The 71734-nt window shown below is 45.0% G+C and overlaps 2 protein-coding genes across 3 annotated transcripts in view; one reads left to right on the top strand and one right to left on the bottom strand.

Annotated features, from left to right (window-relative positions):
* ENDOD1 (endonuclease domain containing 1) overlaps positions 1 to 1564 on the top strand; it is a 7044-nt gene extending 5480 nt beyond the window's left edge. Inside the window, exon 2 of the mRNA XM_074158200.1 lies at positions 431 to 1564. Within this exon, the coding sequence (XP_074014301.1) occupies positions 431 to 1564 (1134 nt within the window). The remainder of the gene's footprint in view (positions 1 to 430) is intronic.
* A 20794-nt stretch (positions 1565 to 22358) lies between these two features.
* Positions 22359 to 59983, bottom strand: SESN3 (sestrin 3). Of its 2 annotated transcripts, XM_074145503.1 has the most exons (10): positions 59885 to 59983; positions 35611 to 35676; positions 32369 to 32566; positions 31435 to 31617; positions 30806 to 31042; positions 29127 to 29274; positions 26801 to 26916; positions 24187 to 24377; positions 23267 to 23411; positions 22359 to 22445 (listed from the first exon to the last, which is right to left on the bottom strand). In XM_074145503.1, the coding sequence occupies exons 1-10, from the start codon at positions 59981 to 59983 to the stop codon at positions 22359 to 22361; spliced, it is 1470 nt and encodes a 489-aa protein (XP_074001604.1). The 2 variants fall into 2 exon arrangements, with proteins under 2 accessions (XP_074001604.1, XP_074001613.1); XM_074145512.1 differs by lacking the exons at positions 35611 to 35676; positions 59885 to 59983 and having other exon boundaries at positions 29133 to 29274; positions 30800 to 31042; positions 32369 to 32560.
* Between the last annotated feature and the right edge of the window lie 11751 nt (positions 59984 to 71734).

The following is a 71734-nucleotide window of genomic DNA, read 5'->3' as shown; positions in this document are numbered from 1 at the left end:
AGAGGGACTGAATTAAGGTGCCATGATAAGTGCTTAAATGCACTGGGGGTCCCACCACTATGGGAGGTGAGAACATGTCCCTAAATCAAGCCATCTATTGGTCTTAAAAATCTCTTCTAGGAAAAAAAAGCACAAGTGAGAAGGTTGGTGCAGGGTGGCTGGTGAGATTCTGGAGGCTGTGTTCTGCTGTGGACCAAACGGGAGAGCTGCAAGCATCCTTTGCAGCCTAAACTGATGTGTTTGGTGGGGCAGCTCAGTAGAGCATTCACTCCTCTGAAGCACAAGGAAAATAAGGAGGGAGCACAGGATGTGGTCCGAAGCACAGCCTGTAGTAGCAGCCATAATGGAAAATATACTGCAAGGCCCATTTTATACGTTATTTTCTAGAAAGGCAAATTGCATCCAGTAACTCTCCTCTCTACTATTTCAGATAGATGATCCAGAAAATGACCTGCATGAGATGGTGCACGAAGCCGATATCATTGGCACTGTGGCCAACCTTGGTGCAAATCAAGCCCTGACCTCAGACTACGTGGGCTCCGGTTACGAGAGAGGGCTGCTCAATCCCAGCCTGCTCAATGAGGAGGATTTCCAGATGGCCACTTACACGCTCACGAACGCCGTTCCTCTGAGCCCATCTCTGAGCAAAAGCTGGCACAGAGACATCGGGAGGGTAGTGGAGCAAGCTCTGGTCCCTCACTGCTCCAAGAAAGATCATCTGTATCTCCTTGCAGGTGCAATTCCTTCCAGTGTCCAAGTTAAAAGCAAGGTGACAGTGCCAGAGACCCTCTGGCTGGCAGCCTGCTGTGATGCTCCAGAGGGATGGTCCCTGGGACTAGTGAAAAAAATGAATGATGAGAACAGCTTGGCGGACCTCACGGTGGGAGAGCTGGAGAAGCAGCTTTTAGCAGGAGTTCACTTGTTTAAGGGCAACTGTGGGGAAGACAATCAAAGCCAGGAGAAAACAAAAGCAATATTGCAAGCTGTCAGTCAGATCCGCTCTGGAGAGCAAGTAGGAACAAGTGACAACCAGGAGGCCAGAGACAGTGGCTTGGTGAGAAAAGTGGCTGGCATCATTGCTACCCCTTTCATCAAACTTCTGGAACTCCTCATCTACGTGTTTGTGGAGCTGGTGAAATTTGTGTTTTATTTTCTGTGGCTTGTTATCAAGCGGGTTTGTGGTACAGTTCTGGATGGAGTCTACAGCCTGTGGAATGGGGTGGTGTCCTACCTTAAAGCCATCAGCATGGTGCTCATCAGCATCCCCTATGATGTGGGGAGGGTCATCGTCAACATCTTTCTGGGCTTCCTGGAAATTGTTCAAGATGTGGCGTCCCTCACCTACAGGATTCTGCGCATCCCTGTGGGGTTTGTCCTTCACCTCGCTGCTTTTCCTTACCACTCCATCTGTGCCATTCCCTCTGTCCTCAAAGACTTGGCCACCGGCATCGGGGGCACCTTCTCACTGGTCATCGATGCCACAGCCACACTTGTGCATGGCTTTTATTACTTGGCTGGTCACATAGTCAAGCGTTTTGTCCCTAAAGGCTCCTCTGATGACTGATAGGGATGGAAACCAAGGCTGCAAAGACACGGAGTGTAGGAGGAGTGGGGCAATGCTTTAAGATACGTGGCCAAACGCTGTCAATTTTGTTCTGGTATTTATTGTAGTGACATTAATAATAATGAACCAACTGGGGAGTAACAGGGAAGGCCGAGGTAATGTTGCGGGGGGATGCCACCATTGTAACTCAAGTTCTGCTGTTGTAAAGTGTTCGGGTTTTATCGGTGCAGGCCACAAAGTTCCTGTGATTTTGCAAGACGCTTCCTCTGGGAGACGTGTGCTAAATGTGGTACGGGGTTCTTTCCTTCCAGCAGAAATAAAACTGGGACCTACACACTGGCAGAGAGCTCCAGAGAAGCCCATCCCTGCTGGGGAGGAGGTGATGGTTGGGGCAAGATTTTAGCTACAGAGGGTTTTCTGGGACCTGGAGAAGGGAGAAGGAAGTGAGGGTGCAAGGGCTTGTGGCTGGGAAATGATGGGGAGTGAGGAGGGGTGGGGACGACGTCCTACTGTTGGTTGCAGTGCCCATTGTAGCAGGGTCCTACTGGTGGAGGGGATGCGACCCAGTGTATCTCATAGTCCTCAGGCCTTTCCAGGCAGCTGAAATCACATGGATCTTGCTGTGAGGAAAGACCTGCTGTCTGCTCTTTCACATAGTGGGAAAACATTTTCCCTTAGCTGTACCAAGGTCATCTTCCCCAACCCTTCCTTGCTCTCTGGTGACCACTGAAGGTCTAAGCCCTAAAGCTTCAAGATGTGGCATTCCATGACAGCCTAAGCCCCTGACGGTCTTAGCCCTGAAGCCCTTGTGCCTGCTCTGAAGCCCAGCAGCGCCCAGGAGTCATGCTTTTGGCTTTGAATCGGCTGCCACCTGTCCTGCCTCCCTTGAGAGCTGACAGCTCCCCAGGCATGCAGCGGGATTTACGTGCCTGAGGTCTCCATCAGACAATTCCCAGGCTGGGGATGGGTAACACCACAGCTGTCCTTCTGGGGCTTGTTCTGAAACCCAGCTCGCAGGGGGAAAATGATCCTCCTGGGTTTCCCTCTAGGGTAAAAGACAAGCAGCTCAGCCCTTCCCACCAGTCTGGGTTGGCAGCAGGGACATCCTTACAGAGAGGGGACACGGAAGAGGAGATGCAAGGGAAGCACAAGGGGATTTTGCTGCTTTTGCGTGTGTTGATTTGGTGCCTTCATGGCCCTTACCCAGTGTTAGGGTCAGAGTGGGGTGGGAGCCAGCCCTGGGCAGGGCAGGAGGGCCCCCTTGGTGCTGTGCTGGCAGCGAAGCTGGCCAGAGGGATGTCAAGGAAGGGAGTCCTGCAAATGAGATGGAAAAGGCAGAGGGAATAGGACACTTGTGGTGAGTTGCTTACACTTGGAGGTCCTGGCAAGGCTCATGGCAGGGGCCTCTGCTGCCCAGGAGAGGAGTAGAGGTCCATGTGGCTGTTGCAGCTGCAGGGACCAGTGTGGCCAAGCTCAACATAAGCCCTAGCAGCAAAGGCTTTTCCTGGGCATTTCCCTTCCTTATCCAATTTCAGAAACCTGAAGGAGGGAAAAAGCGGGTGCATTTCCCCTTTCTCCTGTGGGGACTATGGACTGTCAGGTGTGAGGAGAGGCAGAGGGGGGAACTGAGGCACGGTTTGTTTTGCTGTCTAAATACCCACCTGGTGAGCTGGTGCACTATGAGACACCATTTTATGTAGGAAGGGGACCTAACTACTCTTCTGCACCACTCATCCACCCTGCTCGCTCTTCTTCACCCCTTCTTCCCCACTGAAGTGAGCAAGGAGCCCCAGCATCTGGGACACGGGAGCCGGGGTGCACGCGGGGGCTTTGCAGGGAACCATCAGGGGTTTGCAGCCGGATGCGGGCCACAGGGACACCCACTGCTGCTGGAGGAGGGCACAGGGGTGCTGCCCTTCCACAGGGCTCGACTCAGCGAGGGGCTTTGGATCGCTTGGTGCAGCTGCCTGCAGGAGGAAGGTTCTCAGTCTCAGCAGCATTTGCTCTGGCTGGACTCCCAGCGGCATTTGGGAGTCCTGCATGGATGGATCCTGCCCTTCACCCCCAGCTCTGTCCCTCCCTCCAGCGCCAGGTTGTCTGTGGACCCCTGATCTGCCATAGCGTAAGGAGTCCCAGGAGCGTGCAAGCCGGTGCTGCCATCCCTGTGGAGGACCCAGTGGTTCTGTGTTGCTGGTGGCCAGTCCTGAATTAAAGGCATTGGTGGGGATGCCGACAGTGGGGTGAAGTGGAGAGGTGGTGGACTGAGCAGGGGCAGAAGACAACTCGTTTCACCCTTTGTGGGCCATGGCTGGCTTGTGGAGAAAGAGAGGCCACCCAGCAAGCAGCGCTGGCTTGGTTCAAAAGGAAAAGCAGCTTTTATGTGCCATTATGAGTCTAACTGGGTGAAGTCAGCAGTGTTTTACAGATCCCTTCTTTGCCTTGGAGCTGTTGGTATGGGAATTTTGGGTGCAAGGGTCGCTGCAGGCAGACAGCAGCCTGTGGATGGTCTCCAAATCAAACTTTGCATCTTTTCGTACTCAAGCATGCCTTCCGCCCTGCAGAGCCAGATGGGGAGTTGGTTCCTTGCTGCTGTCCCAGCCCCAGCGCTCCTCTCGGCTACGTGGCAGCCGTCAAGGCAGGAGAGCAGGCAGCTCAGGTCCCAGAGGCTGCCAGGGTGCAGTGACAGGGGCACCAGCCTGGTGGAACCAGGGTCCCCAGCAGCCTCTGAAGGCACGTATAGTGGCAGCAGCTCTCAAGTGCAGCCCAAGCACTGGGGAGGAGGCAGCTGCCCCCCACAGCTGCCCATCTCATGCCTTCTGCATGGCCTTATCTCTGACCCGTTTTAGCTGTGCAGCCCTGCGCAGTGGCTGCTGATGCACTTCTTGGGGGTCCTGCACCCACAGCAGCTTCCCCACACCTTAACCCAGCAGCTCCCACATCCTAGCTCCACCAGCATCTCCAGTGCACACCCCTGCTCGCAGTGACATGGGAGCTCATGTGCTGAGAGGCATCAAAGCTGAGACACCTCAGGAAGTCTGCGGTGCCACGTCTCCATCACCATCACTACCCAGCCCAGCTTGGGTCAGGCCACGGTGCTGCAACCACATCTTCTGACCACAGGTGGACAGTCCTTCAAATCCAAGGGGCTGCAGCACTGCAGGATTTGGGCAGATGTGGAGCAGTATGATTAGAAATTGTCTTAACGTGCTCAGATTTCAAACGCTAAGAACTGCAGCCGGCACGGGGCCTTTTTCTTCTGTGCTGCATGTCTGAGCAGGCGGTGGGAAATCTGCCTCCAACGCCGAGCAATTATCACAGAACAAGCAACATCCTGCTGCAAACTAACTATTGTTTGAGATTATTCTTCTGTGGGCATGATTTATGGCTTGTGAGCTTTACTCAGTCCTTGGAAACGTATGGCTTCAACAAAATAAAAGTTACTTTTCCAAAGAGGGGCTGGTATCGTGTTTCTGTCACTGCTGCAAAGGAGATAATGCAGCCCGGGGTGGCCTGACTAATCAAGAAAGCACCAGCAGCACAGTTGTTCTTTGTTATGGCTTGACATCTGATATTAATGGCCCTTTTGTGCTCTTAAAACACCTTTCCTCTCCCAAAGCACTTTAAAAGAGTCGATTCATTAAGCTGTGGAATATGTAGGTAAAAGCTGGGGGTTTGCAGGTGAATTTAGCTGTGTGTGTGCCAGAAGAGAGAGGGAGGGAGAGGGGACGTTTTATTCTTGTGAGATGTGGTGAAATGCACCTGGGGTGCAGCGCGATGGCTGGGTTTGACACAGGAAAATCACATCATGGCAGGTTGGTTCTTCACAGCTGACAGGGAGAAACTCCCTCTTGTGCCATGCCGTTCCCTTGACTGATTTTGTCTTCTTTAGAAGAACAAGCATCCCCTAAAAGTGGCCATTTTCCTCCAGTATAGAGATCCTGGCATGAATAAACCAGGTGTTGGCACCTGCGTTTGCGGGTACCTCTGTTTGGGCAGATGAACCCATCCAGTGGAGTCTGCATTCCTCTCAGATCTGCAGGAACTGGTGAGACCCTGGAACAGGCTGCCCAGAGAAGTTGTGGATGCCCCATAATTGGAAGTGGTTGAGGTCAGGTTGGACGGGGTTTTGAGCAACCTGATCTAGTGGAAGATGTCCTTGCCTCATCCAGATCACCCAGCGCTTCTACACAGGGGTCTCTGTGCACCTCGAAGTGATCCTTGTCTCTGTCGCATCCACCCTGGGGCTGGGCACGGATAACAGCAGAGGGACTCGGCAATCCCGGGTCACAGCCCTGGGCCAGGTCCTCTGGGTCACACCTCTGCTGACGGTGCACGTTTCAGAGCTGCTCACCTCTGTGTGGAGCTCCACCACCAGCTCGGTACCTCCCTCTGGCCAGGAGGAGTTTGCTCCAGTTTGGAAGGGAATCGAGCTGTGCTTGTTCACAGGTTATCTCTCAGTCCGTGCCAGAAAATGGAAAAGGTATTGTAAAATAAATACCAGTGTAACTCGTTTGGCCGGGGAGGATTGAACTGGGAGCAAGGAGCATGAGGTGTGTCCGGGGTTTGCGTGTCAGCGAGGCTGTGATCCCGCGGAACCATTTCTCTGCGCTGCACAGTCTCCCGGGCTGTTGGACTCGGCGTCGGTTTGGGAATGGATCTCACACTGGGTAACATCTGCCATTGATTTCCACAGAACTGGTGTTTCCAGCCAAGCAGAAAGGCCTACAGACTTTCCAGCGGTGTTAGTGTTACAGCTGGTTGGAAAATATCCAAGGAAGTATCCTGTCAGAACGGGGTGATTTATCAAACGGTTTGGGTTTTTTTTTTTTTCATGGCAATTTGCCTTTTGTAGTGGAAAAGATTTTTGGGGTCCAGGCTGAAACAAGGACCAGAATCATCCAAGAGCAGCCCGTGGTCTGGTTTACAGGTTTAGAGGTGGATATTCAGCACTCGCTCCTGCCTACAGCCAAGCCTGGCACACGAACATGTCTCTCTGCATCTCAGAGGAGTGCCCTTCCAGCCGTGGCCCATCTTAGCTGATGTCTCATAGAATCATATAATCACAGAATGGTTAGAGTTGGAAGGGACCTTGAAGATCATCAAGTTCCAACCCCCCTGCCATGGGCAGGGACACCTCCACTAGAGCAGGTTGCTCAAAGACCCATCCAGCCTGACCTTGAACACCTCCAGGGATGGGGCATCCACAACTTCCCTGGGCAACCTGTTCCAGTGTTTCACCACCCTCACAGTAAAGAATTTCCTCCTAGTATCTAATCTAAATCTCCCCTCTTCCAATTTAAAAGCATTACCCCTTGTCCTGTCACTACATCTCCTGACAAAGAGTCCCTCTCTGGCTCTCCTGTAGGCTCCCTTCAGATATTGGAAGGCTGCTATGAGGTCTCCCCAGAGCCTTCTCTTCTCCAGGCTGAACAATCCCAGCTCTCTCAGCCTGTCTTCATAGGGGAGGTGCTCCATCCCTCTGATCATCTTCGTGGCCCTCCGCTGGACCCGTTCCAACAGGTCCATGTCCTTCCTGTGTTGAGGACTCCAAAGCTGGACACAGTATTCCAGGTGGGGTCTCACGAGCGCAGAGTAGAGGGGTAGAATCACCTCCTGCCACCTGCTGGCCACACTTCTCTTGATGCAGCCCAGGATGTGGTTGGCTTTCTGGGCTGCCAGTGCACATTGCCGGCTCATGCTGAGCTTCTCATCCACGAGCACTCCCAAGTCCTTCTCCTCAGGGCTGCTCTCCAGCCATTCTCCGCCCAACCTGTATTTGTGCCTGGGATTGCCACATCCCAGGTGCAGGACCCTGCACTTGGCTTGGTTGAACTTCATGTGGTTTGCACGAGCCCATCTCTCAAGCCTGTCCAGGTCCCTCTGGATGGCATCCCTTCCCTCCAGCATATCGACCGCGCCACCGAGCTTGGTGTCGTCAGCAAACTTGCTGAGGGTGCACTCTATCCCACTGTCCATGTCTCCGACAAAGATGTTGAACAGCACTGGTCCCAGTACCGACCCCTGAGGAACACCACTCATCACTGGCCGCCACTTGGACATCGAACCATTGACCACAACCCTTTGAGTGCGGCCATCCAGCCAGTTCCTTATCCACCGAGTGGTCCATCCATTGAACCCACGACTTTCCAATTTTGAGACCAGGATGTCGTGCGGGACAGTGTCCAACGCTTTGCATAAGTCCAGGTAGATGACATCTGTTGCTCTGCCCTTGTCCACCTAGTCTGTGGCAGTATTGTAAAAGGCCACCAAATTTGTCAGGCACGATTTGCCCTTGGTGAAGCCATGTTGGCTGTCTCCAGTCACCTCCTTATTTTCCATGTGCCTTAGCAGAGATTCCGGGAAGATCTGCTCCATGATCTTGCCAGGCATGGAGGTGAGGCTGACTGGCCTATAGTTCCCTGGGTCTTCCTTTTTTCCTTTTTTGAATATTGGGGTTATGTTCCCCTTTTTCCAGTCAGTGGGAACTTTGCCAGATTGCCACAATTTCTCAAATATGATGGAAAGCGGCTTAGCAAGCTCTTTCAGGCTCCCTCAGGACCCATGGATGGATTTCATCAGGTCCCATGGACTTATGCACCTTCAGGTTCCTTAAGAGGTCTCGAACCTGATCTTCTCCTACTGTGGGCAGTTCTTCATTCTCAGAAGAACTGCCTGAGAGATTCTTCTCTCTCATCTTCTCCCATTTGTAAGGGTGAAAAAAAAATTGTTTCCTTTCCAAAAATACTGAAATCGGGACCATTTTCCTGGGACGTAGAAGCCATTTTCCACTGAGCCAGCAGCAAAGTCACCTGCAAAGATGAAGCAGGGGCTTCAAATGCCTCTGCAGTATCATCTTTATTAATAACTTGGTGTCTTAAACTAATTTTACATGGTGGAGAGCGGACATTTGGAGCAGATATCACTGCATGTTTACTGCTGTGATATCGTGGCTTTTGCCAAGCCTCCTAGTGTCTTCTGGTGGAAGATGGGTATGGACCAAACCCAGGAGCTGCAGCAGGCGGGCAGGACGATGCTAGTGGGCAGGGGAGGAACCATGGGAGCTCCTCACTGGTGGGAGAAGAGCAGCAGATGGATGAGATGTTTCAAACCAAGTGGCTGGTAGCTAAGTAGTGAACCATAAAGGCTGAGAAGTAGTCTCTGCTTGGTCCTGACACCAGCAAGCTGCTGAGGTGACTGGAGCAGCTCCAGAGGGGTGATACGATAGACCCAGGGAGACATCACTATCTGTATTTATGCCACCAAAGTGTGGGCATTTAAAATCTGTTCTCTGCAGGCACTGGACTCCCTCCATTCAGTGTATCTCATCAGCCTTTCACCTGGGCACCTCAGCTGGATGCCTAAACCTGGGGCCAATGAATCTTAGTTGGGGTTGGTGGCTGATGGGGCATGTCCCACCCGTGGAGGCTTTTGAGGCGTCCATTGATGTGGGTCACCCAGATGATAGTACAGGTGGAATGGTCTTTCCCACAGCCACTTGGAAGGCTCTTGGGTCACTAAGTCCTTCCATGGAGGTAGGAATGATACCAGGGGCTGATGCCTCCTGAGTGCTGCTGGAAACGACGCCCAGCGCTCGCAGCCACATTTGGGTGGTGGTGGTGATTTGTGCATGGTCCTGATGCAATAGATAGGATTATCCACCACGTGCACCTCAAGCCCTACGAGTTGGCCTGACCTGTGTGGAGTGATCCTATCCCCTAAAGAACTTGGCCCACATTTTTTTGAGTTCATGGAAAATATGCACATCTGGGAGGTGTCTGAGGACCTTCACTCTCAGGCATCCATGGGGTGTGACTACAATCTTGTGCTGTAGATGATAGCCTGCACTTGAAAAAAAAAACATTGCTCTCTACAAAATTGAGATGAGTTATTTCACATGGAGGAAAAAGGTGCTGCCTTCTCAAGGATCTGTGAGACCACAGACCTGCTGGCTGCAGAAGAGGTTTGAAGAGTAACAGCATCCTGGTATCAGAGAGGCATCAGTGAACTCTGAGGCTCATCATCCCACCAGTAGACAGCCCAGGAAAAAGGGTGGCTGCTCAGATACTGGGTGTTATCAAGGACTAGGGAAGAAGCACTCGGGCTCCAGCGATGGAGGACAGTTTTGTCCATCCCCAGACCCTGTAATGCCACAGATCATCCCCCCAGGCCCAATCAGAGGGAGGTTTGGTGGAATGGGATGTATCTGGGAACCTGGTACCTCTCCTTTATTCCTCTCAGGAGCGTATTCCAGGTCTCAGTCTTCCTCCATCACCTGCTCCCAGCCATGAGCAGATGCAGGTCCTCAGCACTCAGCACGTTCCCGCAGCGTGCCCTGCTGGGTCTGCTGGGGACACAGCACCAAGGTTCTGGATCTCTGCGGTGGTGGGGATTTGCACTCAGGTCTGCTAATTAGAGCTGGTAAGGATGCTTCCAGCTGAGCTGCTTCTGTTCCTGTTTTCTGAAAAAAAAAATTGCATTTTTCTTGTTTTGTCTTTTTCAGTGGGAAAACTGAAAAAAAAAAAAAAAGAAAAAAAGCACCCTACCTTAAACCTTAAATCTAATTAAGAACCCTGCAGCCCAACCGCGTCCCCCCTGGCGTGGAGGGAGGAGGTGGGTCAGACTCCCCCAGGAGGTGATGCAGTGCAGATGTCACCCTCTGGTGGAGTCTCTCCGTCTCTCCACCGGTTGCAGAGGAAGCCAAGAGAGAGCAGCTAGGTAATTTAGCAAGACAAATTAAAAGTCTGTATTCGGGCGGTGTCATCTCCCCAGCCCAGCTCTTCTCCTCCTGGAGCTTTTGGGGCGTCATGAGAGGCACCAGGTCATGAGGACAACCTGGGAGAGGTGGGCTGAAGCAGGCTAGGAGGTTCCTCGAGTGTATGGAGGATAACTTCCTGACACAAATGGTAGGTAAGCCTACCAGGGGAGGTGCCTTGCTAGACCTACTGTTCACAAATAAAGAAGGGCTAGTTGGGGACGTGGAGGTCGGAGACAGTCTTGGGCTTAGTGATCATGAAATGGTTAAGTTTTCCATTCATAGTGAGGTAAGGAAGGGGATTAACAAAACCTCCATCTTGGACTTCCGGTGGGCAGACTTTAACCTGTTCAGAACCCTGGTTGGGAGAGTCCCGTGGGAGGTAGTCCTGAGAGACAAAGGAGCCCAGGAAGGCTGGACGCTCTTCAAGAGGGAAATCCTAAAGGCCCAGGAGCAGGCTGTCCCCATGAAGCGCAAAATTAAAGGGCGGGGAAAATGGCCGGCCTGGATGAACAAAGAGCTCTTGATGGGACTTAAGGAAAAAAGGAAGGTTTACCACCTTTGGAAGAGGGGACAGGCAACTCGGGAGGAGTACAGAGATTGTGTTAGGTCATACAGAGAAAAAATCAGGAAGGCAAAAGCCCAGCTAGAACTCAACCTGGCCATTAATATAAGGGACAACAAAAAAAGTTTCTATAAATACATCAACAAAAAGAGAGTGACAGAGAATGTCCATCCCTTACTGGATGCGGGGGGAAACCTTGCAACCAAGGATGAGGAGAAGGCTGAGATACTTAATGCCTTCTTTACCTCTGTCTTTAATAGTCAGACCAACTACCCCCAGGGAGTTCAGCTTCTTGGGCTGGAAGATAAGAATGGAGAACAGAACAACTCCCCTGTAATCCAAGAGGAAGTAGTTAATGATTTGCTTATGCACCTGGACACGCATAAGTCTATGGGGCCGGATGGCATTCACCCAAAGGTTCTCAGGGAGCTGGCAAGAGAGCTTACCAAGCCTCTCTCCATTATTTATCAACAATCCTGGTCAACAGGAGAGGTGCCAGATGACTGGAGGGTGGCCAATGTGACGCCCATCTACAAGAAGGGCCGGAAGGAGGATCCTGGAAACTACAGGCCTGTCAGCCTGACCTCGGTACCGGGAAAGATCATGGAGAGGATCATCCTGAGTGAGCTCTCAAGGCATGTGCAGGGCAGCCAAGGGATCAGGGCCAGCCAGCATGGGTTTATGAGAGGGAGGTCCTGCCTGACCAACTTGATCTCTTTCTATGACCATGTGACCCGCTTTCTCGATGAGGGGAAGGCTGTGGACGTTGTCTACCTGGACTTTGGTAAGGCCTTTGACACCGTCCCTCACGGCATTCTCCTGGAGAAACTGGAGAATCATGGCATAGACAAGTGTACCCTCCGCTGGATAAAAAACTGGCTGGATGGCCGTGCCCAGCGAGTTGTGATTAATGGAGCAGAATCTGGTTGGCGGCCGGTCACCAGTGGTGTCCCTCAGGGCTCAGTTTTGGGGCCAGTCTTGTTCAATATCTTCATTGATGATCTAGATAAGGGGATTGAGTGCACCCTCAGTAAGTTTGCGGATGACACCAAACTAGGTGGGAGTGTTGATCTGCTTGAGGGTCGGCAGGCTCTACAGAGGGACCTGGACAGGTTGGACCAATGGGCCAAGGCCAATGGGATGAGGTTTAATAAGGCCAAGTGCCGGGTTCTGCATTTCGGCCACAACAACCCCAGGCAATGCTACAGGCTTGGGGAAGAGTGGCTGGAAAGCTGCCCAGCAGAAAAGGACCTGGGGGTATTGGTGGACAGCCGGCTTAACATGGGCCAGCAGTGTGCCCAGGCAGCCAAGAAGGCCAACGGCATCCTGGCCTGTATCAGGAATAGCGTGGCCAGCAGGAGCAGGGAAGTCATCGTGCCTCTGTACTCGGCACTGGTGAGGCCTCACCTCGAGTACTGTGTTCAGTTTTGGGCCCCTCGCTACAGGAAAGACATTGAAGTGCTGGAGCGTGTCCAGAGGAGAGCCACCAAGCTGGTGAGGGGTCTGGAGAACAAGTCCTATGAGGAGAGGCTGAGGGAACTGGGCATGTTTAGTTTGGAGAAGAGGAGGCTGAGGGGAGACCTCATTGCCCTCTACAACTACCTGAAAGGAAACTGTAGAGAGGCGGGGGTTGGCCTCTTCTCCCAAGGGAATAACGACAGGACCAGAGGAAATGGTCTGAAGTTGCGGCAGGGGAGGTTTAGATTAGATATTAGGAAGAATTACTTTACTGAGAGAGTGGTCAAGCACTGGAACAGCCTGCCCAGGGAGGTGGTGGAGTCACCATCCCTGGAGGTATTTAAGAAACGTGTAGACGTGGCTCTTCAGGGCATGCTCTAGTGCCCGGGATTGTTGGTTTGTGGTGGGGTGTTGTGTGTGGGGTTTAGTTGATGGATGCTGCTTGCTTTTTTTTTTTTTTTTTTTTTTTTTTTGGGGGGGTGTTGTTGTTTGTTTGGTTTTGTGTTGTGTTTTTTTGTTTGTTTGTGTGTTTTTTTTTTTTTTTTTTTTTTTTTTTTTTTAATGTGGTTGGACTCGATGATCTCAAAGGTCCCTTCCAACCACTAAGATTCTGTGATTCTGTGATTCTGTGATTCTGTAAACCCTCTTCTGTGGGATCACACGCTGTAGCAGAAAACTGCTGGGGAACTCATTCACGGGCAAGTCGGCACTGGATGTTGCAGGTCATGACTGCTAAAACACTCCAGTTTGGGCTGAAATCACTTGCTTTTTTGTATTTTTGTATCCACTTTTTGGCAAGATTTTATTCCCTGGCCCTGTTAGTGCTCTAAACACCAGCCCCAGGCAGGAGGAGAAGGAGGGCTTCCCTTCTCCAAAAGCACTTTCCTGCACATCAGAAACGTTCAAGTTCCACTCCAAGGACGACATGCAGATGCAGAGGATGCAGAGGGTTAGTTTTAATTCAGCAGGAAATACAAATCCGGGGATTATCTTCTTTTATACATTGAAAAGCTTACCCCGAAAAATCAATGGTATTTTCATGAGCTCATTAGAGTGATGAGTGATGTTATTTATAACATCTATAATTCTAGCTTGGATTTGTAGAGCCTCTGCTCTGCTGTCCAGGTGCCTCGCCAGATTGCTCCATCGTGATCAAATTAAAAGTTACTGGGGGGAGTTTGCATGTTTCCGAGCAGCCTGTAATTTGGACTAATTTAGTGTGCAGCGTTGAAGTCAGGTGATGTGCTGCTGGGTGCACGTCAGCACCAATTAATGCAAACACTTGGTAGAGAGGATCCATCAGTTGCCTTGTACGGGGGTCTGGGGCTGGTCACCACTTCTTCCCAGTGCCATGGCATGAGGAGCCCAAGGCGATGCTGGGAAGAGGCTAAGGAGCCCCCAGTACAAGCTGAAATCCAACACTATGGATGTGGGCTTGCTCAAGGCATGAGCGGCCACCTGGTCTCTGCTGGTGCTGGCCACCCTGCTGCTGCCTGTGGCTTTTTGGCTCCATCTGGGAGGCTGGGGGTGGCCATGCTCCCAGCTGATGCTGGCCTTGGAGCACACCGAGGTGTCTCCCTGTGCTCCGTAAGGCTGAGGAGGGACCTGGAGGGGCTCAGGCTCAGCCGCACCGAGTCTCCCCAAGGACCTGCCACCCGTGCAGGGCTGCCGCCCTTACCCTGGGCATAGCCCTTTCCCAGATCCCAGGGGACATCCCACAGGGCTCACCTATGGGGTGCAGGGAGACTGTCCCACGGCCACCCAGCGTGGGCACCTGAGCACCCCTGTGACACGGTCCCCGGTCTGCCACTGCCCCTGGGTCTCTGGGTTTCTCCGGCCAGGGGCTGGTTTCAGGGCGAGCCAGGGACAGGAGGCGGTGGGCATGTGGCTAGTTGGCAACTGAGCCATAGTGGCCCGGGGAGGTCAGTCAAGGTGAAGGTCTGGGGAATCACCAACACCCAGTGTTTTTGGCTTTTTTGGGGAGAACCTGCTGGAGAGGTGAGGACGTGGTGCAGGGTAAGGGGAGCTCCCTGAGGAGCAGGGGTGTCCTCTGGCTGCACTGGGTGCCCCCATCTGAGCACTCACACACTGGGTGAAGGTGTAGGGACCAACATCAGGGCTGGGCTTGAGGAGGGCACCGTCCTGCCCCGCTGCTCGCCCGTTCTGTAGGACCTTCAGGAGGTAACGCAGAAACTCCACAGCAGCCCTTGGTTTTGAGGAATATTAAATAACACATAGATTAAAAACCAGGACAAAGGCATGGAAGGGAAGGACATCTCCAGGACTGGATCTCATTGCAAAACGCAGGCAAATGACGGATCGAACAGGAGACAGGTTTTATCCATTTTATTTAACCAATGAAATTCCTACTGATAACAATGAAAGTAATTTCAGCAAGTATAAATGCGATACAGTTTTAAACAAACCCCATTGTTCCGTACCTATAAATAGATTTTTCAAAACCTCATAAAAAGTGCAGATTTATGAATTGCTGTTAAAATGTTAATACATGATTCCTTTGTTTAAAAATGCGTTTTTGTCTCTTAACTCACAAAAAAAAAAAGAAGTTCCTTCTGCATCTGTTCAGATAAATTCAAGTTGGGTAACTTAAAAACTAACAAAAGTCACACACACAAAAAAAATCCATCCCACTAGGTCAGTCTGTCCTCTGCAAAAAAAAAAAAAACCCAACAAAAAAAAAACCCCAACCAGCAACAACAGAAAAAAAATAACTGGTAGAAGCTGCTGTGGAAACCCACAGTGAGCTCCCAGCAGCTGCCTCAACCTTGCAGGGAAACCTCCTGCGAAAGCATGGAGCTGTGGCATCTCTGGAGCCTGGGGCTGGTGGTGGCCCCGGAGGCAGGACAGGTGAGGTACCACCTGCCCACGGGATGCTGCAGGGACCGTGGGACACACAGAGCTACCACTGAGCTTCCCCGATTCCTGGTGGTGGGAGGGAGCAGCAGGATCGGAGCTTTGTCCTTAATCCTCCGTCCGGAACCACCTGCGCAGCCGCGGTGGGAGGAGGAAAGAAGCTGAGAGCTGTCGGGCTGGGGCTGGGTACAATTTACCCCCCGTCCAGAGGGTGAGAGGTGGGAGATGCAGTGGAACATCACACCTGGCCACTGCCCTGCCTTCCTGCCCCCCAGCCTGCGGGCAAGAGGGCTCAGACCCACAGCCACCAACATGAAGTCAGCGCTGCTCCTTGCCCCCGACCCGCCGGGCTCTGCAGACAGCAAATCAAGGGCTGATTTCTGCACTCCGGAGAGGCTTGGAAGATTTTTGGCTGCAGAGACACCATGCCCATGTTTTCAGTCCAGCAGCTGGTCCGTCCATCCCTCCCACACTGGCAACTCAGGTTTCCCCCATGCACTGGGAAGGAGACGGCGGGGGGTCAGCCAGCAGCAGCCTTATGGGCACAGGGGGGCTCAAACACGCGCCGGACCCCGGCCTTCCTGGCGTTTGGGTCCAAATGCGGCCAAATGCGGGGCGGCCGCGCAGCTCAGACCGTGCCTTTCGCAGAGAGGAGCTCAGCTCACCCATGGTCGAGAGAGGTCCGCCGGCCTCCCTCCTTCTACAGTGGTATTTTATCTACAGCAGGGTCCGTTTAGCAAGAGCAGTTTAAAGTGGCTATGTTTATCAAGTTTGCTACTTTATGAATTAAAAAAAAAAAACCAAAACAAAACCAACAACGAAACAAAACAAAAAAAAAAACCAAACCCCAACAACTATAAATACAAAGACTCTCACACACCAGACACTTGCAGCCTGCGTGACTCATAAACCGCATCAATATTCTGTTAAAAAGCTTATTCTACTTAAAACTATACATAGTACAAGAGACTGAAAAGTGGCAGCCGTGTGCGGGCAACGCTGCCTGCCCCGGGGTGGCCCACAGTCAGGTGCTTCCTAAAAAAAAAAATCAAGGAGTTACAGTAACACGGCACGGGACTGCAAAGCCGATCACAGCTTCTGCTTACACTGCATACGAAGTACCAAGGGGAACACAAAAAAGAACTGGTGTTAATACTGATGGATTAAAGAGTAACTATAAAGATCAAAACAGACGTTCACAGCATGCTACATATATTGCTCACAAACTTTTCTTTTTTTTTTTCCTAAAAAAAAAAAGGCTAATACAAAACAAGGAGTTGGCAGTCTGATTTTCAGTTATGTCGGATAGAAAGGTAAAGCATATACATTCATCATGTGGCTTTCCAGCAAAAGGAGAAAAGGGTAAAACCAAGAGATTTCAAGTTTACAAAATTCCTGTTTTTTCAAGCTACAGTTTATATCCAGTTCCGGTCACAGTCGTGAAAAACATTTCTGACCGCATCGCTTTGCGGAGTCCAAGGGCTGTAGCCTAATTATTATTTTTCTCCTAAAAGCGGCTGCATCTCCCACCACTGCGAGGGTGCTGCTCCTGCAGCCACCCAGGGACGTGGCAGCCAGGTTGGAGGGATGAGGTTGGGTCTGGTGGCACGACATGAGCGTGAAGTGGGAGGAATGAGAAACAGTTTTGGACCGTGCATGGTTGGACCTGCTGCTGTTGCTGCCCCCCACATCCCTCAACTGGAGACACAACACTTGGTGATTCACCCATTTTGGCTGAAAACTCCCTTCCAAGGGCTGGTGGGGGCAAGAAAATATAATTCAACAGCAGCACGTTCTTCTCAGGTGGAAGCGAAGGGTTCCCTTCCCCTGCTCCATCCATGGAGTACGGAAAGGGTTCCAGCTCTTGTCCTACAGAAGCACCCTGGACACCTCAGGAGAAGGCATCTCCCACCATCTCCCCTAGGCACAGACGTACACAAGAACCTCTCGGACACATTGGTGAAGTTTCTTAAACTGACCAACAAGTCAATTCCTGCACTGGTTGTGTCCCCTTGAGAGCACCTGTGGTCTGTATCTTCTGATGCTTCTGTGGCTTGCTGCCCACAATTAGTGTATTAATTGGCATCTTCATTACCACCTCCAACTACTGTCGGGAACAAGAGCAGAACTGAGATTTCTATTCTGCATGATCCCTGATGATACTCAGTACCCGTAGGGACACCCAACCCTGCCTACATCTCCAGCAGCCACTCCACGGGATGTATTTGGATTTATCCTGCAGATAAGCGAAAAACCCAAATCCACTTGGATTTATCCCATAGATAAATGAAAAGCCCAAATCCACTTGTTCCAGAAGCTGGCCACAGCCTGCCTGGCTGCAAGGCACCCAAGGAGCTGCCGACCCAACGGCCCTGTAAGCCCACCTGGCACAAGAGGACCTCAAATCCCCCCTTAGATGTCCCTCAAAGAAACCTGCACAGCTGAACAGCTTAAGCATGGGGAGTTTTGCCAAAGACAGCATCTCCTTAGTGGACCCACTGGATTATTACTGTACCTCCAGAGACGGGATCTGACACGCTACCAGCAAATGCTACCTAAACGTTATAAACACGTACTGACTGTCATCCTTTCGAACCAGATTTAGAATTGTCCTGTCCAGAAATAACCTACTAGGGCAATTAAGTGTTTCTGAACATGAGAAAGACCCTGTGAAGTCAATAGCAAAGGGTGATGTAGGAACTTTGCGCTGTTTTACAAGGTTAAGGCTAGGAGGTTGTCCCTGCATGGCTGCTAGGGGCTGTGAGTTAGGAAGGTAGGAAGCACTTGATGCTAGGTGGTGGTGGCAGGTTAGAAAATGACTATTTTTGCCCCTGGTGAGCAGCAGAAGGATTAAATGTCTGCAAAAGAGACCTGATGTGTGTTGGGGGAGCAGCAGCACGACCGCATGCCAGGAAATGTGCTCTAAGGGACAAATTAATACTGATCAAGATGGTCCTCAAGTTTTCTCATGCTACTGTGCTCTCTCCATCTCCCACACCTGTGATCTACGCAGTAGGTATGAAATGCTAAATTTGTCTTCATTTGGAGATAAAAATTTTCATTTACAATTCCCAAACGTGGAAAAGCTGGCGGATGCATCTCTTCAAACAAATATAGTGCTGGGGGACATCAGGGAGAATAAATCTGAAGTTAAGACAGTGAAAACTGACATTTTTGTCCAGGTCTTGGAGTGATTGCTAACAACAAACCAATTCTTACAGCTTTATATTCAGATCAGCTCTGGGAAAGTTCATCTACAATGGGTCTACTCCCCTCTCCCTCCATTTTGTGCAATACTACTCCGCATTTATGGGAGAAGGATTCAAACCTCTAAGGAAAGTAACTGAAAGAACATCACTTGAAATGGAGAAGATTTGGAATATTTCTTTCTGGCCAAAACTTTTTAGTCTGGGCGCAAGTTATCCCCTTGCTACCACCAATAAATCTTTCCCGCAAGTAGAGGTTAAACAATCCAGCTCTTCTGAAAGGGAGTCCAGCCTCTGGAACATGAGCCTGAAATGCATGCCTATGTCCATGGAAAACACACATGCATGAGAAACATCGAAAACCTGTTCTGCAAGAGCAGCAGCTTACAGTTTAACTGCTTTGGGAAAGATTTCTCTAAGCCTATATTAAGCCCCCAAAACAACCCATTTCATTAACAATCGCTGCAAATCACATGGATCTGCTACACGTTATTCCTTTAATCTCTATGGAAACTGTTTTTATTCTATTAAGTGACTAAGTATCTTTAAAAATATGACTCAAAAATGTAAGTGGGCACGTCGTAGGATTTTGCTAAGTGCCTGGGTGCTTAAATTCCCATGGAAATTTAGGCAACTAGCTGCTTCTTCCAAATCCCTTGAAAACATCTATCAGCATCACAAGAGTGATGGCATCCTTGTGATGTTCTGCCGCTGGCAGTGTGTTCTGGGAAATGTAAACACTTTTCTCCAATTGGCACCTTTTTCACTTCTCTTCATTACCAAAAAATAAGGAGCAATTTCAGCCAGAATATACTCTATCGCAACACACATGTTGAAGCGATTCTGCAATGACAGGAAGCTGCCCATGCTCAAAAGCTCTGTTCCCTACTCGCAGTGTTCCCTGCACTGGCTGGTTAATTTGCACCTACCAAGCTTTCTCTCCAGTAGACAGGAGACCGTACACTTTGTTTTTATGTTGGTCACCACTGGGATTCTGTGGACTAACATTCATTAATGCTGGTAAATATCAGTTCCTATAAAGGAACACAGAGGGAGAGTATCTACACTTCCAACGATTATGGTACTCTTAAGAATAAAATTAATGAACAAAGTGTGAAGATTCACATTCGTGAGTGCTTTAAAAATGCAAAAAATCCAAGAACACTTGCACATTAAAATCTGGCACAGTGTGAGCCTAAAGCGTGCATAAAGTGTATGGCAGAGTTGTCTGACTTTAAACACCTATTCTGAACAAACATCTATTAAAAATCATAAATTTGAGTATAAAAACTAGGCTATAAATTGTTACACTGTAAATGCAGTACTTTGAAAAAAAAATGCCACGTGGAAAACATTTCCAGAAGTTTCAAGTTTGCATTTAATATTTAAAAAAAAAAAAAAAGAAATAGCAAACTAGTTGTACAATGACATTTCCTACAGTGGAATGTCTTGCAGGCCATATGTGACTTGATATGGCACCTTAAAAAAAAAAAAAAAGAAGAAAAGAAATCACTGGTTTACTACAAATTTTATGAAGCAATCCATTTATGGTTTCTGTATTTCAAATCTGCTCATGTACTTTGCTCAGAAGGCGTTTGAGCTGGCAAGTATATTTCATAAGGAAAGAAGTAAAGGCACTCATGTTTCCAAACGTAAAACTCAACCTACTCTAAGAGTCTTTGCGTTTCTGAAGGGAAACTAAGCCATTGTATTAGTTACCCAAATCTAGTTTCACTTCCTTTCCAGAGCTCAACTGTGCTTCTTGAGAACTACTTGACTTTTCAAAGCAAAGGAATTTAAAGTGGTACTGTACAGTTCCCATCACTTGAAAAAAGCAAAAGTATTGCATGAAAACTTCTCTCAGCAGAACTGTTTTATGCACAAAAGCCATTAGGTGTGGCCACTACAGTCACAAGAGGGAGCAAAAAGGACCATAGCAACTCAGAAAGTTAATCTAAGTTCATACATAGGAGCATCTCAACACTTCTGAGAAATCTTTGCAGTTAGCTATACAAGAAAAATAAATCTGATGTTTTACCCAATGCTCTCTCTAGAAGAGAGTCCGATGCTGTCTATTGGGTAGTTTTCTAAATAGCCAACGTTACATCAAAACAAAAAAAAAATTTACTGATTTCTTCCTCAAAAGGTTTTCACATGCAGAGCCTGCAGTCTGAAAGTGCAGAAAAGTGTACAATCATTTAGCTTTCCAATCTGGAACAGACAGATAAAGCGAAAAAACCAACATGCGAAGTCACAGCAAAGTATCAGGAAAAGGGAAAAAGAGAGAAAACTAACTTTAGTAGCGTACTGGTCCATGATTTTGTCAATGAAAAGTGTTAAAATATGACTGATAGTATTTTTAAAAACTATTCTGCAATCACCAATGGAAAAAAAATCCTGTATAAACTTCTACAATTCAATGGAACATTAAAAAGAAACCTATCCAGTTATTCTTTAATGTATGCAACAGAAATAAAGGTCACCCTCCTCAAAGAAATATGAAAAGTCCAAACCAACAGACAAAAGTTGAAGCAGTGACAACTTGCATCCTACTGGGTAAGTTTAAGCATCTCTTTAGGCACTTCACTGGTTCATTAATGCAATACAAAATAAAGCTATAAATATCAACATTTTGTGCTCTTAGAAATTAGCCAAAAGCAACAGAAAACAGCACAAAAGTGTGACATTTTTGGCAGCTTATTTCTTCCCTTCCCCAATATCACCGGTTGTCCAAGAATGCTTTGTTTTGGGGATGCTTTGGCATCTCAGTATCAGGTTGTCTTAAGCCATAAAAGCTAAAACAAAACTGCTAGGCCTTAGACAATAAAGAAATTTGGTTTTAAAATTTCTTTATGGCTATATAAGAAGGACACTTTAGCAGTGGCATGACAGGGAAAAAAGCTTGCTTTCTTTTTAAATATTGCACTTTTCTTTTGTTCACTCACACTAATGCATAGAAACTTTTAAAACTTTGAATATTAAAATTTCATGCTATGAAAACGTTATGGGAAATTAATTTCTATACATCCAATATGAAAGAACAGATATGCTAGCCTTCCTTTACTTTCCTTAGTTAAAACATCGAGAAAGAAGAGAGTGCAAAAAAACCCACAACCCTATTTTTGGTCAGCCTGTGTATTAACTTTCTAGGTGCCAACTACACAAATCGCAACATGTGATGAGCACGGGTACTGTAAGGACAACTGAGGGTGACTGTCAGTAAAACAAGATTATGCATGATCAAAACACAGTAAGTGTGGCTGAAATGGCAAATCATGAGGCCTCTTCTCTGGGGAAGGGGCACGACAAAGCAGATGAATTTCGCACTTCAGTAGCATGCTGTAGCATTTATCACGACTAATTTCACATTAAAGTGTGCTCAATGTTTGCATCCACATCTCGCATCAGCTTCAACTGCCGTAGTAAGACAGTGACTGGCAAGCAGTCTCCAGGAGACACAGAAGAATCCAGTGGGTAATCCAATGCAACGCAGCCCGCGCGTCTCTGTCACGAATCATGACGTGGTGGTACATTCTCAGGATAGGCAGGACCGATCTTCTGCTGGACTCCACTAATCTGAAAAATGATTGCTTGGAAAAAGAAGTCTCTAAGCACTTCACTCCAGTGCTTAAAGAACAAAGCGCTAGGATTGGATATAATAAAACCAGTTTCAGGATCCTGACCACTGAGCAGAAATCCAGCCGGAAACAATGCAGAGTAGTGCTCCTCAGTGTTACTTTTGTTATCATTAGTAATGTTAAGCATCAAGAAAATAAAACACGTCATTGCACATTACAGCCGTCAGGAAGCACGGCTAACTTTGACACTAGAGAATTGAATAACCTGATGCTACATCACAAACAGCTTCTGGTGTGTATCTATTTCGAAAGGTCTTTACATACTCAGTAAAAACTCCTTTACTCCTGCTCGGCGAATGCTTCAGGTTAAGTGACGAGTTATGGCACGAAGGGCATACAGAAGTTCGGCTTGCATACGAGCTTCCATTAGAAGTAGATTGACATGAACCTGTTAAAAATTGTATCAGCCATTTAGTTCACCTCTGAATGCAACATCATTTACTCAGGCTAAAATTTCTAATTTTTAGTAAATTATCGCTGCCAGAAACTATGTCCTTTCTCCCTGTGCCCTGCTGCAGGACTCCAGTTCCCCTTGAGACAGCTGTGTCAGATGCCAATACTAGACAACACCCTAGGACTGCAAGGAACCAGCCTCAACTGCTGCTTTAAACAATCTTCCATCTGAGAAGTCCCACTAAAACCATTTTTGTATCCTAATGGTGTTAGTTCTTTACAAATAATATTTTGTTTTCTTCATTAGCACCTGTGACTGCTTTATAGGAGCATAGAATAAGGAAGAGTTTATGTGCCAGGCAGGCTAGCAGGCACACAAGCACTGATCCCTTGTCAGGAAGCATTTTAACTTGGACATCTGAAGACATGTTGACATTTTTATTGATTAAAAACACCATGAAGATTACATATATATATGAGTTAAGGTCTTTTTTGATTCCCAGAATCCCAAGTATTGGTATAGTTGACCACTTCTGCATTTCCAAGTTTATCCACTTTCCTTTTACAGTTGTCAGTTCAATTTTATGGAGAAGTCACTTAAAATAATAATAATTAAAATAGGATCAGTATTTCCAGTACACTAGGAAGCATTTTTGTAAAATTGATGTCTAACACTCAATGAATTAATCTCATTTGTTTTCTCTCATCAAAACCAGTTCGTTTGGCAGATCCTGCCATTTTTAGGTGTTGCTTAAACCATTTAGGTTTAAGCAGCACAGGGTCTCTGTGAATCCACTGTGGCTTTGAAATACGTACCTTCTCCGAGTGCTTGAACTGCCGCCAGTAACTATCGTACATGCGCTTGGTAGTTCTCTCTGGGTAGCAGGTCACTGTCTTTATGTAAACCTTCAGGCTGCGTTCAAGTAACTGATTAACTTCTCCATAATCATAGTCATCATACCTAAATAACACAGGTAACCACTGTTGGATACAAGTTTTTAAAAGCATGGTCTTTTGCAGCATTATGTTCTTAAGTTTGGGAATTGGAGCATTTGTTATACATACTAGAAAACCACCTGCTAACAGAGGATCTGAATAGCTTAGTACTAGGATGTTGTCTTTTCTGAACTGGCTTCAGAGAAGACATTTTTGTGACAATTTCCATCCTGATTCATAATCATTTTCTCCACTGGAAGCAAAAGTTACACTGATATGCCAGCAAAACCACTCTAACTTCCAGACTGAGGTACCATCTCCACTTTAACACCCCAAGTCTACAACCATGGTTTTCATGTGGTTCAGCCTGGAGAAGAGAAGGCTCTGGGGAGACCTCATAGCAGCCTTCCAGTACCTGAAGGGAGCCTACAGAAGAGCCAGAGAAGGACTCTTTGTCAGGGAGTGTAGTGACAGGACAAGGGGTAATGGTTTTAAATTGGAAGAGGGGAGATTTAGATTAGATACCAGAGAGAAATTCTTTCCTGTGAGGGTGGTGAGACACTGGAACAGGTTGCCCAGGGAGGTTGTGGATGCCCCATCCCTGGAAGTGTTCAAGGGCAGGCTGGATGGGGCTTTGAGCAACCTGCTCTAGTGGAGGTGTCCCTGCCCATGGCAGAGGGGTTGGAACTCGATGATCTTTAAGGTCCCTTCCAACTCTAACCATTCTATGATTCTATGATTTTTCATTCTGTTTACACAGTTCAAAACGCACTCCTAAGCCAAGGGATTTTCGTCCATACCTGATTCCATACATACAGTGGACATAGTTAAATAAAGCTCTTCTTAGCGTAGTTGTATCAACATCTTCATGTGTTGCCATAGTGTTATACGTGAGGTTATACACCATCCGAAACTTCTCATCAAGGAGATGCCCAATATCAGAATAAAGCCTGTTTACAAGGGAAAAGCCATGATTTTCCCAAGTGTAGTCCTGCAGGAAGATAAGGAAGTACAAATGAAGTCCCCATCTGATCCCCTCTCCAGCTCAATAGGGTTTTTTGTCTGCTAGTTATAGCTTTCTTCTCTTCAAAAAATTTGCATTTCGCATCCTTCATCCATATCACCGGCTCCATTCCCCCAGGCTCCCTGGCAACAAGTATCATGTCACAGCACCCCATCTCCAGCTGGCTACCATTAGACTACAAGAGAAAAAAACCCCAAGCTTCTCTTGAAGTGTTGAGACAATTTTCCACTGTCTGCTGTGCCATTCCGACTGGTGTCATTCTATGTGGGATGTGCCTGTAAGTTTAAAAATTTGTTCCCCTTGGGAGGTTTGATTCTTCACTCTGAGCAGAGATGGAATATTTACTTCCATCCAGGATGTACACTCATTGGATAAAGTGGTGAACCGTCCTTGAACAAACTAATAAAATCCAGGCTGCTTTGGTCACAGACAAGCACCTGGATTGCAAGGATAAAAGCTTGTCTGCTCGTATCAGGACTGCGAAATGTTTGCAGAGTAGTGGTAGGGCATCAGCAGCAGAGAATGACCCTGCTTCGAGCAGTGTGCAACCACTCTCCCCACTGCAGTTATACAGAACATGTTAGTTTGCCAACTTCTTTGGCAAGTGCTCAGTCATTCAATCACTGATGCCATCTTTACAGTCGGGAGCATCATCTCCACAACCTTCCTGTGCCTGGCCATTTTCAAAAGGTACTGCTGGGCAAGGGTCCTCACCAAGGCGCTTTAGAGCACGTCTCCTGGACTGGCCCCCAGATCAGGACAGTGGGAAAGAGTATGCAGGATGATATTCAGCTGCCTAACAGAGGCATTCAGTGACATCTGAAACACACCACAACATCACATTTGGCCTCCAGCTGCCAGTCCAAAAGACCGTAAGGCTTGTGAGAAATAAGCTGTACCTTTCAGCCCTGTAAAGGTGTCCAGGACACCTGGGGAATCACAAAAGCCTCTGAAAACCAGAAGCCTCAGGGGGGAAAGCACTGTTTACTAACAGCAGGTAATCCATACTAACAATGAAAAAGAGAAAAAAAAATTAAAGACATTCTGCTGTGTATGGAATACCTTTTGCTGTTAATAAATTTAAACCCACAGAGATAAGGCAGCCTTGTTTTATCAGAATTAGGATTGGATTTATTGCAGGGGTTTGGGATGCTACTGTGATTTAAATAGCATTAACAGCAGAGAATTTGGGAGGCTGTGGGTATATACATCTAACTGCTTAAGAGTAGGACACACTAATAAAGTTAAATTATCAAGGTGACTCCTTTGCATGTAGGCCAGAAGCTATAGAGTCTTTAAGAGGAGAGATGTTTTAGTTCCAATTTCAACTTCTGTAGAGCTTTTTTCCATGGGAGCCTGCTGCTCCTAAAGTAGTTAAACAGAATGTTTGATTTATAGGCACTGACTCTGCCTTATTCTTTTTGGCAATATCTACCTGCTTTAGGCTCATATAAAGACCGCAGAGTAAATTATCCAGATCAGCAGAGACTGCTATGGAGCTAAATACATTTCCTGAGAGTGATCATAGATTCTTTATTTTACAGCCTTAGATACATGTTCTGACCATGAAGTTTTCCTTCACCCACTGATTTTTTTAATTCAAGTTCTCTGATTTGGTTTAAGATTTCTTCTATTGCTTACAATTTATTACTAGACTGCTGATAATCTACTCTATAAGCTGGAACAGAACCACCTAGAATGCCCCTCCTGTTATATATATATGTATATGTATATATATATCATGAAGAAGTTCATGAGTCTGGTCATGGAAAAAGATGCCAGTACGTAAGACAATGCACAGGTAAAATTAACATGCTATTCTTTCAACAGCACTAAAACCATACATTCAAATATAGCCCAAAAACTTCAGTAATCGTGTTTAAGAACTCCTTTTCTTTTCTGACATTCGAAGTCCAGTGATCTGGTACATATATGAGAACAATAAGCACCAAATCGCTCTCACAAACTTATATACATCTATATATTGGTAACCACTGGACAGACAATAGTTGATAAAATGACAGAAATAAAGAGTTCTTCCAGTGTTTTTTTTTTTTTTTTTACAATATCTGGAAGGAAGGAAAGGGAACTCTTTCTTTTCCACCTTTCACTTTTATTCCAGATTTAGTAAGATGCTTTACAGTTTTCAAACATTAATTCTGGTAATAATTGGAATAAGACTGAAAGCTAAGTATTCCCTTGTCTGAGATTTACAAATAGTAAAAAACTCATCTCAGGTAGATTTATGGAAGCTTTTGAGTTATTTAATGGACCAGGACAAGAAAAAGAGCATGCAACAAACATGCCCCACTACAATGGCTTTATGCTATTTGCCCTGTAATGAGATATACAAACATTCTTTGAGTGAATGTTTTTTGAAGAGATGGTACCTGAGCTCTGAATGTTGGCAGATGGTCTTCTCCTCGCCTTGCAAAGTCTTTGTACCCAAACCCAGGATCCTCAATATAGCGGGAGACATCTGTAGAAACTATTTCATCATCAAATGCTGTGAATGAAACAGCAAAATGCTTTACTTAAGGCAAGCACAAGAGTTAGCGCCAACTTCCAACTACCACTCTACTTCAGGACTAGAGAACAATTTCAGAAGTTGTGCAAGAGAAGAGAGCGGTACGAAGGAAAGAAACATTTCAATCCCAGCCTGCTTGTATGGAATCCATTCCTTTCATTGAGCCAACTAAGTGTCAGCCTACACCAGACATCTAATATACTTCTACAAAATGGGAAGAGATGAGCTAAACTTCTGTCTGGAGGTGTGCTTTTCTCTGTATCGATGTCTGAGAGCAGCTTGGTATCTTAAACGAGGAAGACGAATCCTGTTAGTAAAGTCATTGTGCTAGGTTAAGAGAAAAAAGTACCCTTGACAGGAGGACTGCTGTGCTGAGCAGGTATGGTGTCAGGAATTATGCCAGCTCCATTCTACAACCCAGAGTATGAGCAACCAGAAAGCAATGCAACCCTCCACTTGTCAATAGCAGTTGAAGATTATATGAAAGCAAAGAGCTCTACAGTACATCAGGCTGAAATTCTGCCAGAAGCTCTAGTAACTAAGCATCTTCAAAGAGCTCCAAAATGTGTCACTAAGCAAGCGCAGGTTCTCTATCAGGAATCAATCTTTCCCTCCCAAATAAACAGGTGGCTCGATTGTGTAACTACCTCTGCACAAGTTGATTACTGCACAGCTGACTGCATTTGACCCTGATGTTAAAATCCTGGCTCGCTTCCACATGCGTTGACAGAACAGTTGCCATATGTCCACTGTTAGCACCTTGAAAAGTCAGTTCATCTAAGAATTGCAGAAGTGCTTTATCTCCTCTTTGCCTCATTAAACAATCAAAACATAACTGCATAGGAGGAAGCTCACACAGCATCTGCTACAGCAAATCCTCAGCAAAGAATAAAAAACCTGCATACACAGACTCCTCTCCCCTGACAAGGACTGAATTTCATGAAAGGGTAAAGGCCCAATGCATACAGACTCCTCAACTTAAACCAGCACAAGGCAAAGAGGGAGGGAAAGTCAACAAAAATATCAGCAACCACATCAAAAAACCCCTTCTGTCCCAAACAACACTTCTTCCTTACACGCCTTCAGTTGCAGAGACTCATGGAAGTCTTGATTTGATAATGAACCTGCAACGGGTGTCAGTTTATTTGCAGTGTTGATGCTGTCTGACCAAAGAAAAATAGAGCAAGAATGGACAATGTCTATTTCTTAAAATCCAGCTGTGATGTTGCTGGATGTATCTTCTTTCAGAGATTTTGCATGGTCCTAGAGAGCCACAAAACAAAGTCTCTGCTGATCTACAATACATTCTTCCTCTCTTTTGGGCTCAGTGCACAAAAACTTGGACACCTTCAAACACATTTGGTCTGAAGCTACCAATATCTAAATTCACAAAGAATAGTGTTAGTAAAATGTGAAGCATTTTGTGGGTCACTTCCTTAAAAAGACACAAGCTATCATCTTCAACTAGCCTTTGCTATGAGGAAATGGTTGAAGATTCTGATCGTCTTAGCATTATTCCTTCTTTGAACACTTTCTTTGGAAAAAAGCCCACCTTCCTGTCTATAGGAAACACATTTCTTTGTATGGTTTGTTAGAGATGAAGACCTCCAGAGCACATGAAGAATACTGGAAAAGAAGCTTTCAGCTCAGAATTTTGGACATTATTTAAGAATCTCTATCATAGCACAGGCAGTGGAACAGCACAGCAGCATGATCACTCAGAACAGCAAGTTAGAAACGTCCTTGCCAGGTGGGCAGTAAATGGCAAAGAAGTTGAGTATCACCCTAATCTATTTCCTGAACTAAATGTCATATCTGAAGACTACTTATGAGTGTGGTAAATTTCACCTAAACTGGTGAAATATTATTGAATATTTACATGAATGAATTAATTTGAAGATACAGAGCATGCAAAGAAAGAGAAACTTAACACCCAGCTCTTTGAAGAACCCTACAGGCATATTTTTTTTTTTTAAATACAGAACAGCTAAATTTCAAGTAGCAAAAAGGATGGTGTTATTTGCCAATCAGGAAATCTTAAGCAGATGAAGCAAGTGACAGGACCACCCTTACTACACTCCTCCTAGACCAAGAACCAGAATAAAGAAAAAGTTGTAGTCACTGAAGTGGCCTCAAGTGTTTAGTTCTTACAAAGCACAAACAAAAGGGAAGTGGAAAAGCACAAATACCTCCACTAATTACTAGCAGACTCTCCTTCTTCTCCTTTTCAAAGCGAGTTGCCATTTCTTCCTGAGAGGCTTCCTCGTCCTCTTTATCTTCTTGTAGCCTCTTCATCCTTTCCATTAAGGCCTCCAGCTCACTTAAGGAATCTGCAATCTGCAAAAACACCATGACATTCTGCAAAATTAGAAGATAGACAACGTGTGTCATCTTCAGATTTCACACTTGACAACATACGTTCTCAAAAGCAGACAGCAGTAGCAAACACAGAAGCTCAAGCCAGAACACGTTTTGTCACATAGAGCATAGACAAACAGCTTTCAGACAGTGAGAAGAAAGGGAGCTGGGACGTGTGAATCTAAACTATGGCAGTAATCTACTGCAGCAGGATTAACAGCCAAAGAGGTGGTGTTTGAACGTGGAAACCATAGTCGCTTATAAGATATATTGCACCATGTAGATGGCTATGTGTATCAAAAAACGGCTTTTAATATTAAGGCAACTTTTTTTCAGTCTACTGGTAATGCAAAATATGTTTCTGAAGAGACACAGTGCAACACTGCAATACAGGAACACAACCTGAGACAACACATCAGGTGGTTTTTTTCATTACATGTGATCAAAATAACCATTATGTTGACCCTTTGTCTTGCCTTTGTGAGGAAAACAGGCCTCTCTATTAGAAATACATTAAAGTTTGGGATTCTGTGATCTGTACTTATCACTCAGATTTTTCACATGATAAATTGTTTGGTTTTTCTTTTCCATCTTTTCCTTTTGATTCTGTTCTTCTGCCCATACCTGTAATTGTTTTCTGGTTTGCTACTCACTGCTGAACAAGCAGCACAGAGTCAGCAGCAGCCCTTTGCCCACTACAAATGGGGAATAAGGCACCCCAGTGATTTGAAATACATGTCTTATAGCCCAGAAATTTAAGATACAGCAATTAAACTGACTGATCACATGTTCACATTGTACTGCTAATTTTTAAAGATGTACCTAGTGACTCTGCTCATAATCCCGATCTTCCATCAAAGGCGATGAGGCTAATTCGTCAATCGGCATTAATTCAAGGACATGTCTTCAAAGCATTATAGAGCCACTTTCATAAAAAAAATTTCCACATTTAAATTAATTAACTAGTATTCAAAGTTCTCTGCTGGTTGATTCAAGACTGGAACACCAGCACGAAGAATTAAGTAATTCTATTTCAGACATTTCCTCCCATCTGCAGGGAAGTGTTTCAAACTTGACCTGCTTTATGATTGTCAGCCTTTAAGTCCAAATTATTACAATTATTGTGACTTCTGGGGTTTTTTTCCCCATTTCATTTTTCATTCCATGTGTTAGGAACATGGATGACACAATACTCCAATCAGCGACAATTTATCTGAAGAAATTGGGACTTTCAGCTTTCAGCTGAAAGCAAAGTTTTAGTCTTGCCCAATGGGCTGAGAGATTAACGATCAGAATCACATTCCTCTGACTGCCATCCACTGTTACAATGTGATTTTCAATAGATTACACTGAAAACTGCTAGAGCGAACGTAAGAGCTGCCAGACTCAAGCATTCCAGTAAAGGAGACAAAACCTTTCAAACTACCCTGAAATTTAAACAGGAAAGAATGAAAGAAAGTTTTCTAGTGCAAAACAGAGGCAAGCAAAAGAATCTTCTTGCAACACTAACCCCAAAGTTGCTACTTGTGAGGGATGCATTTTCTATGTTGTTGTCATTGGCAAGATCACAGACACAGAAGTTGTTGACTGCTATAAGTCTGACTCCATTAGATGTATCCGGATCTCTCTCTGGATTAATGCCACTACCAAATACAAAACTTGCCAAGGCATGATAATGTGCCAACAGGACAACAGCATGCACCAGTTCAGGAAGAGACCAATTATTTTCCCCAGTCTTGACAAGTTTCTGAAATGAGAATAAAAAAAGTGTAAATACAAAATTTCTTTTGGCCCTCAGTTTTTCTATAAAACACTATGTATTTTAAAAAGTGATCAATTCCTTTTCTTCCAATAATACCATATAGCTCCTGTGCGCAAACTCTCACTGGATAAAAAAAGACACCAAATATATTACCTCTTTTCTTTTGGGGTTGTTTTAGCCAATGCTATTCCTAAAAAGTAAATCTTGTTGGCTTTGTCACACAGAAACATTTACTGGCTTATTCCATGCTCTATGGAATTTTTTAACTTGAATTTTTTAACTCAAGGTAATGAAGCCTAACCAGACACTTGCGTAGTTCTTAGCAGTTCTTATTACTGGACATTTACTGCTATTACAGGACACAACTTAACAGATACCTGAATGTGCTCTTTCGTGATTAGCCAGGGCCGGTGTGCAAGGAGTTTGTTTATTTCGTTCAGATTTTTCAGTCTTTGGGGAATGTATTCTAAACCATTCAACCACTCTGCAATCCCGCCAGTCTTCAAAAACTCATCAACGTGCATATTTATTAGGTAGGAACACTGATGTCTGGCAGCAGCCTGGAATAATTAAACACAGAGGGAAAAGGGCAGTGCATTACTATGTAATTGGAATTTGCTGCAGGTGGAAGACAGGTTACGAACACACACAAAAAAATATAATTTCATTCCAAAGGGCCATGTTTTATATTGCAATGCATTTCTATACAGGATGGAGTATTCTCCAATAAAAGTACTTTTGATTATTACTCTGAATCGCAGAATCTAGTTTAGGTTGGAAGAGATTTCTTAGAGCAGACCTGGCCCAGCCCCCTGCTCACAGTAGGGCTGACTTAGATCAGGCTGTTCAGAGCCCTGTCCAGACAAGATCTCCATCTCTGGAGATGACACAACCTCTCTTGGCCCCTGTTGCAATGTCTCGACATCATGGTAAAAATTGTTTTCCTAGTGTCCACCTGGAATTTGTTGTGACTTGAGTCCACTGCATCTCATCTTACTGCTGCGCACAGATGGTTAAATATCCATAAATAAGGCTAAACAGTTTTAACTGCTCTCTGTAACACCTCACTCTCGTGGGCATGTGAGAAGTGTATCGCTGTGGGAAACAGGGAAACGTGTACGTCGCCAATTCTCCCTTATCACTGAAAACTTTTGGCTATGCATGCTTCATTCTGATGAAAATTGACTACAAAAATTCACCCCTATCAAAATATCACATTAGTCTCTCCTTTCTAAAGTCTTCCTTTTTTCTTCTTTTTTAAATACACAAGTTTAGGTCGCAGGAGAAAATATATAGCCTGTTGGTACATACCATTATAGCAATGTAGTGCCTATAGGGCAAAGGAAGGGGCCCATCCATGCGTAGCATATAGAACTGGCTGCGGAGGAAAGACTCCAGGTACTGAGTATGGATACTCATGACCTGCGTGATGTTGTCCAGGCGACCAGACGTAGAGTATTCTTCCACAAGAAGATTAGTACGTTCATCCAAACCATTTGCTTGCATAACCTTAAAAATAAGATGGACAAAGTAAGCGAGGAAAAAGATTTTCTCTAGCTTTAGCCCTAGAGAGAAACATACTGCAGTATGAAAGGTTTGCTTGTGTACAAACTTAAAGGAGATCCGGATGTATATTTGTAAATATACATGCTAGCATGTGTGTGAATCACACATACAGATGCTGCTTGTATACTAAGAACTGAAGAGCACTTTACACTGTACCTTGGTTATTTTAATGTGTTCCTATGAAAACCAAAAACATTTTTCTGTAGATCTTTCCAAAATGGCTAAACTCACAGATTCTTAAAGTCAAACCTGTACAGAGAGCTGGAAGTAAGCAAGAGCTAAATGGAAAGTGAAGTCTTTATGGAAGTCTGCCTGTATAGACACACACCACCTGAGCATCCAGCCCTAAAACAAATTTCAAAATTAATAGAGAGGAACTGGGTTATGTAACCAAATTATAGAAACAGCCTGGCAATCCACCCCTTCTGTGCCTGTATAATTGAAGAGGAGATCAAATGCTAATTTGTCCATAACATTCAAATATTATTTAGAATAGGAATTTAATGCTTTCTTTAAACAAAAGCTGTTCTTTAATTATTCCAACCAATCCAAACCTTGGGCACAAGATGAAATGAAACAGCAAAAGAGTAAGTAGCTCTTGCACTGCAAGCCCTGACACAGTATTAGTGCTATTACTCAGTGTTTATCACCAGGAACAGCCATTCTCAGCATGTTCACCAGTGAAGGTACAAGCACAAGACTGGAAAACCCAGTAGTTAGTCTGAAACGGCACAGTATTACACCAGCCAGTTCACTATTACAAACACCATGAAATGAGAAAACATTTTAGCTGGTTTACTGCACATCAAGATAGAAAGTGCCTAAAACCAAGAAGACACAATGCTTTTGCTGAAATATTCCATTTAAAATACATTTTCCTTCTTTATGATGGGTTGATGAATGGATCATGTCTCAAATATTTTTCCATCAAATCTTGTATAGAAGTTACATACAAAAAACCCCCGAACAACACACTATTTTCACTTTACTAACCTGTTTTAATTTGTCACCCCAGAAAGAAAGGGAAGAAGCAGCTACGCAGTCAGGCAGCTTTTTTATATGTTTAGCTCTTCACTATGGCAGCTTTTCTGTGTTTTGTACCCAAAATGATGCCTCCTCAGTTTTCCTTAAAATATTTTTACCATCGGAAGTTGATTCATACTCTAGAGATCATTTTATCTCATTTATTACTGTGTATCCCTCGCGCCACTGCAAGGAGTCCCCCTTATTCTTCAGCAAGTGTATCCCCCATGTATTTAAGAGATCTTTGTCTCATTTAGTAGTTTCTTGGGGAAATCATACATTCCGTGTCTTTGGTAAGGTTTCTAATCTTCTCCAGCGTGTCAGGAGTTTTCTTTGTAACAGTACAAGTTATGGTGAAGAAATTCTGCTGACAAAATTGAAATATAATCCTGTAGGACTGCACTGTTGCTTTGTAAGGCATAGCAATATGCCGCATTATTGCTTCTGAGATTTATCTCCACCTATATTACTATCCTCTTCATACTGTCTACGTACTTCCTCCTGATTTATTACCATCCATGGACCCACAAACATGTTTTTTTATTCTGCTTGTAAAGCCTTACGCACTTTAACAGGAACCGTTACAATTAAGTTACTATTGCTCCGTCTGTATTCCTTCCATTACGACAATAAAGCAGGCTTTGACACGAGCAGTGTTATTATGAAGATTTGTGAGACATTTGGTGCGTCACTAATCTTTAACTTCATTCTTCCTATCCACTGTATTATTTCATGCCAAGGCACAAGGGAAAAAGGTAGTCATTTGCTTAACAAACAATAACAAACAATATTTAACATTTGTTCGTGATACTGAATAGCTGTTTTATCCATACAAGTGGGGGTTCCCTGTTTGTATTGGGTAACCTCTGGTGTTACTCCTTTCTGAGAGCTGCTCAATGATTCCTCCTGCACCCTTGGCTTGCACCAAGTGTATCAGCTGTGAAATAAATTCATTAACAATTGTCTCAAAATATGTTATCATTTTGACTACATATATTTTTCTACTTTTTATGCAATTGTTGACTTTATGAAAGAAATTAAATCTTTATGAAGTTTGGCATCTCAATTTCATCTTGTATTTCATATGAAAGGGAAGTCCTCTTCACAAGTTTGGCTGTCTGGAACTCATTCTGCTCCCTTCTTCCCAAGTCTAAAAGACTCTTTTCACCCTCTCTTCCTTTTTGCTTCATTATATTTTCTGGTTGCCAGCCTTTACACTCTGTTTTTAAATTCAAACCTTGCCAGTGTATAAATGGAGAGAGACTCAAAGAGCAGCAGCTATCTCGTCTTTCAAAATGTCTTTTTGGCCTTTCTAACGTGTGAATTATGTGCCTTTAGCAACTACTTAAAACAAAACCAAAAAAAGTTTTATAGTCAGCCATCCCAAATAATTAACTGATCAATAAATACTACTCTGTGAAGACTGAGATCACAGGAGAACACCATAGCAAAGTTTCTACTTACTGCAGCAAGCTGCAAATCAAAGCTTACGTTGAACATTAAATCATGGGCTGAAATCTTGAGTTTGAAGTCAAATTGTACCTTTCAACCATAAATTCTCTCAAGAGCCACAGTAATGGTCTAAGGAGTGAGTCATATTTTCAGGTTCTCTCAAACTGAAGGTCAGATGCTGCTTTGAGAGCTATATAACCATGCTGCTGCAGTACTGGATAGGCCTCCCCTTAGGCTTGGCATTAAGAGTAGTAAGTGATCATCCCCCCGGAGAAGAGCAGAGCAGCACTCACAGCTGTCTCCGGGAGTGCTGGTGACTGAAAAGATGTCAAATGGCATCGCTTGTGTGAAAGGGCAGGGTGGTTCTTGCCCACTGCTCCAGAGAAACCATCACTTTTGCTCACAAAGGAGCTCATCTGGGTACTACGGGACAAGCAGGATCATAAAACTGTCCTTCAGTATCTCCACTTCAAAAGCTACCACCCGCCCGGCCCAGCTAACCGCAAACTTACTTCATTCTCTGGTATAAAGGCACTTGGTCCTCTTGTCAATGGTGGGGAGACTTGTACTCTTTTTTCCTGCAAAACAATCACATAACTCAGTCAGCGTCAGGAATATCATATTAATTCACTTTACCTCGCAAAATGAGATATTCAAGGCCTGGATTCGGTTCTCTTCCCAAGGCCACCTGGGTGTTTTACAGCCCACTGAAGAGATGAAGCCACCATACCACGTTGGTTAGATCAGCTTTGCACCCCCTGCACTTTGCGTGAACGAACGGCACCAATTTTGGCAAGGGGTAAAACAGAACAAAAACAAAAATCTAATCCCAACTGGTTTACAGACCAGCTTGAAGATACAAAGAAAACAGCAATAAAACATTTGGCGCGATGCTAAAATTAGCCATTTACTGGATTGAATGGAATTCAGAAAGTGGAGGTGACAAAAAGCCACATTCGGGAAATTGCAAGCAAGATGCTGTTTTCTTCAGTATCAGCATCTAAGGAGATCTTCAGTATTGAGAAGCACTTCGTGTGCCAGATATTGGCAAGGAAAGCACAGTACATGCAAACCAGCAAGACCCAATTAAATACTTGTTCTGGAAACCCGACGGATGGGCCGCCGTGCTCAGCTGCCGAGCCTGGAGGAGACCACCACATGCAGTACAAGCCTTGGTGCCCAAACCCCAGCTAGAAGTCATGAAACGCCCATTGAGGATGATATATTTAGTACAGAACAGGCTGATAGCACAGCAAGAGCCACAGGACTTTTTTGATATATTTGGGATAAGAAATTGAACTAAGATAAACTGTAGAAGGTTTCACAGCGTGGCCGCTGACAGCCAGAGAGAGGTGAAGGGACCTTAGGGAGGTTGCCTGCTCCTCGGCTTCACCAAGGGGCAGGACCTGCACTGCCCACATCATTCCTGACCAGTGTTGGTCCAACCTCCTCTCAAAGACCCTCCCAGAGGTTCCTTCCTCTCTCCAGGTCATTTAGTTCCTCAGATCTTTAGAATGTTTTCCTAATGTCCAACCTGAATTTCCCTCACAGTAATTTAAAGCCATTGCTTCGTGTCTTTTCCTCTTTTCCTCTTTATGGTTATATTCCACTTATCTGGAAATGATGGCTGCAAACTTTTCCAAGTCCCTAATTGCTCCACAGCATTGGTGACTCTTAATAAGTTATTCATCAACAGCGGTATCGGATTTGCATACTAAATATTTTGTGCCCTTAACATAAAAGTTCAAGGTTTTCCATAACAAATGACCCTCAAATACCTCTACCAGGGGGGCTTAAGCTTAACCCCCATGTGCACACACAGCAGCACTCATCCCAGAAGGAGCGTGCCACCGATTTCCACACAGGAAAAAGAAGCCACTGGAGCTGCGTAACTATTGTCCTACTCCTTAAAAACATCCTGTCCTTTCTAAATTAGATTATGAAAAAACATGCAAAAATCAGCAGCAATTATTCAGGAAAGATGTTCCAAAGCAAACTCTTGCATGACAATTAGATTAGTGACTTTAGAATAACTAGCTGCTAAAAGATGCAGAAAGAAGCTGGATCTACTGTGTGAAGCCCAGAGGCCAACTTGCTGCAACCACTGCCTGCTATCACAGCCCCAAAATCCTGTAAAACACTTTCTATGAGTCAAATGTAGTCAGTCTAAAGTAAGAAGAAAGGGCGTAGAGAGACCGGGTATCAGCATATGCAACCCCTTCCACGCACAGGAAGACATCTTCTAGCTTTAAATACACAACATTGCCAGCAGCCAGTCATTTCTGCCAACGTTAAAAAAGGAAATGCTTTCCAAGATTGCTATTAAGGTTGCATTTTGCTTGTTTTATGAAGGTTATCTGAATGTTAAGTTTAAAACCTTCATTTCACACTGAATAATCTGGAGGAAGCAGCTTCTGTGAGTGGGACAACTCGAGTTGCTGCAAACTGTCAGCTCTGCCTGGAGCACAGGTCTGAACTGGAGCTGAACCACTGCCTTCTCCATCTCGCTCTCTGACCTACACCCTGCTTCTGCAGGCTCTCAGAGCTGGTCCTCGAGGCCAGACCAGGGCAAAAAAATGCTTATGCTTCTTCTAGCGGGATCTGGGCTCCGTTCCCCTGTTTCCCCATTCAATGTGACTGCTATTGCTCCTTTGACCCTGCAGATAAGCTACTGCTGAGAACGAAAGGAGGAAAGGGTACTTGGGTGCATGAACGTAGGCAAGTATCTCCAATTAATTCCTGTGAACGACGACAGAAAGCCAAGGAGATAGTCAGACACAGAAAACAAGGTATGTTAAATATATTACAAAAAGGACAAAACCCAGCTCCTTTCAGGTGGTGGTAGTTCTGAAAAACACAGACCTGGAAAAAAGAGACAACCAACCAAAGCAAGAACAAAAAACCAAAAGTCCAAACATGATAATTCAAGTTGGTAACTCTAATCATGGCATGCTTTCAGGCAGCTGGGTTTTTTTCTATATTTGAAGTGTATACTCTTTCCTTCCATGAACACAGAAGATTACCTTGCCTTCATGTCAAAGCTTTTACTCTATTAAAACTGGTTAAAACAAGATTGTCAGAAGAAAAGGAGCGAACATCATCTGGTTGCACAAGTTCTCAGGATGCTATTAATAAAAACATGGGAAGTTTACAAGCATTAAGAAAGATAACATTAGCTTTGTCAAACTGTAGATAAGAAACAGTGCTTCTGGGCAGGTTTTAAGGTCTACCCAACAACCCAAATATGAAAAAGTATGTATGGGAATTACAAAGCAACATTGCAGATATATGGTCCTTTTTGGTGAAAGTTCTTCCAGAGCTTCTCGTTTCTCAAGAAAGCAGGTTCATTTTCCTGTTCAACTCGTCTTTGCAGGTTACGCTAGCTATCGCTAACTCAGCCGGGGTCCGTAATATCTTATTTGAAACTGGATTCTTATGCTAAATGGCTGAAGCAAGAAACAGGTTGCCCAGCAACCAAAGTGCCATACGCATGTGTATCAGCCATTTTCTGCTTCACGTTCCTCCAGAAATGCCTCACTAGAGTAAGTTATCTTAAAAGGTTTGCAACCAATTCCACTTACGTTAAAACCAGGGCCTTTTTTGGGGGTGCTTCTTCAGAAGGACAGAGATGATGAAGAGATTAAAAGATAAGCAGAGAAAACTGAGTCTGGGCAGGTTACTGGGAGAGGAGCCACTGCAAGCCAGAGCCTAGAAATAGGTTCTGCAGGAGCACATCATGGAGTTGGACAGCAGGAGACCTCTGCAGACTACAGGAGAGCTGCTGCAGGAATCCATTTAAAAAGAGGCCTGAGCAAGCTTTATCTGTGACTTGTTTCCTCAGGCTGCAGTTGGAACAGTGTCAGGAGCTAAATATCAGGAATTCTAATAGTGATGAAATGGAACCATTTCCCATTTGCATGTCTGTAATTGTCGTGGTTTGGGCAAGAAACACCTTCATCCTTGGCCGAGCTCTGCCCAAACTCCCCAGAGCCAAAACCGTCTCATGGGTTTATTTTTAGTTGTGGCAGTGACCATGCACCTGCCCTCCAGCGCCAAGAGGCCGCAGGCACTGGGACATGGCACCTGCATCTCAAATAGCTGCCGTGGCAAAGGAAGGGATGCCAGGGCCAGCCGGTTGGCAACGTGGCTGTGAAACCCAAGTGAGAACAAGCATGAGCCCGGCCGGTGCCGAGGCAGCACGGTGGCTTTTCTCCCAAAGCCTAAAGCAAAAGAAACAACGCTTCTTCCTCTTCGCTATCACATGACTCACCGTGTCCTCAGGCTTTAAAGAAACGACTATTTTTAGCAAGCTGTAAAAGGAGGCTGTTTTATTTGAGAACAGAGCCGCTAGCTGGCGGGGCAGATCAAGCAGCTGGTTTGGGGAGTACTTCTGAATGCCCAGGGACGCAGAAAGCACAGCTGAGAAGCAAGTGACCACATCAGCAAGGGTGTACGGGGGCTTCTCACACACGTGGAGCATAAAAGTTAATTTATCCTGAACTCGACATCAAGGTGCTCATGCCGCAACTGGGGAAAAAAAAATAAAAATCACCGGGAACAAACATTTTGCACCTCAAGAGGGAATTTTGCCACTCGTGTCCCTGTGAACTCCTAGAGCAGACCCAGCAGCTGGGAAACACCCATGATAGGGCTCAGAGCCTCCACTCTGACAAAAACTGCCACCGCTGTAAAGACATCAGGAAAATAAACAGCACTAGATCAAATAAAAATCCTAAGGGCATCCCAAAATTAGCTTTTCCTGAGGAACAAACTTTTTCCTGAACACGCAAGAATTTTTTTTGGGGGGAAGGTGATCCGTATGTATTTCTTATTACACTTTTTCTTATATTATAATCTAAAAGTAATTTTACTACCATCTAGCATTTCTAATGATCTTTGTTATTAAATTCAGTGGTCTATCTCTTTATAGCACACATTATCAGCTGCGGCAATAACCTGGAGCCAAACCCATCCTTGGGACACCTACATGGAGACGTCTCCATTTCTACGAAGCGTCTTAACTTCTCCAGCAGAAAGTGAGAGCCAGGTGCAGTGTCATTAACAACAGGAGCTGAGCACCATTCAAGACTCCCTGGAGCCTCCTGCTCGGCATCCGACCACCGGCCCAGAAGGGAATGGGCTTCCCATAGGTAGGTATAGTGGCTGCCAGTCCCTATGGATGCCCTGGATACCCTTAAGCATTCTAAATGGTACTTAATGCATGTGCTGGGCACTGTGGCTCTGATCACAGCACCTGGAGTGTGCTCTGGGTTACCCTCAAAGCTAGTGACTGGTGAGCCAGGTACCTGCTGGGCTTTACCGGCTGCACCAGGTGTTTGGACACTGAGGGTGGGAGTGGAAAACCGGGTTTAGGACCCCCGATCTGGGGCTGAATTTCCCCAATGGGATCAATTTTATCCCAGTTTCAGATATACCTTACAGTTCTTCAAAATATGCCTGTTCAATCCTAGGGACTTGATGCTACAGAGCACGCTTTCGGTTTTCAGTCTGGCACACAAAAACGCCTCGTATTTTAGTTCACATGGCACAGGAATTGGTATTATTTGCTGCTGGTTAAAACCCCACCTACAAACTGGCTTCCCCAGCCCCCGTTATTGCTTACGGAACACATTTCCACTCTTGGTTCTTGGATCCCAGAGCAGGGTCCACCTGCATTTGCTCTGATAGCAGCCAAATGCTCTGGCTTCATTAATGCCTAACTCAATTTTACAATTATACTGGACTGTCTGCTCATTCTACACTCACTGAAGACAAAAGAAAGCATGGGAAGAAAAATTATCTGAACATTTACTGTATGTTATCTTTTACTATTATTCAAACCCTTCCTTAGGATGGAAGAGGGCTTTTTTTTATTTCTACCTATGTCAAGCTGCATTTTAATTTATTCACTCAACTTTGCCAGAGGAAGAGCAGTTTAGAAATGTGGCAGAAGTTTAGGACACATCCAATTCATTTTAGGTAGAAACTCTAACACTTTTCATAAATTTATAAAGGATTAATATAATACTTAAAGATACTTAAAAATACTGCACATAGTCTTGCTGACTAAAAGGAAAACCAAATAGACACGGTTTACTTGCCTTCACATGTCAGTACCCCTGGGAGGTTCTGATTGACAAGAACAAAAAGTATATTCATCAAAACTGTAAAAATTTGAAATTTATGGACAAACATTTATTAATATATCATTTTTTAGAGAACAAATCTGTTTATTGGCATCTAGTGTAATAAAATCAGGAGCTTTATAGCTTCAGAATGTATCTGCAATTCATCTCAAATTAAGTTTGTGCTGCAAGTTCAAAAATTTGGATACACATTAGAAGGATAAACTTTAGTGTTCTGTTTTTCAAAACAACTTCCATTGAGAAGAGCCAAAAGACAAAAGAGAAAATGTGAAGAGGAGTAAGTTGAATGATGAACAGCACTTTATTTGCTGACAGTGCAGAACTCCTCTTTACGACCGACCCATGCCTATAATTAAACCCAGGACATATCTCCAGAAGCAATAAAAGAGGTGTTCAGAACAAACAATATCAAAATGTTAAGAGTTCACAAAGTAAAAGTCCCAGCCTACAGTCATTTGTAAAGGGTATTTCAGTGATTTTGCAATGGTTTCTTCCTCTTCACAGACTGCACAACTCCAAAAATGCAAACTAAGCGATAAAGATGAAAATTAGCAGAGGAAGTCAAACAGTAGGAAATCTTTTTTATGGAGCAGCATTTCAAAATACTTAAACCAGGCACTTTTAACATTAAGAATTTGACATCTTTGTGCCTAACAGCTGATGAAGTGTTGCAAGAAGCTGGGATGAGAGCCAGTGCAGTACAATTGAGGGGAGCTTTTGCTTTGGTAACAGGTTACAGCCCTTTTGGATTTCACACAATAAAAGGAAGCCTATCCCAAGTTCCCATCCCTCCACCAGCTATTAAGAACACAATCCACACTAATTAGAAACCTAAGGGCAGCAATTTCTACCCAACCCAAGATGGATGGTCAGGCAGCAGAAGTCCAACAGTGGTTCCTTGATCTTTGAAAGTTAGCCGGTCCACTCAACCTACTGGAGAAAAACTCAAGTGAACATGTAGTTACTGGCAGAAAAGCTCATTCCTTTTTAATAAAGAAAGCTTAAATCTACACCCTCTTTTAGTCCTACTTTATCGTATCACTCTCCCTATCCTGGAGATAATGTCTATTAACCAAAGCCAACCTTCAACTGCAACTGGGAGCAGACAAGCAAGGACTGCAAGTCAAACATCATAGTAACGGGTATGCTGCAAAACACCTCTTTATTTAAGAAGCCCGAATTGTGTTTTGCATTTTTGTCAGAATACATCTGAGTATATCAATGAAATACACACCTGTAACTTAATGTTGGTGTCACTGAAGTACAGAGTATGTCTCAATGAGAAACTAAAGCTGAGGCTCCCGACCAGAACAATGGAAAGATCTTCATGAGAAGATGTGCTCAACTAAAGGTGCCAACAGTCAAACCTAAACATTGATTACTGATATAAGAAAAGGATGAGAGACGAGCAGCTATTTCTTCTACTTCCTTGCTAGCAGACATTCACTTATGTCTAATTTAAGACAAACCTCCAAATCTGAGTTCTTATCCATGCCCCAATCCTTATCAGATCCCAAGGGTGAAACTCAACTGACCAAACACAGACACTCAAATCAGAGTTAGCCAGCTGCACCCTGTTTACAACAGAAAAAGAAAGGTGATGTCTAACTCAGGATGAGACCAATTGTGCCATGGAAAGGCCTCGTTTTCCTCCACAGACTAACAGGAATCCATGGCTAATCAGGTCAAACTTAGTGATCTGTAGCTAGGCAAGACATGTACCATCAGCAGACAACAAATGGTTTTCTGGTCTACTTCAGCCTTCAAAAAAAAAAAAAAAAGAAGAGAAAAAAAAAAAAGAGAGAAACAAAGGTTCCCTCTTATCATTCTGTGGAGAACCTCGCCTCCTTCCCTCCCTGCACACCCAACAGTAACACTGGAGTTTCTGTGCTCCCCAAGAAATGCCCTCAGGACAGAAGATCTTGTGATCATCACGATGACTCAAAATCCTACAAGCACGGCAGACGAGCATTTTCTATGTTTCAACAGCATCAGATATCAAGGGCAAAAGTTACAGTGGAAAACTTCAGCAGTTTGAGCTGGGACTTGTTTTATCTGTACCTTGGCCCACTTCCACCTTCAGATTTAGTCCAAGACTGACATACTGAGACAGACCAATATTATCTCGTTTGGAGAACGTAGCCTCTAGCCACTAAATTGGCATAGCTGCGTGGAGTTAATCTGCCTCATCATCAGCCAGGACAGCAGTGCTGCTTGCTAACGCAGAGTCTCTGAGGCAGCATGGCATATCCTTTAATCCACCGCCTCCCATGCAGAGGGCTGCCTCGTCCTGCCCGAGCACAGCCCATCGAACCCAGCCTGGTTCTGCTCTGCCAGAGGGGTCCCGCGTGCTTCGGAGGCTGCACGCTCAGCGTGGGCAAGGGCAGCAGCTGTGGTCACACATGTGGGCTCTGTCCTCCCACAGAGAGACCATATTGACTTCCCCATTCGGTCCACGCAGCAAACCACTGCCAACAGGTAGAACAAACATCTGATAGAAAACACAGATAAAGCAGCAGCTGCTTTGACAGGCCTGAATTAATACCTAAATTAACAACTGATAGCACAGCCTCTTCACAATACAGTAATTGAATGGTTAAATACTTCAATTCATAAATACACACACATTTGATTTATTGGGCATACTGCCAATCGGAGAGGCATAACTGGTGGATAGTAAAGAAAAAGAGAGAAGGACTCCTAGGGTTATGTTAATTTGCCATGTATTTCTGGCTGAACTGCCTCCCAAGAATGCTCTGTTGAATTTTTAATAGAAGTATTGTCTGAAAATACGTGCCTTGTAAGCAAGCAAAATTGAATGGTATTCATCCATACTTTAAATTCATAATGGCACCCTTCTCCTGTGAAAAAAAAGTGGCTAAGTTGGTTTTTTGGGTTAAGTATTTAAAAGATGTTAAATGTTCAAAATATTAGATTAATGTAAGAGCAGTACACAGCAAAATACTCCAACAACATATTTTAAAGAAAAACTTTAACGGATTTCCTTGCAATTCATGCTGGAACATCCCCAAGCACTTCAGTATTCCAGCAGAGATCACGCTCACCGAGGGTGTATAGAAAGGAAGATGCACTTAACTGCAGGTTACTATAAAAGCAGACTGGGTGAATTGTTTAAGCAGGGACTGGCATCAAGGCTGCATTCTCTTACCTCTCCTCTTTGGCACTGCCATCACATTCATTATGACAAAGAGCAGACAGGCACAATTCAGGCACAATGTGTCTTAAAACATTAAGATTTACATTTTTACCAAGGTAAGACTTTTAGGGTTATGGCTGCACCGCAGTCCCTAGCACAACTGCTGCTCTTCTAGAAATATTTGAAGTTAGCTTTAAAGAAGTCCTTGGGTAACAGTTCCTGAGTCAGGCAGGCGCATGGAGCTCAGCTGCACAACCTGCTTGAGAAACCAAATGTTAATCCAGCCACTGTGGAGTTTTCAGTCAAAATGATGCAGCCAGACAGTTCAGACTGAATGGTATCATCAAGAGGTCTGCTCACAGCAAGTATAGAGCCCTACCTTTGCACTTCAATGGGAAAAATAATAACAATATCCTCCTCCGATTAGCACCTTAATCCTCCCGCAGTTGCAGGGGAGGAAGCTGGGCTCTGACCTCTACACCAGCTGGCTAAGATTGCTTCCTTCCCAGCTTCAACTACTTGCATGACAGGCCATCAGAAGTAACCAGGCTGCACTGGTGTCCCGGCCACACAAGGTATTTTGCTGGCTGAGGTGTTGGTCAAGCAATGTTCATGACTATTGTCACACACTACATGTTTACTTCCTACCAAACACTGATAAATCTTTACTAGCAAAGTGTGGAAACCCACCAGAGTTTAACTCAAGAAGGCAAAGGCTGGAGATCTTTCCAAAGTGAAAAACTGTTTGACCTGTAGCTATGATATCTCAGACCGTACAGCCCTGCTTCCCAGGCACTTCCACTACTTTTCACCAAATATTTCACCACGCAATGCCACTGCTTGGTTACAGCTCTCACTTCTTGTAGCTGTTCTCTTAAAATGCACTCTTCCTGCTGCCCTGTTCAGCCAACTGGTGAGAACCTTCGAACCAGGATGTTTAAGTGGAAAGGATGAATTTTAGCAGAAGGGCAGCGCACTCACTGCACAGAAGCAATTCGTTGCCTGCAGCATATCACAGGTGCTTCTTAGCTGCACCTCAAGGAAAAGGTAAAATTGCAGAAGCCCCACACTCCAGAAATAAACTCACCACGTGTCCCTGATGACACTCCTTGATAAGTCTGCGTCCTTGTAGTGTTTTCAGTTTGACACAAACTCCTACTGAGCAAATAAATAGTGTCCCAGAATATGCTGCTACAGAAACATGCTCCCAAGCACCTTTCACTTACCAGGTACTATACAAAACCAAATTCTATTCTGAGACATATGAAAGTCAAGCAGATGGCAGAAGCACGGGTTTTCAAACTGCTTTTCCCACACATTTTAGTACAAAATGATCATAGCAGTTATTTTAAATCTGTGTGCAGGAACTATCTTAAGAGTCACGGAAGTAATTTGCCAAAATTCAGAAAAACAAATCCTCTCACCCAGATAAAAGAGGGAAATGTGCTCAGCTCAGTACTGGACCCCCACCCCCCACCACCAGCCAGCTTTCTGCCATCTTTTTCACACCAGATTGTGAAACACAGTAGCTTGAGTCTTAGAAAGCTCCTCTGAACTGCTGAGCTTGCTGTCACAAGCATGTCAAGATATTTTAATTGATTGCCTCCTGGCTGTCACAGTCCATGCATAGTGTGCTTTTACCACCTCCAATAAAAGGATTAGGAACCAACCAGCAGGTGACAAGCTCAAGCAGAGGTACTTACCCTTTTCCACAATGTGGAACTAAGCTGTGGAAATCCTTGCCGTAAGACGTTGTGGGCACCTGAAGTTGGCGTGTGTTTAAAAGTGAATTGTTTGAGCTCATGGAAGACAGATGCAAGAATGGTTATTAAATATGGAGAAACCACCTCCAGCTCAGGAAGTTTTCAAGTTGCAAATACTTGGATGTCGGAGTGGGAGACAGACCCGGAGTAACGATGAGTCTCAATATGAGTATGGTCGTTCTCCCTTTATTCAAGTTCACACAGAGTATATAAAGACAGACAAGCAGAGCACACGCTAGCAACAATTATACGATTGGCTTACAGTCTCTGTTCACGCGCCTAGAGCGCTCACACAATTAGTGCAGACCTCTTGTCCACGCGCAGCAGAGGTTTCTCTATCTCCCGGAGGCAGTACCACTTATCACTTACTTATCATGTAGCTACTTCTTCATACTTCTGTTTCTCAAGGACAGTTCACAGCCTCCTCCGGGCTCTCATCCCTATCAAAGACTGGGTTGCTCATTGTAACCAAGTCATGCCCTTTTTCACTCAGCCATTCCTCCACACTTGGAGACTTGGCACTTGGAAACAGTGCCAAGGGATTGTCACAACGAACTTGCTCCACTTTGTGTCCTTTTCCTTAAATACCTTCCCTTGGCTACTGTCAGAGAGAGGAGAACACCGAATTTTGATCTGACCCACTATACCTGCTCTAATGCTGTTATATTATGTATCTGCAGCAGATCAGTTCAATAATACTATTTATTCTATAAATGCTATTAAGAAAAAAAAAATATATTTTCTAATATATATAGGAATTGGCACCACCCAAAGAAAGAGACATTTCAACTGAACTGGACCATTGCAGAAACAAGCACTGTGCTAATCCAGTCTAAAAGATGCAGCCCATCTGTTGTTAGTTTTAGTGGCCAGCTCAGCCCAAACCACGACACCACACTACGGAGCTCCTTAGTGCCTGGGTGAGCACATTCCTACACTGTTCAACACGGGTGGCATCATATCATTTACTTCATAATCTTGAGTACATTACACTTCAGTTATTTACTAATACTGTTTTTAGGAAGCAAATGTTATTTTTTTTGCCCTTTTCTGAATGTGCCTCATCAGAAGTTCAGATCAATTTAGATCTGAAAAAGGTTAAGAAAAAAACCCTGAAGAGTTGGAACACGAAGACAATATAAATATGTAACCTTCCAACTCACTTGATGGGCAGATGATGTTTGTTTAGATTGATGGTAACTACCTGGAAGAACATAAACAGATGTTGGCTACGCTACCTCACCATAAAGAACTTGAGCTAAGCTGTTCACATTAAAATTCAACCAGATATAAAAATATTAAAACATTAGGCTGATATAAGGTTTCTAGTTTATAGCAAGCAGAACTTGTGGCTGATGTTCCTTAAAATTTTAAAAGCTAATCCACTGAAAAGCTTTTAAAAAAAAAAAAGAGAAGCCCCCTTGGCACAAGTTTCTCAGACGAATGCTCATGTACAATTGATGACCACTGAGCATCTTTGTTACAGTTCAAATATTGTAAGGAACGCTGATGCTGTTCCCACAGCTCTGCCTGGAAAGGGATAGTCCCTCTGGACATCCAAAAGGAGCAATGTCCTCTTGCTTTAACAGAAGCACTTTTTTTTGCCATCTTTCTTTGGTTGATGACTCAAACAGAAAGAACGTGCCAAACAAAAAATAAAATCTCCCTGACTAACACGCTTTACCTCTAGCCTAAAGGTACAATTTTCAAGAGCAAGCGCCTTGCTGTCTAAGCCAGGAGTTTAAGCCTTTTTTGATTAGTTGACTCGTAAGCAGTTTTCAGAAGTAGGTGGCATCTACACTATGCCTCTAAGTTTACTGGAATAAGTTTTCTTACACAGTCTCCTTGAAACAAATCCAGAGAAATCTTAGAGGTGCTAGGGCCACAGATGGAAAACCACAGGTGAGCCCTTTTGATTCTTCACCTGATAGGAAATCCTAAAATAGAGCAATTAGAGCAAATTATTTCTCCAAGGAGTCTTGTTTGCAAAAGCTGGAGAATGTTTTCCAATGAGCAAGGAGCTGACACGCTAATCATCTTACATTTGATTAGTCTGGGAGAGGCTTGGGCAAGAGACCAACAGAGGAAAGGCTTCAGCTCAGCAGCACATCCGAAAGCCACCGACGTGCTGGAACAACCATAACAATACTTGCAGTCAGGCAGTTTCTTCCTCTTTCTTCTTTTTTTAAAGAACGTTTTACATCTTAAGCTACGTCTTACCAAAGTGAGTCACTACTGAGATACAATCTCCAAAACACACTGACTTAATGTGGCTGAGCTGGTGGCAGCGAAGACCTAAGGTACAAATGTATTTTCCTGACAGAGCTTAAAACAGATGCTGATTTTCAAAACTGAAGACTCGTAACTGTTACAGAAGATTTATTGCATGTAAATACAGAGACATGTTTGAAACAGATCAGCTATTCCTGCTCTCTTCAGCCTTCCAGGCCAGCAGACTGGCAGAACTTCAGATTTACCTCCAACCTCAGAACTGCCAGGCGCTACTGTCTCCTCAGATCACTGCCTACACTTCTACTAAGAGGACTTACTACATTTTAGTGACTTAATGACTCTACAAAAACAATCACCAGCAAATACTACAGAAATAATAAACCCACTTATTTTATACCCTGCCTGAAGACTTCTGTAGCTATGGAAGAGTGATTAACGCGTGTTGCCTAATGAGACCCTTCACTGCGTTTCACTCTACTTGCCCTTTTTCTGAATGAAGTCACTAAACCCAGACGGAGCCCTTTCCATCAGAGTAAGCCCAACTCTAAGAGACATGTTCACAGCCTTTATTTGCACCCAACTTAGCTCTGTACAGACAGAAGTCAGGCCATGCACCAAGTATTCCAACTTTTCTGGGAAACAAGAACCAACACCATAGACCTGGCTTCTCAAACAAGACCAATTGCTCATGTTGGATGACTGGATGCTGCCTGGAAGTATTCATGAGGCACAGCTTAACCCAAAGGAGTGTCCCACGCAAAACACCAACAGCGCTGGAGAGTCAAACTGCTTTTGCTTGTACTGCAAGTTTCTGTTGGATAAATAGGTCAAGTAACTACAGCTTTTATCTAATACCTTTTGTGTAAGTGACCTAAAGAGCAGGGGCATGGAAGGAGACCTTCCTTCCACTTCTATTCCCATTTTGCTCTTCTAAGCCGTATGTGGAAGACGGCTCCAGCACACCCTCCCTTGCTGCAGACTGCTCTTTTCCCACTCGTCCTCTGCTCAGGTGTAACAAGCACCAAGCTCCGTCTCCCCTGAAGAACTCCAACACTGGCTGCCAGCTCCTTCAGCCTTTAATTACGCTACAGTTGACCTTTTCAACTAACACACCTTTTCTTCTAACTACTTGTGAAGCACCAGCGTTGAAGCGAGACAAGTTTTAAATCGCTGGAATAAAAGTCACTTATCTCAAAGCAGGTTCTACCTGCACGATCCCTGACATTACTGCCTCGTCCAATCTTTCCCCAGTAACACAAAAACGAAACTACTAATGTAGGTGGCTTTTCTGGAAGGAACAGAAGATGAAAATTTCCGAAGTCTCCTGAAGCATTAATAAAGCTAGTATTAATAGATGGAGTTCTTCTGGTTCAACACTTCCACTGTACTTGTTTAAATGTGGAGACTGCAAAACATAAAAATATTAAATACAGTGGAGAAACAGAGTAAAAAAACCCTACAAGGAAGAAGACAAAAGGCTGTATGATTCTAGTTCAGATGCATTAGAGCTTATCTTCCGTATTTCAGACGAAGAAGCTAAGCAGGCAAAATGAACTGTTGCCTAATGAACATCATGCACCTGAAATGCTGTTTTAACGTGCTTCCTACCACTAGGGACTGGAAGATTCAACCTAACGAAGAGTCCTCATTCAGAGTTTTCTGGCAGTAGTTGAGCAAAAACTGCTGCAACTGAGTTAAAGAGGACTTAAACCATGGGTGCTAGAACGGCTGCCACGGCACCCAGTGGGTGTTTCAATCAGCCTTTGGAGGGAACAGAACAAGCCAGCTCCTAATGGGGAGAGAAATGTGAAGCTTTAAATCTTCATTTATAGTCTGTTGTTATCAATTTATTACCACACAAGAACAGTGTGTGCTTTTGAACAGCATGCTTCTACCTCATATACACTTCATACTATGTGTAACGTATGTGCGCATCCACGCTGAAGTCCAGCTTACGGAGTTAGTAGTATGGATGCTTCCACATAAACAGTTGCCTTAATTTTCTAACTCTAAGCTAATTATTGCAGTAAGGCAATGAGTGCTCAGCGGAATAATCAAATCCTGATGCCTATTTCCAGGGAGGGTCAAGGTTCACTCTGCTTGCTGAACAGCCAGTGGGTATTTGCATGCAGGCAGCACAGTTGATTTCAAGACACAAAACATATTGTAGTAAAGCTACATTTCAAGTGTTCTTCCACGCTGGATGAGATCCAACTGGTGTCAGGTAGAATATTTAGACAGCGTGTAGGCGCTCCATTTCATCAGAGGTCTAATCAAATTTCTAAATGCTAGAACAAATTACTATTTCCACACCTCTAATCAGCAACGAGGGTGCTTTACTGAGAAGAATGTCAATCAACTCGGAGGGAATGGGAATATTTTTTATTTTTTTAGTTAATAGGGATAATTACATTAAAACAGATTTAGAACCATATGGCCAAAAACCCTCCAGATACATTTAACCAATAATGTAACTATATTCCCTTCACCACATGCTAGAGGAGGAGATATTAAACATATTTACAAGCACATGCTATTAAATTAGGTTCAACGCTGTTAAGATACTGTCTTATTAAAGACTTTGTAACCGTACAATTCATACAGAGGAGAGAACATATGCTGGTTTTCAATTGTTTTGTTGGTATCAGCCAGAGCAAATCCAATGCAGTGATAAACAGCCCAGAGACAGATAAAAGATGATGTTGAGCAAGCAGCTCTGTACTGCTCTAAGAATGGCTTACACCAATACAACTAGCACTTTTTCACTATCATCAACGTAACTCTGTTTTACTTAGGTCATGCGTAATTGCTCAGAAGCACAAATTCTTAATTGCCAAGTAACTTACAAGTCACATTTAATGTTCACTTTTGTGTGAAAACATTAAATGAGTCATCCCCTGCAACCATTCCTCCCTTCTAAGGAAGAATTTAATTGATACTTTACAGTATCAGTTGACTCTAGAAGAATTTACAATTCTCTCGTTTCATGTCAAAACTAAGTTGAAATTTAATACACTTTAAAACAGATACACAATTATGCATTTTGATTCCGAAGTGCAGCAACTGAGACAGACTGGTTGTATCTATGAGCATATTGCTCATGTTGAATAGATGAAAACCTAAATTTAAAGTCACCTTTTACTTTTTTTCCCAATGTCTTCTGTGCCTGAAGAGATAGTAGAGAGTTATGGTTCCACATAATTCTCAAGAATGCGATTTCTCCTGGCTTTCATACATGTTAATCTACCATTTGTGTACACTGGCGAAGACTTAAACCCCATCCCTAAGGGTGGTCCACGCGCTGACCACACAATATGGAGCAAATCCATGAGGAACTTACTTTTTGTGTGATGCAGGCTTATCCATCCTTTCAGTTCCAGCCTACTCACAACACATGAAGCCAGGAATACTTCATATTCCTCTCCACTATTATTTTTCCCCACCTGATCCCCTGAGATGGGGAGTGTAGGTAGTCTCATGCTGTTACCAAGTGGCCGAGCTCAGAATCCATTAGAAACCCATTGCTGGTCTAACAAAACAAGATGCTTACCTTGAGAGAAATATGAGAGTCATTAAGAAGAAAAAAAATAGGTGTTTAATCAGGAGGTTGTACCTGTTTATTTATCTTACTCTAACTCGGGAAACCAGGATGTTCAGGAAAGATTCAAGATGCCTTTTTAGATTTAGAGCACCGACTTCCATCTCTTATCCTGAGCACCATTACTTCTACGCTGTTCAGCCCCTCCCTAACTTCAGTCCCCAATTGTCACAAGACCTAACAGAAAAAAAGTTTACTTTCAATTTAAGTAAGATGCGAGAATGAAGATATTTGAATAAATCAATGGTTGATATGGTCTACACCAAGAATAAAATAGTTTCTCAGCATCCTAAACACGCAATATTAACTATCATCTACACTAGCATTTTGCCCAAACTGACAGTTATCCAGTGCCTGATATGCAAGAAGCATCCTATAATAAGAATTTGAAACTAGTGGTTAAGAGAGACATTTAAAATTAATACCCCTTGATCATGGCCTCCCCTATTATCTAGTAACACTAGTTTGCCCAGGGTGGCATACCGAGAACCCCATAAAATTTCTTGAACTACCCCTAACACGCTGAATTGACTGACTGATAAACAGTCAGAAAAAGTTGTTTGCGGAGAATATTCCTACCTCCCTGTAATGGAATTTCACAAGATACTTGAGTCATCTGCGTTACGCTCCCTACAGCTTCTACTTAAAGTGCACAGACTACCAGGCTGGGTTGCAGAGACAACAATGGGAAGGACCTCTGCATACAAACAGGAACACCTGCAAAGAACAGAGAAATTAAACAGCATAAATTATTTCCATACAGGTTTTCCAAAGCTGATGAGGTGCAATTTCTCATTAAGTAAGGTCTTCCTCCTGATGATTCGAATTTCTTCTCCACTGAAAACATCCCTTTTCCCCCCAGTCTATCCTGACCCACTTAGACAAAAGCCAATATTCAGCCTGGACAAGCAAATTATGATTGCGATCCCTTTTTACTCCCCAGCCCTGGAAATGAAAATCTGATAATAAAATCTCCAGGCCAACTCCCTTAGCTTCACAAACCCAGGGAGAATTATACCACTATCTTCTCTCACTCAGATCTCCCTAGCCAGAAAAAAAGATTCAAATAGAGAACCAAACGAGTATTAACAGCTCCCTCACCAATGTGGGAGAGAGGAAAAACCAAGGATGCTTAACAAACCATGTTATTTTTTTCAGATTTCAAAACACCGTCATTTAAAGAGATGTGAAATTTGAAGCACTAATTAAGTAATATGCATAAATTTAAAGCAAATGTTCACAGAGCCCGCATCTCCAAACCACAGCCTGTGATTTGGCTAATACAACGCACCACTCCTACCAGCAGCCGTAAGTCTTAACAGAGGACAACCTCCACGCTTGGCTAACCCACTCCCAACACTAAACCTCAAAGTTTCTTTTGAAGAAAATCCTCCTCCCCACTTTCTTTCCTTTCCTGCCTCCACTCACTCCCTGTAATTCAGGGAAGACTGTTTTTTTTTTTGGTTTTGTTTTTGTCTTAAATAAAGGCGACTGCTCTAAATGAGTGTGGTTCCTATGAGGCCACCTCTTAGAGCTTTTCATTGCAAAACAGCGTCCTTCTCCAGAGGTTCATTTCACTCACACCACTCTCATTACAGATCTAATGAAAATTTAATAGTTCTGCCTTCTTATTTTCAGTACATGAGACTAGGAAGGTCAAAGGAAAATTTTTTATGCTAGCTTTTAAGGGAAAAGTGGAAGAAGCCAGGAAGCCTCAAGATCAGCGTACATGTGTGAAGAGCAATAGAGCTCTAAGATTCCAGGCAGCAAAGCCAATAATTAACACAGGGGAATGGGAGAACAATTATTTCAAAGGGTCAGACTCTGAAAAGATACAAATCACTGCAAGACTCATGAGGATGGGGAAGGAGAGAAACCACAGTCATCTCTGGTCTTTCACTGTATTTATTTCACAGGAAAGAATCCTGTTCTGTAAATTGGTTGTTTTTTTCACCAAATCTTCCCAAAAAAAGTGAGAACAAATGATGAGGGTGAGGGGCCTGCTGCTGATAAACTTAACTGCCCTAAAAGGTTGGTTTTGTTGCTCTTGGTTTACAGCTTTACATTTCGGACCCTGAGAGACCCATCTTCTGCCCCTAGCTCTGCACGTGGGATTAGTGGTGGAGTGACCTGAGCTGGTTTCACCACGGCAGCGCTCCAGGGGACTGGAAGACACAAACATGGGAGGCAGATACCAGGTTGTAGACAACTGAAAGTTGCTAAAATTAGAGTGGATAAAAACAGAGCTAGGTTTTTATGCTAGAGTTTGAAAATCACTTTGAGAACTCCTTTAGAAAGAGGCCCATCGGAGATTTAAAGCCATGTAGGCAACTGTAAATTAAGACAACTACAGCATGACGAGACTATTATTAAGAGTGGTCAAACTATGGAAGACATCGTTTGGTTTTACAAAATAAGATTCTCTGTGACAGTCAAGTTGGTTGATCAGATTTCCAGAGCAAACTATGCTATGCAACTCGATGACAAAAATGCTGCATTGTGGAAAACCCAGGGTGTGTTCCAAGCAAAGGCACAGCAACTTTCACTTGCCTGTGTTCAGAATAGATTGAACCAGGTTGACTTTCCTCAAAATAGTTGAGACGTCCTTGAAAGAAGCCTCTTGATTTCTACTGAACAGGTAACAGCATCTCCATGCACCTTCATGACTCATGGTGACACATATTTTAGCTTGCACAGGCTTATGAGACCTGACATTAGACTATATTTGGTTCACTTTTGGGCCACTTTCCTACTCACCCACACAGAACAATAAAGTGAATGAAAGTGTGTCTTTTTTTTTTTGGATATGACCTCAACTCTCTGAGCCTCAGCTGGTGCTATTGTAAGCACTGCATCATTTAATGACGTTCACACATTTTTCTAGTCCTAAAAGTAGGTGCTTTTTTTGACAGCACCAGAACTAGAACAAACTCTTCCAGAACATCATACCTCTGGACGCTTCAATTTTCCAGCCCAAATGTATTTACGACCATATTACATCCATCTACTCTTGGACTAATTTCTCCTCACTGGCTATTACCACTGGCTGTATTTAGAGACATAGATCATATTCCCTCTCAGGCTTTGTTTCTGATGGATTAAAAAAGCAAACTCTTTTAGTCTCCTCCTGCAAAACCAATACTCTGTTTCTCCCAGCACCCAGCCAGCTCACCTCTGCGCCTGTTTAATTTGGGTCCCTCCTTCCCAGCTTCCCTCCTCCCTAGTGACACTGTCCTGCAGGGTGACAGCAAGCTGCTGGTCCTCCAGCACACCAATATCCTTCTCCCGGATCCTTCCGAGGAGCTGCTCTTAAGTTATGAGTAACAAATAGCCAAGCCTATAACTCTTACATCTCATAACCACTGGATTTCACCCCACTTCTAACTACACCAGTGCTCAAGGTCTCCCAGCTTTTTACAAAATACTCTGCTCTTTCCCTGGCCCGACAGTATTTACCACTTCTGCTGGGTGTACATATTTCAGAGTCACGCTCTCATCGTGACCCGGGACAGCGTTAAACCAGATTAATTTCAAAAGTGATGCCTTGAAAACCCACTGGAAGTCTCCTCTCAGCACCATGACTTCTCCTTTCAGCGTGGCCCACCACCATCCCCACTCCCATCAGTTCCCAATCACTCCTCTACTAATTAACAGGAACAGAAAAATAGGCAAAATGTGTCAGCTCAAAGGTCCCTATTGCCCAGTAACCTGTCACGGCCAGGGGGCAATAGCAGACGCTAACAGCCAGGAAGGCATATAGAAACTATACCGGAAAGTGTTGCTATTTCCTATTTACAGGTCTTGTTTAATTTTACTGTTATGAATCTGCCCAAATACTTTTCAAACGCACTTAAACTTTTTGGTATTTACAACATTTTGTGTTAGCAAATCCCAAAGTTTAATTTCAGCTGACTTGCTAATGCAGCAAGGAGTTCAACCTGTGACGTTACTTCAGATGTTTAATGAATGAAATCTAGTTTTAGTCCACCCAAAGCTTTCGGAGGAGGACACTCTAGCAGATGTCTTATCAACAGAAGATGACTACACAAGTCTAGCGTGACCTACTTTTGGTGGTTTCATGTCATACATTTTTTTTTTCATGTATCTGCATGCTTTTCCTTGAAAATTTGCTTTAGTAACTTGTACGGTACTGAGATTCATGCTAAAGGAGGAGACTGGCAGGGAGGATGAGGAGCCCTGAAAATTACATCTGTCATATTGATGGCTGTTTCCCTCTCACAGGATCACCCTGACTGGGTAAGTCTATGAAAACACGGAACAGATCCAGGATTTCAAGTACCTTTTTCCAAGACTCCGGTACAGAGAGTGGCTGAAGCCAGGGGGGTCGGCTAAGCCAGGTTCACTTCCACTTGCCAACAGCGATGGGTGCTTATAAACCACACTCCCCCATCACCCATTTTGCGATTGCATTTATATCATCTTCCTCACTGAAATCTAACATAAAAAAAAATATTTAATCCTGGAACCACTCTTACACTCGCTTTCTTTTCAGTCCTACTGACCTGTAGGTACATGTAAAAGAACCATTTACTTCGCACACTTTGCAATTTGCAACTACGCTTGAACAGTTGGCAAACTCTCACTGTTCCTACGTTTCCTGACATATCAGGATTTTCCCATCCTCTGAAGAGTCTTGCTTATTCCTAAAAGCCTTCATGAGGCAGTTATCTGTCTAAAGGACTACTGAGCCCTTCCTGTATATGCCCTTCTTGCTTGCTCGGGCTTCCAATTTTGTTTAGGCAGGAGAACCTTGGCTTTCCAACAGGCTCCAGACCCCCTCCAGATCTATAACCCAGAGCTCCCCAGCCTGGGGACCCCCCACACATTGGATTTTCAAACCTGAGAGCTGGAGGCTGCCCCGGTTACAGCAATAGGCAGCGACTCTCAGACACCTCTACGAAAGACGTGGCTACAGCACTCGTATACCATTTTAAGCACTTTTCCTACCAATACCCCGCAGTTTTATTACAAAGCCTGCCCATCAATCCCACGAACCGGAGCTACTTATCTCCTTTTGCTCATTCTTCCATTTATTTTAAGCTGAGTCAAAGCATTAGCTTTGGTTGTCTGTTCAACAAACTCACTCACGAACTCCCAAGTAACTTCACCTATTACTGGTTGTCATTATTTGATTTAGGGAAAAAAAAAAAGGTTGATGCTGTATCTATGACTGTTTAAGCCCTTTTGATTAGCAGCAATTGTTCAGCAAGTAGATCTGGTTATTTAAAGTGTCCCGTAACAATAAACCCAACCGCAAATTGTATCTTTTTAATATGAAAAACTTTCCTCACAGGCAAATTTAACCTGTGGATCCTTAGCAAGTTTCTAGCACTACCCTAATAGAACTTTCCGTAATAAAGCATAACTTTGATTAATTTGAAATTAGCTGAAACCTAAAGCGCTGCATCTAGCTTTTCCTGTTTCCCTGGTGCAAGAGAAACTTACCTTCACCCTTGAGAATCCCAAACCTGCTAGACTATTTCAAATTTCATTGTATGTCACCAAGTAGAAAGCTTACATTGGCCTTTATAATTTTGACAACAGCACTACCTAAACTGCGAGTGTTGAAGTGGCTTCAAATAAAGACTTAAGACTGAGGAGGGCAGAAGAGATTCAACATGTTTTAAGGCAAATCATTTTTCCAGTATACTATCACATGAGCATTGAAAAAAAACCACCACCACCATCAAAAGAACAGATGAGGCAGCACTTATCTGGAGATTATTACTCTGAGACTCGGGTCAAATTTGCATCTCACTTCCACCAAGCCTTTTTTTTTCCCCTCCCTGTTTTCTACTTGCATGCTTGTCAATGAAATGCAAAAGGTTAAAATTTACAGTGATTTTTATTATACCAACTTTTAAATGAATACAGATGTAGTCAGAAGCTTTGTACTTCCATGCTTATTGTCCAGCCTAAAACACAGATGCAATGATGTCCTAGTGCAACCGCTGCAAGCACAAAGCACCTATATTTCAAGAGGGTTTCATGGGCTGCTGCTCAGTTTCTTTTTTTCTTTCCCCAATTTTGCAACGGAAGTAGCTGAACGGACTACAGACAAACCAGGATAGTGTTGAGCTGCCTTCCTCAACAGACCCAACTGGGTACCTATGTTTTACCCCCATCCCCTCTAAATAACTTAAAAATAATAATTAAAATAAAATAAAAAATAAACCTAATCCGGCAGGTTTCCTCTTACAAGGGAAGTAACATCTAGTCCTACCCCCCGCCACTGATATTAAAGAGGTATACAAAAAAAGTCCTACGCAACAGGATTAGACTATGGCTTCAAAAAAATTCAATAATTTAAATTTAATTTTAGATCTACAAATGCTGCCAAGCACCACTTTATTTGTCAACAAAACATTTTGATTATTTGGCAGAACAAAGCAAGCTCCCTCCCTTCTTTCTCCACAGACATATTTGGCACCAGTTAATTTGTATGTCTTCAGACATATGTCAAGTCTGAAGCTGTTTCGGGCTTTAACCCTGCAGAACTTCTCTCTTTTAAGTACTTGTTTTTCTTAAAGAGGTAACAGCAGCAAGTTAAAGCCAAGAAGGGATTCGATCCTGCAACGAAATGGTTAAAAATCAGACTCTGCTGATGTGCGCTTCTCTGATCCATTACATTTCTCGCAAGCTGAGCTGAGAGCTGAGCACCAAGTATCAACTGTAATATGATCCAAGAGTTTATGGAAAAAATAACTGCACATACCAAGCATGCACATTTAATAAGATTTTGTTTCCATTAAAATATTCGAGAAACATGATTTTTAAGATCTGCTTCTCTCTCTGACCGATTTTTAACATTTCTCCTCCCCCCTCCCCTAAATACACACCTCCTTTCCAAAAACCAAACCCTTAAAAAAAAAAAAAAAAAAAGAAGAAGAAAGAAAAAAGCAGTCCTACTGCAGGGAAGAGAGGCTTGAAAAACAACTTTGATTGGCACTTGGCCTGACCCACAGAGGAAGAAAAACAGTTTTTGGACAAAGAGCGCAAATATTTGAGCTCATTGACTTACAGGCTTTCTTAGCATTCGCAAGAACCAACCTGGCGCAAAATGTATCGGGCGAGATTGAATTAAAATAAAACCCAAAACGGCATCGCGTTCATCTTGGGCGCTGGGGCTCGGCGTGTTTGCACAGCTCAGCAATTTTAATTCATTTGCCCTGGACAAACAAAAAGCACCTCAACTACTGCTCCCCGTTAAGCAGATGTGGGGAGGAGATGGGATAGGGATTACACCCCTCCTGAGGCGGAGGGTCCCCGCAAGGGAGCTGCTGACAACTGCAGGGATGGGGCTTAGCGGATTGGGGGGGAGGAAGGGGGGAAGGGGCTTTTGGGGTGTTTCTTTAAATTTTTTTTTTTTAAAGCTCTGATTTCGGATGCCCCCACACAAAGGCTTGGCGGAGATTAATTTTGCCGGTGAGATATGTGGATAAACTTTCCAAGCACCGCTGGGCCCCAAGTCCACCCCCCAACACAACCCCCATGCCATCGGAGAGGCCGGGCGCCCCCCAGACCCTCGGGGGGAGGTAGCCTGGGGCAGGGGCGAGTGACAACCGTCCCAGGGGGAGGGAGGCGATGGGGGTGCGGGCCCTGGCACCCATCCTCACCCCTGGGGCCGCGTCCCCCCCACACCCCACAGGCCCTTACCTCCCACCAGGCCCCCTCCACACCGCCCCAGGTGCCCCCCCCCCACTCCATCCCCCCGCCCCACCGCTGCCCGACGCCCCATTTCTCCCCACGGCACTGCCCCACCGCCCCGCTCCCCCAGTCTTCACCCAACCCACAAGTCTGTATCGTCCTCAGCGCCCCCCGCCTCACAGCCTCCCCTCGCCTCACAGCCGCACCCCCCCTCGCCGGTACCTGTCTCGGCACCTTCCGGCAATTGCCGCACACCCGGTACTGGCCGGCGGGGGAGGCGGCCGTAGCGCTGCCCACGGTGCCGGAGCCGAGCCGGTTCATGCTGTCGGGGAGCGCGGCGGTGGCCGGGCGGGGAAGGCGGGGGGGTGGCTCCGCGCCGCTCAGCAGCCCGCGCCGCCGGCCGCCCCCATCCTCCAGCCGCCGCGGCCCCCTCAGCGCCCCGCTCCGGGCCGCTGCCCCCCGCGCACACCCCTGCGCGCTCCGCCAATCCGCGCCGCCCGCCACACCCCCTGTCGCCGCGCCCCGCCAATCAGAGAGGCCGTCTGCTGTCGGCCAATGGGCAGAGCTTTCTCCGGCTCCCCGTCTCCAGGCAGCCTGCGAGCGGGGACGGGGCAAGGGGCGTGGCCACCGCCCCGCGGAGGGGCGGAGCCAGCGGCGTCTCTGGGCAGCGTTGGGGAAGGAGGCGGGGCCGGCGCCTCGGCGCGTGCCTTCCTCTGGCCAATGGGGTGGCTCAGCGGGCGCTATGCAAACGCGGCGCGGGAAGCCCCGCCCCCGAAGCCGGGGGGCCGCGGCGCGGCGGGGGCCGTGAGGGAGGGGCGGGGGCTCGGGGGCTACGGGGGGCTCGGTTCCCCCCGGCCGGTCCTCCCGGCCCTGCACGGGGGCGCTCGCCTGCAGAAGGGCCCTGGGGGAGGGCGAGGGGTCGCCGGTGCGAGGAGATGCGGGCCTCGGCTTCCCGGCCTGCCTGGCTGCCGACCCCCGGGGCTAGGCCTCGGCCCAGGCCCAGGCCCAGACCATCCTCCCGGGGTATCCTCTTCCCATAAGCCGCGGATCCGTTAATCGTGGTGAGGGTGCTGGCTGCGGCCGGCCGATGGCATCCAGGGCGGGGGGCTGGCTGCCTGTGTGGAGGGTGAGCCGCTTTCCGCAGAAGCGGCTGCTCTGAGGCGGCAGCTTGTGCGTGTAGGGGCAAGACTGCTCTGCTGCCAGGCAGAATAGGATTAGGTATTTGCTTTAGGGGAAGTTGGGAACGTTCAGAGCGCGCATGCCAGCGTGTGTGTGTTTGCCTCGGGTCGCCGGGATTGTTAGAAATGATGACTCAGGTTTTCTAGGCTCTATGCTAACGCACGGAGATGGAGTGTATAATTAGGACAGAGAGAAATCTATAATCTGCAGCCTAGGATAGCTGGGGTATAAACTTCTTTTTTACATCATAGCATCATTGCACTTTTCCTTGTTTGTATGCTCTGTAGCTTTAGGTTTTAAATATGTGTATTTGAGTTTTAACTGATGTCAATAAAAGTTTATGTATTAAATTATGAGCAGTATATAATTTCGTGAAAGATAATGGTATAGAAGGACTTGTTTTTGTTACGGAAACAGAATATTATAACCCTCTGAAATTTCTAAGAATATTTGGGGTGTTACATACATTGTTTTCAAGGTTTCTGCTGTCAATTGTGAATCAGCTGCTTGAGAACTCTTATCTGCTTTATATGCTTTTATCCATGGGAATACTTTCTATTTTTGCAAAATGAAGCGTTGTGTAATTCAGTCAACTGACTGGCTAAAAACGGCACAATGCAATTAGTAATTTACATTTCTTAAAGGAGACTAATTGAACCTATATCTGACTGTCTTTGAGAACTGCTGAATAACTAGTTTCTCAGATCAGACTTTGCCACCATAAGTAAAACGGCATCCACAGCAACATCCTTCTCCATCCTTCCCCTTCCATCCATTTCCAAAGGGATCTTTTCCTGAGGCAGAGCTGCCTTCAGCAGACAGGCGTGCTCTGGAGTCCGCTGTTTCACTGAATTTCACTGAATTTTTAGAGTTTTTTAGAATTTTTAGAGATCATCTAGTCCAACTCCCCTGCTGAAGCAGGATTGCCCAGAGCATGTCAGAGCATGTTACTCAGGACTGCATCCAGGCGGGTCTTGAAAATCTCCAAAGAAGGGGACTCCACAACCTCCCTGGGCAGCCTTTTCCAGGGCTCTGTCACCCTCACCGTGAAGAAGTTTTTTCTCATATTTGAGTGGAACCTCCTATGTTCCAACTTGTGCCCGTTGCCCCTTGTCCTTTCACTGGCAACCACTGAAAAGAGTCTGGCTCCCTCCTCCTTCAACCCACCCTTCAGATACTTACAGGCATTAATAAGGTCTCCCCTCAGCCTTCTCTTCTCCAGGCTAAAGAGTCCCATCTCTCTCGGCCTTTCTTCATAAGAGAGATGATCCAATCCTTGAATCATCTTCGTTGCCCTTCTCTGGACTCTTTCCAGTAGTTCCCTGTATTGCCAGTCAAGTCAATGTGGAATGCAGCCATATGTTCCAGGCAGCCATACAAAATGGGTGGAGAGAAATACATGGAAGAGGGTTGGTTTTTCTTGCAAGCAGTATAGTAGAAATGGCATCCCAACGTAAGAAAACAGTTGGCTGGAGTGCAGGTACTTGCTGTGCCGTGTCTGCATCCCACATACTACGGTGTGGTGGCATTACAACTGCAGTGGCAAAGGAAAGCCAAAGAGCTTCACTCCATCGTCTAATCTGAATGTAATGCTAAAATGTAAGTAGGGAACATGAATGATATAAATGGCTTTTTGTTTATTGCTGAACTCCATGATAATGTTATCTGAAATGAGAAGTTTTAAAGCATGCAGAAGAGATTCGGAGTTACAGCCACAAGCAATGGAGAGTTGACACTTCTGCTTAAATAAGATCACTTTGAGCCATTTGCTGTCAAAATGGCCAGTTCAAAGCTCAAACCCACTGGCAAGGATGGTAGCAGGCACATTTGAAACACAGGTAAGAGAATGATTTCGACTGAGTTACTCTTAATATTTCACATTGGAACACTGGCAAATATTCAGATTTCAATAATAAAATCCATTCCTTAATTTATTTCCACAGTGGCAAGTACACATGACTGGACATCCTCAGAAATGTGGTTGGGTCCCATTCCTCTCCACTGAAATGATTTCCACCTTGAGTAACAACTTCAGACCTTTAGCAAAGCCCATTAAAACCAGGAAAATTTTTTGTTAGCCAAGTGTAAAAGCTAGGCTGACTTGTATGGCAGTTTAAAATTTGAGAAATTTGATATCTAGTCTCTGTTCCACCACAAACTTCTTGTGAAAGGGGGTGGGACACGTTTGCCCACATGCTTAAAGTATTTGGTTGACTAACCCTCACTTAAACCATAAGCACTTAAGTACCTTTGTGGCTCCCAGTCTTGCCTTTCAGTACTTCAGTATCTGAGAAATGTCGAGAGAAGCATAAACTTTGAAAGCGTTTAATTGGTTTTGGTAACAATACAGCAAATGGAAGTGGCCTAAAATCCTTTCCTGCGCCCAACAAAAATTTTCTTGGCTATCTTTTCTGAAGTTTGTTTTTTCCTCTGCATTTTCTTTTTATGAAGAGTTTAAATGCCTAATAGAGATCAGAAGTGTACCTGGCACGGTGCTTATGCAGTATCAGCATTAGATAATCAGTGTATAGACTAGAGAAAATATCAGAATTTTCAAAATACCTGAACTCTCTCTAGATGGAAGTTTGGAAACTCTCTAGTTTGGAAATGAGCTGCTGAGGTCCCAGTGGCACCAATCCTGTGAAATGCCACGAATGTGCCCAGCTTACGCCACCTGCGCGGTCCCGCAGCCTGCAAAGACTGGTGCATGTGTGCCTGATTTTAAGGTCTTGGCTCGTTCCATTTTGAGTTAAGTGTGCATAAGTCCTGCAGAGTAAAAGCCTCTCTTTGTATAAGCTGGCTTCTCAGTGAACATACCCATGTTCTTGAAAGTTCTCCTGGTAAACTTATTTCTCAAAAGAAATACTGCAAAAAATACTCAGGGCTCCCTTCACAATTGCCTGACAGCTTTTAGGATCCAAATGTACCTCACCTGCCATCTGCTGCGGTGGGTTTCCTTCAGTTTTTGCCTTAAAGGAAAGCAGGGTCCTGAAACTAAGAGGTAATTAATTGAGTTACAAGCAGCCTGGCATCTTGAGCTGCCTGGAAATTTAAGGCAGCAGTTAATTCTATAAACCCAACCAGTCCTCTCTGCTGAGGTCACCTGAAGAGGCTGCGAGTTATTGCTGTGTATGAGAAAAGTGGAGATGTTTTTTTTTTTTCTTGATGATCCGGAGCATACTGACTTGAGAGCATCGCATCCTTTCAGAGAGATTGCTGACTTGCCGAGATGGAGTCGCACAAGCGGTACTGGCTTAAACAGATTTTTGTCACCAATGATTGTAACTTTTGCAAAGTTTAAAAACAAACACTATGATGAAACAAGGCAGGAACAAACTTCCAAAGGAAATAGGGATTTCTCAGCCTCCTGAAATCATCAGATGCATTTTTGGTGGACATGTTGCAGCCAAGTGTGGGCTGCTGTCCTCACTGTTGGATTGGATGAGATGTGGTGGCCTTTGCTAGAAGGTCGAAGTTCTCATAATGCCTTACACACCCTTCAAGCTAACGTGGTTCAAACGGATCGGCTAAGAGACATAGCACATCCAAACATCAAGCTGCTTTCATCCCCCAGAACGAGCGCTTACCCCACGGTTTAGCGGTGTGATACCAGCTTTGAACTCCTACAGGGGGTTCGATATGTCTGCCTGGAAATTCCTGAAGAGAAGGTTGAGAGCTGGACACAGCGCATCTCCATCGCCTTCCAGAAAGCATCACGCCCAACAACCATCTGCCAAACAACCAACCTGTGAGACAGCACAGAGCAATAAGCATCTCGTTATTGTTCTTGCAATAAGAAGGTGCTCTGTAGGTTGGCTGTACAGTGTTGACCCTGCTGTGTCCCCTGCAGAAGTCAGCCCAGGTGGAGTGTGCTGTGCAGGTGCTACTGCCCCGCTCAGTCAGTCCACACGATGCTTCCCCGAAACGCCCACCTACTGTACAGGCGTGCAGTGCTTTGGTTGTTCATACGTTAACGCAACAGCTTGATGCTTCCTGAAAAGGTTGGATTGACAAGATCAGTGCTGTAAAATTGAACTCATTATGCAGGGAATATGTTTGTGATTCATAGACCTCCCGCAGCTTGGAGAGAGGGGAAGGGAAAGGGCAGCTGCCAGGCAATACCTCTTACTGGATTGCTGCAAGATGAGAAATCCTGCCTGGAATTAAAGGATCCTGGAGTTTTGCTGAGGAGCAGGAAGAGAGGGCATGCCTGAGCACCCATGCTGCCCGTCCAACTGCCAGGATAAAGTGCTATGTGCGTGGTTAGACGAGGTGACTGACACGTGTCACACGCCTTACCTTTCAGGAGCCCATGAATCATTCGGTAAAGCCATAACGAACGTGAATACATAGGAAAATAGGTGTGATTTCTCGAGGCCAAAAATCCATCCCATTGCCGTTATGTCAAATGAGTGATAGTCCTGCCTTCATTATCATAATTTTTGTTGCACCGTTTTAACATCACTTGCACAGGATTTATGTTACGTTGTTAGGGGAAGGAAGGGCAGCTGATAAAGTTTGTGCCCTGAGTGATGTTGCGCACACTTTGGCACTACAAAATGACTTCCCATCCTTACGATTGCAAATCCTAATTTGCAAAATGAGTGTTCAGATGATTAGGTGAGACAGCGAGATGTGATTGTTTGTGGAATTCTTCCTCAAGGGTGGGGGTACACGCCTTTTCATTTGCAGCATTTAAACCGTGACTAGATAAAGCACTCAAAATTGTGTTTATCGTAAGAAACAATTACAGCCTGGCCCAGGAGAGCTGAGCTCCCTGACCTAATAGGCCTTTTTAATATCTAATTTCTTTGACAGTTAAATAACTCTAAAAAGCATTAAATCACTACCCAACCAAGAAACCTCTTCTCCTCTCTCTCTTTATGTTCTTCTGTGGTTTGCATGATAATTCGCTAAATATATTTCAACATGTTGTTTACTTCAGTTCAGCCTTCTGAGACCACACTGGCCAATGCTGCGAGCCTGTAAATAGGGATCATCTGGAAAAAATAGGTTATGCTTCGAGTTAACTTTGGAAGTATTTTGGCCTGTACCATTTTTGGGAGTGATACAGCAGGAAAATGCATTCATTGAAAAAAAATTTGAAAGGCAGGACAAAGGTAGCCTGGTCTTACTCCCTGCAAAAGGAGAATTACAAATAATCCCTTGTAACGTATTCATATTAATATCGAAGATAGTCCTACCGAGCAGATTTAATGACAGCATCAGGACTTTCTTTGGTGACAGAAATGCCTCTCCCCTGCAGAGCTGGAGGTGGAGTTCAAAGGGTGGACATGGATGCTTGGGGTTGTAGGCACGGAGCAGGGACAAGTCAGGGTCTCAGCACCGGCTGCACGACCGCGGTGTGAAGCACCAGCCACAGCACCAGGAAGGATGCGTCTGAAGTTTCATGCCTCTCCTGAACATGGGTCCCTGCATCAAAGCTGTGGTTATGGCATCTCTGTGAGATGTAGGTGCCCACCAGTGCCTTGGGCCTGGGTCCAGGTGGGAGGATTTCCTCGAGAAGACAGAGAAGTGCTGCTGGCTGTTGGCTGGGAAGTGGAAGCTCCTGCCTCGGCTATACCACACATCACTGGAGAGTACAGCCTAACCATGACCCTGCAGATCAGGCTGGGTAAAAGCACCTCGAGACCTCCTTTTGCAGCCAGGCCACCGAGAAGCCAAGAGTTCGAAACCCAAGAAACTAAAAGAGGGCAAGCAGGAGGCAGCTGGTTCAGATACCTGCTGGTTTGGGAGGTGAGCTGGAACCTGGAACTTTGCTGCCTGTTTCCTTCCACTGCTTTGGCTCAGTTCTGTGCCCGGCCAGTGTGAAGCACACAAATGTCTTTGCCTGTCTGAAAAAACCTAAAATTTCTCAAGCAGCAGAACTTGTCTGTTCCTATTTTGCAAATGAAACACATGGTACGGCATGATGCCACATTAAGGATGGAGCTGATCAGTGAAATTTGCTTCCTGTATTCACTGGCAATGTTATGATTTTCATTATTTTCACAACAAATACAAAACTCAGCGCTTTTGGGATATGGCACATAATTTAGGTCCATTTCCCATTGAAGCCCCCGAGATATGAATGTAAGTACGTTGGAAGATCAGGCTGAATTATGAGAGAGTTTTGTTCTTTGTTTCTAGACAAAGAAGAGCTGAAGTGTTGAAAGATTTGCATCTGTTATGGACTTGGCTTATTTTGATTTAAAAATGTTTTTACCCTGCTGCATTATTTTTCTGATGGTTACACCCTGACAAACCCGAGTGTCAGTGCAAGCGGGATTTTCTCAGAAGGTACCACACTTAGAAGCAATTAGGCGTGGGAGTGAAGGCAGTTAGCACATGGGATCTTCCCTGGCAAAATCGGCTAAGCGCTGAAGGCTTGTTTGCGTGGCATGTCTTCAAGCTCCAACAGGGTAGGTTTAGACTGAACATTAGGAAAGAATTTTTCACAGAAAGAGTGGTCAGGCATTGGAATAGGCTACCCAGGGTGGTGGTTGAGTCACCATCCCTGGATGTGTTTAAGAGCCCTTTAGATGTGGTGTTGGGTGATATGGTATAGGGGAGAACTTTGTAGAGTAGGGTAGATGGTTGGACTTGATGATCCCAAGGGTGTCTTCCAGCCTAGATGATTCTATGATTCTATGATTCTATGTTTCTTCTTTCATCGATCGCCATCCAGATGCTGGGGGCATCTTTGGACAGGCAAAGTCCTAAATTTTGAGATTCAGCTTTAAAGAAAGGTGTCGGCAGGGGAGCTGGTTGAGAGCATCAGCAGTGTATCGCGCCTGCAGGCTGCCACGTAACCCACTAACCTTGGCACTTCTGCCTCCCTCCCTCCTGCGCGGGCAGGCGGTGCCCACTGTGATATACCGAAATGTAGTGAGCAGGATGGGCCCAGCCATCTGGCACTGCCGAGCAAGAGAAGTGGAGCAGCAGCTCCCCTGGATCAACATCAGCCAAATCCTTCCCCTCTCTGCTCCTGTCTCCTCCAGACTGCCCCTTTGTTTGCCGCCGGATGGAAATGCAGGACTCCTGCACGTAGATTTTCCTTTGAAGACTCTCTGACCTATTTCAGCCCAGCTTTGCAGTAGGCACGAGCTCTATTTATAGTCTTGGGAGAGGGGAAAGGGAGGGTCAGCCTGGAAGGGGAAAAAAAAAAAGGGTGTTTTGTAAAAAAAAAAGGTGCACCTTGCTCTGCTGGTGAAGCCCTGGCAGTCACAGCTTCAGCGCTGGAGCCCTCGAGCTGGAATTGGCAGAACCCGACTCCTGTTTGGGCAAACAAATGAATAACAAGAGGGGTCATTGCAGCTTGCTGTGCTAACTGCCAGAGCCATCTCGTATCACTGAACCTCAGGCACACAGACCTGACTATTTACTCTCGCCACCGAAGCATTGATATCGATGGAGATTCGGGAGAACGCTGGACAGCAGAAGCAGACAAATGACTGTTTTATAGGCAGAGTGATGCCTCTGTACAGCGCAGGAGCATGATCCTGAGATGGAAAACATAAAAGGATTGTATTTCCACAGCAAGGTCATGTCTTAAGAATTTTATTTGTCCTCATTTCTATTAAAATGTCCTTTTACAGGGAGAAATAACTTTTTTTAGTCATGTTGTATTGCTCTTGAAACTTAACCTTCCTCTAGCTGGGCTCTATAAATCACTGGAAATCATGGATTTTCTTATAAACAGGCTACAGATCAGCTTACGTTGTTGTATTATTTGGCTCCTTCATTCCAGAAACAGTATGGGCCAAATTCTTCCCTGGCATAACTCCAGTCCTAGTACTCCTATTTTGAGAGTGCTGGGCCAAATTCCCACTCCCTCTTTTGTCGATACATGTTCAGAGCCACTCTGCTGTAATGACTGGAGTCACATATCATTAGTGCTAATGTAGTGCTGAGCAGAATGTAGCCTTCCCTATAAATATCCCTTTGGTCAAGGGAAGTAAGGAAAATAGTGTTGAATGTGGCCTTAAGCGTATTACTTACTCTGTTGAAAGATCATTCACTCTTGGCTTAACTTATTTCAAGCATGACAGTCCAGGAAAAAAGTGTATCTGTGAGTGAAATGAGACCCAATAAGAGTCAATAAGACCCGATGTATTGCGGTATTAATAAATGTATGTTTGTGCTGAAGCATGCTAAACCTCAAAGGCTGGATATAAATATCGTCTATTGAATTTCAGGAAGAGATGGCTGATGGTAACCATGCTCGATGTTGTTCTGCAATATGTAATCTGTGTTTACACAGGGGCTATTCACAGGCACGTTCCTGTTGGTAGGCAGAGAATTTGTCTCTTCCTAGTCAGTTTATGAAAAGTTAATTTCTTCCCTTACTTCCCTGGCAGGATTTTTAGGTTTCCTTTGCGTAAAGTAGCAGTGGTATGCTACCGTGTGAGTAACATGTCAGCTCAAAGCGCTGGAGAAAGAGTGCCGAGAAGCCCACCATGGGATGAGGGTAGCTCTTGGTTAAAGGCAAAGAGGGTCCTGGTACCTTGAGCAAGTTCCTGCAGCCGATGGGAAAAGCATCCTCTGTGCAGACTGGGGATCCTCCCAACCTCCACAGCGACTTCTCCCGGCGATAAAATATGGCATGCACGCATTTAATCAGAAAACATGTCAGAAGCGGTGGGGACAAGTCATACTGCAACAGAAGGATGTGGTTTATAAGCGGTGTCTGTAATATGACTAAGCTAGGGGAGGCAGAAGAAAGTGACTGGTAACTGTTTGTCAGTGCAGTGCACAACTTGCGACCTTGCCAGGTAATTTCGTCGGTTGTGTTCTGAGCTGCCACGTGCAGCTGTTGTTAAAGCAACGCCAACTTGTTTGGCTACGGGTGGGAGAGAGGGGCACAAGTGGATAAATCGCATCTTCAGGTTTGCAGACTTGTAGCTATCTGCCCCAAAGCAGAGAAGCTGATATTTAATCTGAAAAATTCTGGACAAAATAGTTGGTGTCTGGTAAAAAAATATAAATTGAAGCATGTCCTTTCTGCAGTGTGTTTTCCTTTTGCCCACTGGGATGATGGACGTAAGAGATTATTCAGAAATGAGAAGGGGAGCTGGTCGGCTGCTGTGGATACACCTGACTTGGGTGGGCATCTTGGCAGCAATGAAACCCCTCATCTTCCATCTACCATCATCTTCCCAGGCTGCCTGGTCCCCAAGCCCTGGTCTCCACTGCCTCTGTGTGCTGAGGCTCACTCTTAGAACAAGGTGCTGGGAGATGGGACAGCTGACTGCTGTCTTCTACAGCTGCCACGGACTTCTTATGTCTTCTGTAACTTGAGAATTATTCTCTAGAGACATGATGCTCACCAGCATGCAGCTACATCATGAAAAGCAGCCAGGAATTGCAATTCTGTCAAACTGTATTCTCCTTTCTCACACCTGGAATTGCTTTGGAGATGTTAAAGCTTTATGTAGTTATTAAGGACAACAAGAGACACTGGAGAATCAGACCCCATCTGCTTCTTCATTCTCTTTTTCAGGGCTTCCTGAGGAACATGAAGATCTGAGTACTCATGCAAGGTGCTGAATGGTGAAAATAAAAGTCCAGAAAGAGTAGTCATCTGTGGAGTTATCAAAGAACAGCGTCTACACTGCAGAGAAAGTCTAAGTTGTCTAAGCTGCAGAGAAAGTAAAACAGGAAAATACTCAAACTGAAGACAAAGCTGATGTGGCTGCTCAGCTCTTGATAATGGCATCAATGAGAAGAGCTCAACAGACCATGCACAGTGTACCTGAAGTTATCTGAGTGATGGAGGGAATTAAATTCTCTTTTTCTCACCAAGAAAGGCTGTGTGATAGCTTTAGTGTGATCTCATTTTCTTCTGCTACCAACACTTTCCTGCAGCTCATGCTGAAGTGATTCACCAAGGCAGGGTTTCCTAGGAGAGCTACAAGGCCTGGTGGGACTTTAGCCATCTAATTAGCTGCCACTGGTTAGTGCAGAGGAAAAGCTGAGCAGCAGATTTTCCCTCCCCCTCAGCACCATGGTTGCATCCATCCCTGAAATGTCATCAGAAGAGGAAAACACTTCTTGCCTTGGGTGAACCAAGTCATGGCCATAGCCTGGGCTGGAGCATGTGCCCAGCTGGAGCTGGTGCCCAGACCTCCAAGCTGGTATTTCCTAGAGCTTGTACTGACACACAGAACAGTCGTGTGCTGGAGCTGGTCCATGAGCAGAGCCAGTTAGCTTCCCTGGCTCTGGGCTGAATGGTTGCCCCGCTTCCAGCCCCCGAGCAGAGCTGGTGAGCAGCAGCACGGGCCTCCAGCCCTTTGCATGGTGCCGCTGTGCCATCAGGCAGCCTTTCCCAGGAGGACAAAGAGCTGCCTGAGAAGAGCCAGTAGAATGGCTGGCAGGTCCTAGGCCTCTGAGTTATCTTAAATGTCTTGCCCAATTGCTTCAAAATTTCCAGGGAGCTTGAAGATAAGGTAATCTATTCTGACGCCTGGCTTCTCAAAAGCAGTGCACCCAGATACTGGCTTTTGGGTTCTTTACTGATCTGCAAAGTTCATGTTTTGACCTGAAGCCACCCACAGTGCGGCAATGGTGTGACGGGGGTTTCCAGCCCAGAATCCCAGGCGCTGCGGCTGAAATGTGAGAGCTGAAAGCAAAAATGGACCTACCCAGTGCAGCAGCATTACAGGCATGTGGCGAGCTTGCCATTTTTCTACTCAATCTGTTGCGGAAGTATTAACATGCTTTGCTCTTCACTTTTTAAGAGGATGGTAGAAATGCGTGCTGTGGGCTCCTTACACCACTGAAGGCATTGGCAAATGTGCGGGTTTTGCTGAAGAGCTATTAAAAGCTGCTGGCTGAAGTCAGATGGATGTTCACGGTGTAATGAAAACCCAAGGTGGCGTGCATCTAGCAGAA

The sequence above is a fragment of the Numenius arquata genome, chromosome 1 (genome assembly GCF_964106895.1).
Source record: "Numenius arquata chromosome 1, bNumArq3.hap1.1, whole genome shotgun sequence".
NCBI classification, from domain to species: domain Eukaryota; kingdom Metazoa; phylum Chordata; class Aves; order Charadriiformes; family Scolopacidae; genus Numenius; species Numenius arquata.
The sequence above is the reverse complement of the archived record's forward strand: the minus strand, read 5'-3'. Positions and strand labels throughout refer to the sequence as shown.

Excerpts from the sequence above, each read along its gene's own strand:
- SESN3 (XM_074145503.1), bottom strand. The coding sequence starts at position 59,983 with ATGAACCGGCTCGGCTCCGGCACCGTGGGCAGCGCTACGGCCGCCTCC. Across the intron at positions 31,043-31,434 it reads TCACGAAAGAGCACATTCAG|AAACTTGTCAAGACTGGGGA; the intron begins GTATCTGTTAAG and ends TTCTCATTTCAG. Across the intron at positions 23,412-24,186 it reads CACTGTATGTATGGAATCAG|GTATGATGACTATGATTATG; the intron begins GTATGGACGAAA and ends TGTGTTATTTAG.